Genomic DNA, 65,638 nt, shown 5'->3' with positions numbered 1-65,638 from the left:
GTGCACACTTATGCAACCAGGTTATTGTAATTGTAAAAAAATGTTTCTATTTGTTTTTCACTTTAATTTGGTTGGATATGATATCACATTAAAAGTCGAAAAAGATCTCACATGATTTACCTTGGTTTCATTTTTCACATCACACAAACCAACCATTTCAACAGGGGTGTTTAAACTTTTTATACCCACTGTAGTTTTCCTCATCTGTCTCCAGAACCTAAAATACTTTATAGAAATTGTGGGAAATTTATAGAACTGTGGGAAATACTACAGGGGTATTTCTAGTTTATTGGAGTCTCTGTTCAACTTAACATGATGGGTATTGAGGAGGTTTGCCTTGCTAATTGTAGGACCACTCTGGAGAAGTGTGGCAGGGATCTTCCCAAGATAATATTAGGTCAAAATGGCACAAAACCTTCAATGTATATTCAACAAAATGGTTTGTGGCAAGCTGAAGCCATAAAAAGAGGTTGGGGTAAAACAATGTATGATGTCGGGGTGACAGAAAGATCAGTGGACATTATTAATAATGTCTCAGGTGCGTCTTTCCAGTGAAAAAGCCACTGTAGATGAATCAACTTGAGGAACAAAAAAAGTTCAAGCCCCAGCACTGCCAATCTGCCACTATTGGGCCCTTGAGCACGGCCCTTGACCCTATCTGCTCCAGGGGTACCATATTGTGACTGACCCCGCGTCCTGACCCCAACTTCCAGTCGTGGCACAATGGTTAAGGCTCTGGGTTACTGATCAGAAAGTTGGCTATGGCATCCTCTAGTGGTGGAGATGAGTATAGCTTGGGCTACAGCCATAACAGGACAGTAAACTTGTGGAGTTTACTGTAGCACCCAGATTATATCCTATGAAAGTGTCAATTACTACAGACAGAGGAGGTAAGGAACTGTGTAATCAGTTATGATCAAGCTGACAAATGGTCTGAAACTGTGGGTCATTCAAAGAAAAACAGGAGGAAATCATGGTAGATATACAGTCCCTTCCGAAAGTATTGAAACAGCAAGGCAAATTCTATTTATTTCACTACATATTGAAGACATTTAGGTTTGAGATCAAAACATGAATATGAGACGATAGATCAGAGTTTCAGCTTTCATTTCCTCACATTTACATTATGTGTTAAACAACTTAGAACATGGCACCTTTTGTTTGAACACACCCATTTTTTCAAGTGATCAAAAATATTGCAACATTTAATTGTTACATGTGATTGCTACCAAGGTGTGGCCTGTTAAATCAATTGTTTAAAGAATTAATTGCTTTGAATGTCTACTCTTGGCTTTTGTTGGATGTGGTCTCACATTAAAGGTGGAAAAAAATCTGACATGATTTATCTTGATTGATCTGACTATCTAAGCCTAGCTTGAGCCCAAGATTTTGCCTGTGAAGGCTGCATTTGTTGTTAAAAAGGATACACCAACATGACGGCCAGAGATCTGTCTATGGGAGAAAAGCAAGCCATTTTGAAGCTGAAAAAAGAAGGAAAATCAATCAGAGGCATTGAAGAAGCATTGGGCATAGCCAATACAACAATTTGGAATGTCCTGAAAAAGAAAGAAACTGGTATTAATGAGCAACAGACACCGAATGGGTCGACGAAAGGAAAACAACCTCCACAGGGCAGGGCTGAAGGTATTACCAATATGGCATTCAAAATGGGCAACATAGAATAGAATAGACATTTGTGTACACACTAAATAAAAATATTATACACATATATTTTGACTCTATGTGAATATATATGTTATAATAGCTTCAAACTAGCAGTAGTAGTGAAAGCTTCTGCTGAGTACTGCTCCACGAGCATTTGTTTACAGTGAGGGTGAGGCAAGACGGCAAGCACAGGAGAGCGCAGGGAGGTCAGACATGGCAGCTGTTCTTCCAGGCTCCCACAGGTGCCTGGTGTTGGTGTAGTTTGAAAGCTAATGAAGAGCTCTTTAACAGTAATAACTTGGCACATGTCAAATGCAGATGATTTTGTTAATGGTGCAAGCGCTCCATGAAAGAACTCTGGTGTACTTACAGTATCAATTCTAGATATTTATCACCAATCACAGCCTTCAGATTAGTCTGTCACAAACAGCTTGCAAAACTATTTCTCTACCAGAGAGGATGAAATTCCAATATTTTACATCCTGTAGATTTAATCTGACATGATTTTTACACCAAGTGTTAGATCCCGACCTTCTAAAGTCGGGAAAACTCTCTCAAGTCTTCAGTCTAACACATCTTGGTGTATTTTGCTTTTTGTTTGCATGGACATTCATTTATTCACTTTTTAAAAAATTAAATGAATAAATTAATATCACCAGTTTAATGTCACAGATGTTTATAGTGCTGGGAGAAGTACACACTAATAGGTGCATCTTCTGTAAGGTTCTCAGGACCACCAGAGAGTTGTTACTTTTACACATACAGTATTTCTAAAACATTTTTCAGTATATAATATGAATATATAACAGAGTAAAAATAAAACATGTTCTCTGCTCTGCTGCTTAATGTTCAAACACTGTGAAACAAAGAAATATGGTGGTCAAATAAAAATACATCAATCAGCCATAACATTAAAACCACCTGGATAATATTGTGTAGGACTCCTTTGTGCCATAAAATAGATTTTACAAAAGCTGTTGCTTGGAAGCCAAGTCAGTGCATTGAACTTTTTGTCATGTTCCTCAAACCATTCCTGATCAATTTTTGCACTGTGGCAGGGAGCATTATCCAGCTGAAAGAGGCCACTGCCATTAGAGAACACTGCTGCCATGAAGGTGTTGTACTTGGTCTGCAATAATGTTTAGGTAGGTGGTACGTGTCAAAGTAACAGCCACATGAATGCCAGGACCCAAGGTTTCCCAGCAGAACATTGGCCAAAGCATCACACTTCCTCCGCTGGCTTGCCTTCTTCCCATAGTGCATCCTGTTGCCATCTTCTTCAGGTAAGGACGCACACGCACCCAACCATTCACATGATGTAAAAGAAAACGTGATTCATCAGACCAGGCCACTTTCTTCCATTGCTCCATGGTCCAGTTCTGATGCTCACGTGCCCATTGTAGGTGCTTTCGGTGGTGGACAGGGATCAGCATGGGCAGCTATGCAGCCCCATACGCAGAAAGCTGTACTGCACTGTGTGTTCTGACACCTTTCTATTATAGCCAACATAAACTTTTTCAGCAGTTTGTGCTACAGTAGCTCTTCTGTGGGATCGGACCAGACGGGCTAGCCTTCACGCCCAATGTGCATCAATAAGCCTTGAGCGCCCATGACCCTGTCACCGGGTCACTGGTTGTCCTTCCTTGGGCCACTTTTGGTAGGTACTAACCACTGCACACACGGAACACCCCACAAGACCTGCTGTTTTGGAGATGCTCTGACCCATTCATCTAGCCACCACAATTTGGCCCTCGTCAAAATCACTCAGATCCTTCTGCTTGCCCGTTTTTCCAGCTTCAAACACATCAACTTCGGAAACTGACTATTCACCTGCTGCCTAATATATCCCACTCATTGATAGGTAACAAAATAAACAATATTACTGTATTCACATCACAGGTCAGTGGTTTTAATGTTATGGCTGATCGGTGTATAGGTTTTGTAACTTTTTTTCACTGCCATCTTCTGGTTCACCTTTGAATTTGAGTTCAGGTGATTAGATGATGAGACAATTTACTGTCTTGGTTATACCCACAGGGGGCACTCACTTTCTGTGAAATATCATCAACAGTTTTCAGTTGACTAATAAAAGACCATAGATGGCTTGTTTCAAATTCAAAGAGACTTGTTTACTTCCGCCACGTGTTCTTTTGGATTACCTTATGAAACATTACCTGCAGGAACACCAGCTGATATATGTTAATCAAATGTTATGCATTTCTATGCAAAATAGTAGACTGTTGATTTATCTGCTGTATTGCATCATTTATTTGCACTCTGCTTAATGTGAATCCTCTTTTAGAATATTTGAACAAGTGACTGCTTCAGTGGCACACACCTATACCAAACATCATCACATTTACAAGAAAAGTCAACAGTATACAGTATAGCCTATATTGCATCTATACAGCTAAATGTTTACTCATTTAAGAATATTATCATTTTAAAAAAGGCTTTTTCAAAATATTATACTTTGTGCATAGACCACAATATTCTCTTTCTCGTTTAAACCACCTTGACCTGACCAATTTTCATATAAGGTCAGAAATTTGTTTAGTCAGGGAGATGGAAACCATGAGCGAGTCCTCATAGGCCTGATTTGTAAAACGTCAATTTGTGATATAATCTATATGAGTATACACTCTTACAGAACAAGAGGGGTCTACTAATGATATAAGTCATGTTGTGTATAACAAACAACACACACAGAATCAGTAAATCAACCAAATATACCAGTGTTATAGTATGGTTATCTTTTTGTTCGCAAAGTAAGTAAAAAGATTTGAACATTTGTCTGGTTAAGTGAAGTTTTTAGAAACACCGTTGAGACATTTAGTCCTGTTAAATAAAATAAAAAGGGGGTGGTGGTGGTTTGAACTTTGGCTTGCTCCCTGGGTCTGGACATGGAACATTAATTTTCATACAATACCAGCCAGTCAGTCTCATTCAAAGCAGACTGACCACTATAGCATAACATTTTCCATTCATTTAATTGGTGTAGGTGACTAGTCTCAAATGTCATTCATGCCCTCGGTCATCTTTTGTACTTGTCCTGTCTCAATTCTATGTCAATCTACAAAATGGAAAAAATGCAAATGTTTAAGAACCAAATCACATTAGACCAAATGCTCATCAATACCTACATATTTATCTTATTATCATATTATACATTATTATACAACAGTACTTGGTTGGATAGAAAATAAAATTTATAATTTGTGCTGTGTGGAATGTATATATGAAGTACATACATAAATGTACATGCAGTTTCTCCAAATGTGTGTGTGTTTGTGCGTGTGTGTGTGTGTGTGTGTGTGTGTGTGTGTATATATATATATATATATATATATATATATATATATATATATATATATATATATATATATATATATATACAGTAGTCCCTGTTGAAAAACAAAATATAAACAAAAAAAGCAAAACAAAACAATAGAAACCATTGCAGAAATTTTAAAGGTTTCCACTACAAATACCATTACAAACCACCAGCTAACCATTAAAACCATCACCATTACTGTTTTTTAATGGTATCCACTAGACATAACATCCCACCAATAAATAGAAGGCAACAAATTACCAGTAGAGACCCACAGGGACCGTTACAGCTTACATTAACACAATCCAATTCCCATAATAACCATTAAATCCATTACAAAAAATTCTCTGAGGGTTTCTATTAGTTTTTTTGTTTGTTTGTTTGTTTTTCTTGATTGATCACAACGTGCCATGACACAAAATCATGAATGATTTTTCATTAAGTTGATATGTTCTCATATTCAAACTGATTCAAATCAGTCATACCACAGCCATGGCAAAATGTGCATAATGCACAAGGCAATAGAACAAAGAGACAATGTATATGTATAAAAGGGTCATTAACAGCATATCTAACACTGACACACGGTTGTTGTTGTTGTTTTTTTCTTCATTAAAGATGCATTCACAATAAAGTGATTAAAGTGTGTGTGTGTGTGTGTGTGTGTGTGTGTGTGTGTGTGTGTCTGTGTGTGTGAAACCCTCACAGCTCTTGTGTGTCACTTTGGGATGTTAGGCTCTTCCCATAATGCCCAGTGAAGTTCCGTTCAGTTCAGCGCGACTGTCAGTTTGAACTTCCTTCCTGCCTTTTGCACATTAAACATACCGAGGCGAGTACTCGACTACTCGAGTGCCCAAAAAACCCTCACACGAACTCGCTTTACAAGTCACACTGCACACACTCTGCATTACACCTCGAGTGTGTTTTGGTTTGTTTGTTTGTTTTTTAACCCCAATGTACAGCTCCTGCATCGGTCTAGCTGTTTTCTCCTATTTATTTTGAACTTTGGCGACGGTTTTTGATTGGACAGGGACCGGCAAGAAAGACAGCGATTAACAACAAAACGAGTTACACTTACCCAAAACGAGGTAAGCACACGACTTGTGTTCGACTTTTAACAAACGACACTTTCCTCAAACCAGAAAGGAACAGAAAAAGTGCGTTTTCATTTATATATATATATATATATATATATATATATATATATATATATATATATATATATATATATATATATATATATATATAAACAATTTACTTGAATGCTGTTTATGGTCTGCTTATATAATAATAGAGGCTTTATGAGAGTGTTAGAGTCTGAATGCGAAGTACTGGTAGTAAACATTGTTTTACTACAGCAACGTCTGTAAAAATCACACCAGCTTTACTAGAGCTTTCATATCAACATTCTTTAACATGAATCAGTCTTACTGGCGGTTTAACTGCACTGTAATCATGTGAATCATTTTAAAATTCTAAAAAACAAAACAAAACAGATAAAGATGTAAAGGTTTTTAAAGGATAATCGCTTTGCTTGGCTTTTACATCCATCACCAGTTCATTCATGGGGATGATATTTTCAGCCATCTGATAGTCACCACGTGTTTATCAACTCTCTTTGGATTCTTCTATAATCTACTCGATACCATCAGGATACCAAACCAAACCTAATCTGTACTTATTGAGAACTGTTAGAACATCATTCTGGTAGACACATACATCATTTTTCCAGCAGCTTTTTCCTTTTAAATGAGTGTACAAGATAATTTTTTTTGTGTGTGTGTGAAGACAGAGTAGCAACAGTAAACTAAACTGAGTGCAAACAAACTGTAAACAAACTAACCAAACTTTACAAACTAAACAAACGCTGTTTCTGTAGACAGAACAGGCATTGAGGGGATGTGAAAATAAAGCGGTAAGGTGATGAATTAATGCAGGTACAGTCAAGCAGGAGATACTTCAGACAGCTGATTTATTTTGTTTTTCTTTTATTTAGTTGTTTGTTTATTTATTGCTTTACCTTACGAATAAACCATTTTTGCAGTAAAACATAAGAAGAATATTTTCATGACTGATGGATAATGCCATTTTTTTATTGGGAAGTGTGTTGTCATGTGGAATAGTTTAGAGAAAAACATCTGTAGAGAGGACATCATATGATTTAAGTGTGTTGGACCACCACATGTTTTTTTTTTGTTGTTTTTTTTTTTTAAATATTTTTTTTATTTATGTAAATGGAACAATGATAATGTGTAAATGGTCATCACTAATGGGTTCCTCTCGGTCCATTTCTCTTTAAAGCTAAACCTCCAACGTTTAGCATCAGTGAAGCAGAAGCCTCACATTTTCTTTTAGTGGTTTAGGACATTTCCTCTGACGTGGTGTTAAGGACAGTGAATGCAATTTATTATTCTCAAACGAAACAATAGTCAAATTAGTACCTTTAGTTTTATAATGTTTGCTTGGTACCCAGTGACTTTCAAATGTGACGACCTCCCTTAATGAAAAAAAATAAAGTAATGTATTTGGGACATTAAATGAAATACTTCATCATCCTTCATTACATCAACAACAGAGTTCTACTATTTAGCTGTTTTTATATTTAGCGCCAGAATAATTGCTATAAAGGACAATGTTTAAGAGATTCATTTGTCTTCCACTGTGTTTTGAGGTGGATCTACCAAATTATTATGCTCTTTTGGAGTTGATACACAGGTATGTTGTCGTTTTATGCAAGCTTCTAACAGTTATTAACTGTAATAACTATGTAGTTTGCCAGAATAGAATTTATATTAAGCATAATAATACTATCATGTGTACCCAACGTGTTTACTAATTAAGGGAAAGGAAACACGTAACCTCTGGTCCATAGACACTCTTCTTAGTGCAGTATGGTTTCTGCTGCCAATTTCTGGTATTACTTTGTACCGCAAATCGTTAACAACCTTGTTTTTCTTTTCAGCAGCTTGCACATATACATGTATCAGCAGTGCATACAAAAAGTGAATGAAGCACGAGGGCTGGGATTATTTTGTGTTGCTCTACAAGTCCACCTTCTTTAACCCTGACTGCATGATGGTTGGCTCCAGAGGCCAGTGGGGTATAGATGACTAGGCCTAAATGGGAGGGCTTATGGACAAAGCCAGCCTTCTATTATGGCTGCTTATGCCCTGAACTGCCTACTAATGATGAACCCTAATAACCTGACTGATAAGAGCAGCCCTCGGACTGCAAGGCCTGTGCTTCCAGTGCCGGACCGATCCACCTACAGCCCACTGCTGGGAAGGAATAATGGTTCCTACAGCCCTGGTAGCTTGAGTCCTGTCTCTTCTAGCACATCTTTTGTCTTTGCCTCTGGTGTGACCAGCACCAACAACTCCAAGACACGCTCACCATGTCGCTCACCAGACCTGCTGGGAGTGAACGTGGGCACCCGAGTGCGCAGGCTGAGTGGGACAGACCCAGAGGAGGAGCAGGAGGAGGAAGAGCGGCGTGTTGCTCAGCAGCTCCAGCGCAGCAGGGAGCTCCAGAATGTAGAGGTGAACAAGAAAGTGGACCTGTTCGAGGCACATATTTCTGCTCAGGCCCAGAACAGGGAGCTTCAGCGCAGCCCTCGGCTTTCCAGGAGACAGGGCCCGAATCCTGCCCCTGTACCTCAGCCAGACAAGCTCAGCTATGTCTCTGACTTAAGCTTTACAGATATCTGGGGCATTCCCCAGGAGCTGCAGAATGGGAAGAACTCTCGAGGGCTGGAGAGATGTGGAGAAAAAAACAATACAGTTAATACAAATAAGGAAGAGGATAGCCTGCAGGGAAACAAATCAATTGACAGGTTGATCTACAGTGTTTCCACATCACAAGGGGCTGGCAATGATTTGACTGCCACTAAGCAGTCGGAGACGACTAAGGACAGAGCTCAGCCAACAGAAGCTCAGTTTCAGGCAGACGCTGAGGAAAGGGGTGCCATCCCTGCCGTCATAGTGACAGACCATGGAATAGATGCTGGGGGAGAGGGTCAAGAAGCCCAGGTCAGCTCACAGCCCTCCCAAGTGCTGCGAAAGCTCTCCTCTTCATCTGCTTCTTCCACTGGCTTCTCTTCCTATGAAGAGTCAGAGGAAGATCTCTCCAGTGACCCAGAACGCACACCAGCCTTCCTCCAGACGCAGCAGAAAGCAGTGAGTCCAAATTTTATACCTTGTCCTTTCTCAGCACATTTCTTTGTTTTTCTTCAGGGTCTTTGTTTAATATCTATTGGTCTACATTGTATACATGAGCCATGCTCCATTTCACATGTACTGTTGCTGACCTGGGTCTATTGCAGTCATTAGGGCCCTGTCTATAAAATGCCGTTTGCCAAATACTGCAGAGATTCGCAGTCTCATTATTGTTGTGTCAGTGAAATGTGATGCAGAAAAGAGGTGTCAGTGCATGTCTTGGTTGGTTACTGAGAGAATCAATGGCTCACACATAGGAAATCTTTCAGCAGGACCATCAGTGGATGTTTGATCCTTGTGAACATTGAAATCGGACAGATATCCTTTAAAACGCATGAAAGGGTCATAATATGCCATAATTGAATGCTCTTGACATTTCCCATATTCAAGATATATACAGTAATTTTTCCACTTTGGTTAGGTATATGAAGTCCTGCTTGAAATGTACAGAACAATGTGTAACTTCAACATTTATAATTTTACATAAGATGACCTGTGTGCTCGGTGTGCCCTGATCCTCTGAATAATCATATCCCCTGGTAGTAATTTTTATCAGTGGTTGTGAAATGTGATAATGGAATGTTTTTTGGAGAAAAAAAAACAGATTACAGTTGTTTTAATTAATTGTGGCGTTTCCACGGACACACAATTTTCCATAACCTCACAATTAAAATGACATTCCACAATAAGAGGTTCTGAGCTAGCGATTTTGCTTACATGGCCATTCTGCCTAAAATGATTTCTGCCATGCAAAACAGCCTGTGTGTTTATTTGTCTCTAATTATATGACCATTATCAGTGAGATTTCGTGTTCATGTGTGGCTTTGGAAACTTAACAGCAGTTATCAGCAGTTTTGGTCAAATTAGTTACCCACACACACCAAAAAAAAACTGTTTCCATTGGGCCTGGCTTGACATTAGTAGTAGGGTTATGTTGTGGATTGCTGTGACATACATATATCTTGGTATTGACACTTGTTAATTAAGAGTTATTTTTTCCTAGTATAGTTTTTTATGTATGAACAGTTTATTCTTATCTTATCTACAATGTACATAGTGAAGCATTTAACCTCTTGAACTCCCAGGAGTCAGCGGTGGCTGCAGACTTACATCACTCCCCTATTTACTGAATAAAATTAAGATTAATAATTAAAAATTAATAAATAACAATTTAAGATGGATAATTAAAATTTTGAAAATTAAACTGGAGCTATAAGGGCTTAAATGGTCATTAAATATTCTAAATGAATTTCACTTAACTTCCATAGAAAGCGTAATGAGTCAGCCTTTGCCTTCGGGGAGGAGTTGCGTGATTTAAATGCACCCTTTACTTCCTCTTTCGAAGCTGGTCGCAGGTATGCTTTAATGTAATCTATATACTCTTCCTCATCACTGTGATAATTAGAGAGAGAGGGTGAGAGAGAGAGAGAGAATGAAAGAGATACTGCTGTTGACGTTGCATATTCCCCTAAATATATTTAGTTTGCTTTTCTTTTCTGTGGAATGCACCTGGACAGGTTTCTCCATACAGTATGTCTACCAAATTTCTGCGTTACAAGAATCTCATACACCTAGCAGAATAGGATTCATGTGCATTCGCTTTATGAGAACAGGTATTGAACATGTGACTCTGCTCGCTGTGAGCATTTTTCTCTGAACGATGGAGTTTCTGCAGCTTGTGCGTTGAACCAGGGCAGAGCACATTTCCAGTGTTTACCCTAGATGCTTAGAGTAATTGTGTCTTCTTTTCCTGTGGCAAACAGATGAGGAAAGTGGTGTGCGTTAGGGTGTTGTCTGGCACAAGTGTAAGTGTAGACATGTAGAAGCATTTGCAGAGAGGTGCAACAAGCTTGTGAATACTTGTTATAACTAGTGTCAACTGTAAACCAAGAAAATACACTGAGGGCCACTCAGTCAGCACATCTGGGGTTTTTTTTCTTTGTTTTTTAAAAAAACCTTGTTTGTAAGTTGTATTCTTTGTATTCATAGTAGCTTATAAAGGCTAAAAATACTTATCCCATTCTTAGTGTTTCAGACATGATATAGTAGTGCATATTGCACAGTGATTCAAATATTACATGAGTGTTCTAAAAACAATGAAATTTGAGCCTATATATTGGTCTTCTTATACATTATTCATGATTTGCAGCAATTTCTGGTTGAAGGTCTCACTTGGAATTAATAGATCATTGTTTGTATCTAAACATGAATAGACTTCGTGACTAAGCTTTAAAACTGTAGTGGTTGTTTTCAGTGTTTTTTTTTGTTTTGTTTTGTTTTTGTTTCATAGTGCAAGACATGTACTCTTTCCTGTCTTAGTCTCTGTGCAAGTTTGCACACTGTATGAAGCGCATGCCTAGGCCTGTCTGCTTTACTGAGATGGGGCCCACGGTGAGTGGGAGGTTACAGGCGTCGTGTGTACTCTGAATATTTCCTCACTATGAGTGCATAGAATGAATGTTCATGCTGCCAATGAGAAAAGCTCGTAAATATGGCTACTATGTGCAATCAAGACCAGCCCCTAATGAGGGTGGGCGATTCTTTTCTCCTCCCAGCTAGGCAAGATCTTCTTAAAGCATTTGTTTGTATATGGTTTAGCTCAAGAAGAGCTTTGATGTACTTGCAACATTTTTTTTTTTTTTGCAAACAAAAAAAAATCAAGCTAGCATGTGTGTTGTAGAAAGCACTGGAGAGGCTGCAGATTTGTGCAGGCCTGCACTGTTATGTTGTAAACAAGTTGAACTCATCAGATCCTTTTTTGAAAATGAAAACTGGAGACATTTAATGATTTGAACGTTTGCTCAAGAGTTTTCAGTAAAAGTAAAAGTTTAGAAAAAGTTCTTATCTAGTCAATACCGTCACCCGCCTCATAAAAATGGCTACAGCTTGTTTTTGTTGGAGGATCTGAAAACTATGAGCAATGGAAAATGTAACACCCCTGTGGTTGACGGTTGCCTGGCGACCAGCTGACGTCAAGGCATGCCTGCTTCAAACAGCTGGCCTTCTTTGCTACAGCAGCTCTGCTGGAGTGAGCTGTTTCATATGCAACAGACAGGAAGTTCATCTGCCTTATTTTCTCAAGCAATTGTTTTTTTTTTTTTTTTTTTTTTTTTTTTTTTTGCGAGCGGTGCACCCCATTGCACTACAGAGGATATCCACAGAGGGAAAGTACCCTTGCACTGCTAATGAGTCTTGGTTACTCGCGAGAAGACGGTGCCATGTGCATTTCTCAGACACGCTCAGACCATTGGGGAGTTTCTACTCACTAGGAAGCCACGTGTGGTGCATATTTATACCCTTTTCTGTGTTTGTGTCTGAGGACATTTGGGTTTCCCTCAGTCCTTAAAGAGGCCTTTCACTTAAAAAAGTGTTTAATGTGGCTATGCAGTGCACGAATAGTTACTACCATGACCTGAACACTACTCATTTTTTTATGTGTTGGTAGTATTTTAAATGATGATCATATTATCATTATGGCTAGAGTAAGAGAAAACACAATTATCTTAGGAAGATGATCTGTTTGGCAGTTTCTGAAAACAAAAGTGTTAAAGAAGTTGGTTTAGTCTTAGAAATGAGTGGTGAGATGCTGCTTTTGATGACCCTGAGCTTTACATCACTGCTCTTATTGAAGTGGTGTGTTTTATACCTAGACTGTAGCGCTCAGGCTGCTATTCTCACCATCCATAAAGCTTTCCTAGACCACCCGACATCTCATAACAGCTTATATACAGTATGAATAGACTTTCCTCAAGGACGTAATACTTAACCACCTTGTGCAACATTTCTTGTGCTCAAATCAGAAAAAGCATATCATGACAAATGTGGAAAAAGCCAGAACATGAAACAAAAACAATGAGTTGTTTTTAATCTGTCCTCTCTAACTTGTTGATTCTGATTTTTCTGAACTGTAACCAACTCAAAACCTAAAGTAAATCTTATAAAATATTATTAAACAGTTATTATTGTCAACTGTCTCTTGATTTCGGAAAGACTTCCCTGCCTTGAAACAGTTATCCTGCTTACTCAGAGACATTAGAAAGAAAATAGAAAGCTTGCCAGAAACTTCCGCTGGACGTCTGGTTTAGGAGGTAAATAAAGTTATGTTCTGCAAGTTGGTGTTTGTTGTTATAATTTGTGGATTAAAAAATGACTTGTTTTCCCAACAGCCCTATTTTTTCAGTGTATTCTAGGGCATAGTTGTAGGGTTCATGTAAAAAAATAAAAAACAATTCTGGTCTAGGCTACTTCTGGTTAAAATATGAATATGGATACAGATATGAATATTTTGTGCAGATACAAGCAGAGGCACTGTGGAACACTCAGTACATGTTAATAATCTCCGTCCCAGATATTTCTGTTGTAACAAGATCTTTTAGATGATGATGCTGATTATGATGATGATTCTTAGTATTACATTTTAGTAGTATTACTAGTGTTATGCATGTTTTATACATTTATAGTAATTTGGAGGCCTTATATTTTATTTTAGCCTTATGTTTCAGAATGTTTTTTCATCTCCTGGTCATTGTGTATGACCTTTCGATGTGATAGCTGACCTTTTGAGTTAATGCTGATGTATTATCTGTCACAATGAAAGGCTAACCATTTGCTGAGGACATTGCTTTAGGTCAGATTCAGAAACAGCTCACTAATTGCTCGTGGTGAGTTTCCTATCTGAACAAGGATGTCTGCGTTTTTTGTACACATTTGGGTGCAGATGTGGAAAGTATTGTCACCAAGTGCTGGTGCTTTCCTGTCTTCACTTGAGAGGTTCCTCTCGACGGGTTAAAAGCCACTTCCTTCTTCAGCAGCTCTCAGTGGAAACTTAACAACGCCAAAGAGGTTGAGGGGATGCTGCAAAAAAGCGTCATCCATTTCCTTATGCTCAATATAGCTTGCCTGGCTTTTATCAGAACAATGGCATGACCAAGGGTTACCAAGTGGTCTCCTTACGATACGGCATTACCACTTCCTCTATCCAATTTTACGGACCTGAAGGCTATTGATAGCAAGCTCATACAATGAGTGTGGGAGGAGAGCTGAAGTCAAAGCAAGTAGCTTAGACCATGACATAAAGATGGAATACTTTGCTTTCCTGGTATTCCTGAAAATCAAACAGCTTGAAGGCAAGAAGGGCAAACTTTTATTGCTGTTTCTGTTGTGTTCACTGCTCAGTACTGAGAAATGACTAGGAATCAGCAATAAAGGACCTGATACTCATTGCATATGAATGCACTTAACCTCTTTTATGACATTTTATTAGTGGTCAACATTAACAGCAGGAACTCTATTTATTGAATGCAAAGTTATGTTATTTTATGTTTGTTTGTTTTTTTGAGCTCTAATAAAAAAAACCATACAGTCTTAACCATGCAATTTAATAATCACTCTTGATTACTTTTGATAGCGAAATTGAAATAACAATAGATGTACACTGTTCTTGGTTCTAGGCACTACAGACATGCAAATATAGTCCTGTATGCAAATAGGGGATTTTTCGCAATTATAAACTAGTTTGAATGTAAGCTCGTCTTTTTAGTGCGACAAACAATAACAACAATAAATTTATATCTTTGCATGAGGCTGCAGAAAATCAGTATCTTCTATTTTATCTCCATTTATTATTTCCATTCATTCTGATTTGTTGATAAAAATCCAAAGGTAAATAATGAATAATAAAGAATAATAATTAATATTTTACTCCTACCTTTACCTTTCACTACGAAATTCTGTTTTTGTGATGTGTTCCTTAAAGCTCCTAAATGTGTTTAAATTGTGTTTGAAAACCCTTTAAACATTCTCTTGGTTATTCAAAGTGGATGGCTTCCCGTCATCTGTCTCCAGCAATTTTAGGCAAACCCCCCCCCCTCCCCCCCTCAATATCACTTTGACACAAATTATCAAGATGACTCATATAAGTCTGAAAATAATAGTTCATCTCCTGCTCACACTGTCTGACAGAGAATGGAAGCCTAGTTCCTCTGGTCCAGTTGGACTATAAAAATTTTTTTGCTCATTTTCATCAAGATAAAATGAAGTGAACTTTGGGATTTCCTTTTGCTGATGGTGGGTGGTACCTATGCAGAGGTACTGTTTGGTTGGATACTGTTTTCTCTCTTGCTAAGTCTTATAGCCTCAAGTGACCTCGTTTTGATTTTGAAGGACCCTGAGATTTGCCTAGCTTAGCCCTTCGGCTTGAGTCTAAAGGCTTTCCATATGGCCCTGGTGCTAGTGCATACCACATTGGCACATTTGCATTGCCTGAATGTTTTTTTTTAATGCTGTTGTGCAAAGAAACAAATGACAGGCCTCTTTGCCCTGCCTTCCTTTCCCTCAAGTTCTGCCAGATAGTGCTCTTCTATGCAGCACACTGGACTTGCACAATCCTGTTGGCACCATGTCGTTTGCCTCACACATCTGGGGTCTCCTTCTTCCTGCAATAAATTTTCTTGCCACATCTGTCATTCTCATCACCAGAGAGATTCAGGTAATAACTACCCTTTTGTTTTACTGCCTGTGGAGTTGGGCTACCTTTTGTTTGCCGTGTAGCCATCTAATCTATTATTATTATTATTATTATTATTATTATTATTATTATTATTATTATTATTATTAATCATCATCATCATCGATATGTGACTACTGAGTTTGTTTTAAGTCCTGCTTATTTGCAAGCAAATGGCCCACAGATGAATCAGAATCATAATTGTTTATTAGCCAAGTATCACAAGGAAATTCCTCTAGCAAATGCTCTCAAGAATGTAAGCTCTAAGGGAGAATAATTACTGAGCATAGTAGTGGTGTCTCTTATAAATTAATCTGAATAAAATTCCCAATTAAAATGAACCTATGGCATCACCACCATAAACTGTTAAATTAACCTAATATGCAAGTCTGCTGTGTCTGCTGTTATTTCTCACCGTTGATGTGTGCCACTTGTTGATTTTGTCCCTCACAAGCTCCACATATTTCCCTTAAACCATGAGCATAAGACGGTTTAAAGGTGAGCGAAAGTATCCTGTGCAATGCGGATTCTCTAGCAAACACTGTCCGTTCTGATTTATTTTTAGAACTCAAATAGAGTGAAACCATAAAAGAATGATGGACAGACTCAAATAGAATGATACCATCCTTTTAAGGAGAGCTCCATCAGAGCGGACTGGAATAACAGGGTATAATCTCGCAGCTTGAGAGAACTGTTTTAGAGAACCTTTACTGTCGGTGTGTTTTTCCAATGAATCATTCCAGTGCAATACAGTTGCTGGTTTTCTGTGGTTTTCTTGACATGTAAAAGAGGTTGTACACTCTATATGACTTGCTGTAATTAGGGCTATTAACAAGGGTATGAGTGACTTGTCAACATACAGTATGTACCTGTGTGTTCCCTGTTGCTCTGTTCTGTAGCAGGCTTCACAAAATGTGTGGGGGGGGGATTCTGTGTACATAATCATTCATGGTGTATTGTAACTGATTCTGATAACAATATATAATCATATGATTGCTTGTTTGTTTTCTTGTTCTCACTTGTGTCATATGTAGGTGTGCATGACTTGCAGGTGCTCAGAGTTAAAGAGTTAAACATCCTCATTAAAAATGTATCTTTCAGCATAATTATTTTTAGAAGAGTAGTTCTGTATATAGTTTGTGCTATTAAATAGAATGTATTAAGAATATAGTTACACCAACATTACACTGACTTTGTGCATTTTGTCGTAAGGCATCTGTCAGGCTGATGAAGAATAGTCAAAGTGATGAACAAATACATGCAAAACATGTCTCTGGTATTTTTACCTAAAGGTGGTCTGGGGTAACCTCTGCTTTTTGTGTATTTTAATATAGGAAAATGATCCCCTGCCACCTGAAAATCTCAAGAAACCACCCTCAAAGATACTTAAATTACTATAATAATTGACATTAAAGCAATGTTTAGTCAGATGTGCTGTCAACTATTTTTTTTTTTACCACAATGTTTAAATCTCTCACTCTGTCATTGAACAGCATAAATCATGGAAGAAGATCAAGAACATGGTGCAGTGGTCACCTTTTTTAATGTCCTTCAAAAAGAAGTACCCTTGGATTCAGTTGGCTGGCCATGCAGGTAGGTTTTAGTAAATGCATAACATTTTACAGCCTGTTTGCTTTATATTTATAGCCAGATCTGGAATTTATTGGCACCTTTGTTAAAGAGCAGTATAAAAAACGGTTGTGAAAAATGTCATAGTCATTAATTAGCTTACTTAAAAGAAATCAACCCTTTAACTGAAGTGAATTTATTCTAAGCAAAAAAAAAAAACTTCTCATGTCACAATTTCTGGCACCTTTGCATTTAGTACTTTGTTAAACCTCCCTTTGCCAACGTAACAGCGCTGGGGTTTCTCCTGTAATGCTTGGAGAGTTTGTAAAATCCGAGGCGGCATTTCCTCGAGACAGAATCTCTCCAGATCCTCCAGGGTCCTAGGTCATCTGTTGTGGACTCTCTTCTTCAGCTCACCTCAGAGGTTTTCATTGGGCTGGCTACATCATAAGCTTGTTTCTGTGCTCATTGAACCATTTTTGTGTGAATTTTGGACGTATGTTTTGGATCATTGGCCTGCTGGAAGATTTCAGCACAGTTGTAGCTTCTTGCCAGATTTTCACTTAAAATCTTTTGGTCCTTCAAGGCTCCCAGGGCGTTTGGAGGAAGCGTAACAGATCTTCCACTATATTTAACAGTCCATTAAGAGATCTTTTTTTTCTGTCTCACCATCCTACTTTTTTAATGCCAAACACACCTTGAGCATTTTTACTGCCCAAAAGCTCTTTTTGTGTCATCTGGCCACATAACCCAGTTTCAGCCAATGTTCCAGTCATGTCACTAGCATCACTAGGCATTTACATTTGTGGTTATATGAAAGAACATGCTTTCTTGCAGTCCTTCCAAATAGTTTGTTGGCACGGAGGTGGTGTTTAATTGTAGATTTGCAAATTTCCAACCATGGTCCTTGAGCAAATTTTTTGCCTCTCTCCTCACTGTGTAGTTCCTAATTATTGGCCTTACAGTGGATAGGGGCATTTTCAGACATGTACATAGCTGTTGCCTGATTTACAAAGGTCAGCACACTTTTTTTTTTCATTTGTGTACTTTCTGATTTTCCCCATGTTGATGAGTGACTAAAGTAATTTGACCTCCGTCAGCTCATATTTATACCCCACTGAAATAGGAAGTCAGGGATGGCCACTTATTAATTCCTAAATATGCAGGTGAACTTAAAAATCTAAAAAGGAACCTGGTCCAATTACATTTTTTCATAAAGAAATTTCTCAAGGTACCAATAATTATGATATAGTTTTGTTACAAATATATTTTTTTAATGTATTTTCTTAGAGTAAGAACTAAAATTTTGTGATATTTATCTAGTTAATCACAAAGACATTTTTGATCATTTTTGCACCAGTGATTCTAAAGTTTATTGTATTTGGATGTTTATGAATTTGTTATATAAGTGTAATATGTATAATAAAGTGTCATTGTGATAAAATACTCTTCGAAAGGTGGATTACTCTTTAAAAGGCTTGGGATCTGTGACAATTGCTGTCGTGCGTCTCTGTGCATCTCTCAGGTAATTTCAAGGCAGGTGCATATGGCTGCATCCTGAAGAAGCATTGTGAGTGTGAGCAGCGCTGCCTTATCCGGTTGATGAACGACGTGCTAAAGCCATATGTCCCAGCCTACCACGGTGATGTGGAGAAGGATGGCGAGAAGTACAATCAGATGGAAGATCTGCTGGCTGAGTTTGAGACGCCCTGCGTCATGGATTGCAAGATGGGTGTCAGGTTGGTTTTAAAGATATGCACTAAAGACTGTTTTGGTTGTAGTCTGTTTTGCACTGCCCACTGCTTTTCCACTGTCCTTTGGCATAAGTAAACCCAAGTGTCAAAAACACTTTGAAGGTGTACAAAAGTGGACTGTGATAGGTAATTCCTCGGTGTCCAGTTTTGTAGTTGCACAGTTTTTTTAAATTATTTCTCCATATCACCAGTGTTAAATCTGTGTTTGCTGAGCTGTTATCTGTAAAACAAATAGCAATACACAGTCACAATTCATTGATATGGGAAAGTTTCCATTACACAGGACATATCTGGAAGATGAGTTGACAAAAGCCAGGAAGAAGCCCACTATGAGGGGTGATATGTACCAGAAGATGATTGAAGTGGACGTAGATGCCCCCACACCAGAGGAAAATGAGCAGAAAGCAGTTACCAAACCACGCTACATGCAGTGGAGAGAGACCATCAGCTCTACAGCCACACTGGGCTTCCGCATTGAAGGCATCAAGGTGAGATAAATGAGAATACTTCATCCAAAAATGATTAATAGTAGGATTAAACCATTGCCAGTGAGCATCAGTGCCTGGGAGCGACTCTGACTAACTCCAGTTTTTTTACGATTTTGCAAATGCAGAATGTAACACAAAATCAAGCAAACTCCGCAATATTTGGAGGAGCTTGCCATTTTTAAAAAAATTACCGGAGATTTGTGCCTAGATGCATCATGTGACGTCATCACAATGCACATTCAGCCGTCTTCCATTCATGTGCGTTGAACATGAGTACAGCCAAAAGGTCTCATTTACCAACAAACATCACCGCAAAAGACCGTGCAAAACAATTTCGTGCGATTTGCGATTTCGCCAATTCAAGTCGTTTTCTGAAAAAACAAGCATATATTGAAAAAAACTCTGCGAAATCCTGTACGGAGTGACAGATATTCCCATCCCTATGAATTAATATTGCCACTGATTTTAGGTACATCCCTCATATTCATTAATCACTTGTTAAATCTATTTCACAGAAATCAGTTTGTCTACTTGTATGTCGTGCCAAAAAGCAGCTAAGCTAGATTCATTTCACTGAAGAAGGTAGTAACAACTAGCTAGCAAGACGTATAAATAAACAACACATTTCTGAAACGTACGCAAATAATCAAACAAATTTACAATACTTACAATTTATTGACCATGTTTACAAATTGCGAAGGTAAGCTATATATAAGTTGTATAAAACTGGATTAGGCTGCTGACCACTGTTGCAACTCTTCTGAGCAATCCACGAGACTGCAGTTGACTAATTGGCACCGATATATTTAGGTTTGAAATGCTGTCAGTCAACTTCATTACCGTTTCAATGATTGGCAGTTGGTTATGGGGTTCAGCCCCTTTGCGAGCTCTCCCAGTCACCATATAGAGAAGCCGTGCATCCGAGCGAGCCAATCACCATCTGTGATACACTCACTGACTCCCAGTGAAGCATGGCGTCTGGGTGGCCCCACCCAGATGACGCATTAAAAAGCTTGTTGTCCATTGAACGTTAATCTTTTCTTCATTATAACAAAGTATACTTAAATAGGATTCCACTACAGTTGTACATCAGTGGAGTATCTATCAGTGGTGTATCACACTGGCTTCTGTTAGCATTTTCACTCAGGCTGCGTTATTCATCAAAAACAGTTTGCATTAAATGAATGTACAGTGTGATACTACAGTAGAGAGGTATTTGAAATTTTGATGCATTTAAATATTTATAGAATTATAAATTATACACTTAAAGAATTCCACTGAGAGTGCTGAATAATATATATAGACACATTGGTAAACATTTCATTGCTACATTTTACTGAAATCTTTGGGGAGATTGTGCTTCCTATGTAGTCTTAAAGTAATTGCCTAAGGTAATGGGTAATGGAAAACTAAATGCAATGTAAAGTCCTGCCTTCATAAATTCAAACACAGTGCTGGCCTTGTAACTACAATATGTAGCCAAAAATATGTGCACCCCTAACTAAAACACCCATATGCGAATCTTCCCCAATCTGTTACCATAATGCTGGAAGCACACAATTGTATAGAATGTCTTTGTATGCTGTAGTGTTCAGTTTCCCTTCACTGGAACTAAGAGGCCCAAACCTGTTCCAGCATGACACAAAGTGCACAAAGTGAGCTCCATGAGGACATGGTGTGTTAAGGTTGGAAGAAGGTAGAATAACTCGAGTGTCCTGCACAGAGCTCTGACCTCAACCACACTGAACACCTTTGGGATGAACTGGAACACAGACTGCACCCCAGACCTAATCACCCAACATCAGTGCCCGATCTTACTAATGCTCTTGTAGCTGACTGAACACAAATTCCAACAACCATGCAAACTCTAGTGGAAAGCCTTCCCAGAAGACTGGAAAGGATGGACTAAATCTGGGATGGGTCAGGTGTTTTGGCCATATAGTGTATGTATAACTACATAATGAACAGGGTTCACCCAAGTACTGTAGCAGAAGAGGATTGCCATTTCTGAAGAAGGTTGACTTGGATGAATGTTTCTGTCATCCATAAAGGCTGGTGGTGGCACCTCCAATTGAACACAACATCAGTTAGTGACAGGCAGCACAAGATTCTGTTTCTCGAAATCTAGCCTTTCACACACAGTGGCGGTTGCTATGCAAACCCAAATAAATCCTCATAGCAAAATGTCAAAAGAACAAAATACTGGTCAGAATGCCTTGGTTAATTGAATTTAACTAGGCTGCCATGGTTGCATTAAGTCAGACGAAGAGAGGATTAGGGGAACCTTATTTGGTCTGCAGCTTTCCAAATGTCTTCATTAAGGAGTTCTCTCAGTGTGGCGTGTGATGAGAAAATGACTGGAGGTTTCTTTCCAGACTTTCCTCGTGTGTAAGGCCATAGAAGGCTGGGGCTTACTTCTCCCTATTTCTCTTTCTCTGTCTCACTCTCTCACCCTTTCTGTTGTCATGGTCGAGGATTCCCTGTGATTGCGCATGTTTGAAGAACAAGTTGCTGTTGTAATGTCTCAGGAACTGAACTCACTGTTTATATTATGTCTGTCATTCAGCTTTTAGTGAAATGATGGTTTGATCAAAGTCTAGGAATACAAAGGATTAAACTCTGTATCGATTTAACATACATATAACAGGTGTTAAGATTTGAATAAGATTTTGAATCCTGTTTGATTTATAGTAAACTTATTAATTAAAGGTAGTTTTGTTGTTTTATAGTTCATCCGTTTTACTGTAATGTGAAGATTAGATTCTGTGATTAATTTAATGCTTACTGACATTGTTTTAATAAATCAACCTCTAATGCTTGACATTTACTTTCCTACTCGCAGAAGGAAGATGGGACTGTAAACAGAGACTTTAAAAAGACCAAGACTCGGGAACAGCTGACTGAGGCTTTCCAAGATTTTTTAAAAGGAAACAGGAATATCCTGGTGAGAGTGTGTCTGTGTATTTGTGTTAGGGCCTTTTGCCAATGTGAAACTCCTGTGGGCTGGGGACCAAGTAGCTATGAGAAAACCTCAAAACACCCCTTAAACTCCCAAGGGAGGTTTGATCAGGAGGTTGTTAAGGGTTTCCTTTGTACCTTACTCGAAGCTTAAATACACTGCAGAGAATCTGTTTGGGGAAGATCTTCTCCTTTAACATCACAACACTTTCAGTTCCCCAAATTAGACAGAGTGTTTTTGTTATCAATCGTTATATTCCCCATTCGATTGTTTCAATTCTTTTTATTTTTCTTTAGTGTACATTTCACCATTTGCCACCAAGAGGCATGATTGATTATACATTTATTCAGTCCTGTGAGAATTTATATGATTGTACTACATAGTATCTGTCCTGTATGTATATTGTTTTAGAGCTGTCTATATGTATACCTGTATGTTTATGTCAAATTGACTCAATTTTATTCTTGGGCAGACTAAATATATCAGCCGGCTACAGGAAATCAAGGAAACTCTGGAAGTGTCACCTTTTTTCAAGACACATGAGGTAAACAGCACTGCAATTGCTCCTCTCAATGGCTGGTTACTTTATGTCAGTTTGCTGCTAAACATCAGTATAGAGATGTAGCTCATGTTTTCCAGTTTCACAGCTTTGTGCAGTTTTGTAGCAATAATGGCATCATTCTGGACTCAAATTTGATTGGATTTATGCAAAGCTTAAATTTGGTCCATGACTACATTTCTAGATTGTGCTAGTTATTAGCAGTTTTCTTAGGGTTAAAAAAAATATTTTTTTAACATTGGGATTAGAGGTGAAGTCAAAATTGGTAGTGGAAATCATACTTTAAACAGGTTTGAAATGTTTCTTCTACTGTCCAGTCAAAGCATTCATCATCTTTTTATGCACATTTGGAAAAGTAAGCAATGGTCTGACCCATGAGAGTGTTTTGGCAAAGGATGACTTTTGAAATGATTTAAAACCACATATCTTCTGTTCCATGTAGACTTCACACTATCTTAATCTTAATGCAAGTTATGTTATGCTTGATTTACTACTGTAGAACACTTTTTTATTGCTTTTTATCAGTTAGAAAAGACATAGGCATGTACTTGGAGGGCACAACTGTTTACGATTCTTATCCTTTTCCTACTTCGCCCATGTTTAGGTGATTGGCAGCTCTCTACTTTTTGTCCATGACAAGCATGAAAGGGCGAAAGTATGGATGATAGACTTTGGCAAAACCACACCACTGCCTGAAGGCCAGGTCCTGAACCACCGTACCCCATGGTTGGAGGGCAACCGTGAGGACGGCTACCTCTATGGCCTTGACCACCTCCTAGACATTCTTACCAACATGTCAAAGTCGATGTAAAGAAAAGGAGTTTGCTGTGTTTTATAATGTTTTTAATGTGCCTTTATTGACGTCCCTTCACTATTTTGTATTGTGGGAATTCCCACTGATATCCCAATATTTCTATACTTAATCAATACTTGTCAATCAATACAAAACTTGTACTAGCAAGCTATTATGATTATGCATAATCCAAAGGAATCTGATTTTGCAGATTTCACATTACAACAAGTACAACTACATTGTTCTTGCAGCCACAAGAAAATCTTTTACACTGCTGTACCTCATTTCTCTTGTGCTGCAAATGGCCACTTGTATGACTGTAATACTTCCGAGACTTGAGAAGAAGTCAGTGAGCACGTTAAAAACAGATTTGGAACACAGGGCACGTCCTCCTTTTCCTGGAGTTGTCTTTATTCTGCCCTGGATAGATCACTCGCACTACAATACAGGACCTGCCTGGGTTACCACAGAAAGCTACCCCCCATCAACCCCCCCAACACACACACACGCACACACACGCACACACACACACACACACACTGTTTGCGAAATAGAAGGGCCATATGTGCTGTGTGTATTTGTATGTATGTAAAGATACTGAGGCTGTACATATAGTATATAAATATATATATATATATATATATAGTATATATAGTGTAGAGATTGTACAGTATAATGTTTCAGTAGTGGAGGGCACTTGGAAGATTTTCTGCAGCTTAATACTTAATGCATCCGAATGTACAATTCCACTATTTTCTACCTTTCATTTGAGCTGTTTGTATAATGCTAGTGTTGCAGTATCGATTATTCATGCCTTCATCTCACTGATGGTACTTTTAGTAGCATTTGCATCAACTTACCTTTGTTTCAGAAATGAGGACGAAGAAGAAACTGATCATATTTTCACCTAACACGCTTTAAATGATCTCCAAATTTGGTATGCAGTTGTTTTAGCTTCTCCCAGAATAGCGTTTACAAAGCTAAACTTGTAGGTTTACAGTCATATTTCTATTTAAATGGTATAATTTTCTTTTTTTTTTTTAGTGATGTGTAGTTATATGATATTTATTATGTAGTGCCTAACTGTAATAACTGACAATTGTTGTAGTGTTACATTGTGCCTATAGTAATTTATTCTACACGCCTTTTTAAAAAAAAGATTGTAACAGGCCCAAAAGCTCACCAGTAACATTTCTGGATGATGGTGCTGTGTGTAAGTTGATATCGTGCACAGTTATTTCTAAAAAAGAAAAAAAAAATGCTCACAGAATGCTAAGCTGGCAAAGCATCATACTGGTAGCTCGTAAGCAAGTAAATAAATATACTGTAAGGAGGAATTCTACTAGTGTTTCTAAAAAATAAAAAAATACATAAATAAGTAAAAATTGGGATAATTTATTTCACTGAGAAGTCAACGAAGTCAACAAAGTCATGCAGAATGTTTTGAAGCAGGATGGCCCATTCTAGGGATAGGTACTGACTTAATTTATTTACAGTGCTTGTGCAAATGGGGTCAGTACATCTACAAAGCAAAGACAGCTGTTTTGCCTGTTATGAAAACTTCAAGTGAAATTACATGTGATTCTACCCCATTGCAATGCTTCGTCTGTATATTCTGATGTTAACTGATATAGCTCAAGATACATAGAGTTAATTGACATTTTAGTACTCTTAGTACTACAGCCTAGTATTTTTCTAATAAGAAACAGAAACTATAAGTCAGTGCTTCTCAAACTTTTTGGGTAAACAAACGCAGACATTATCAGTTTTCAAACTTTCTGCTGTTGTCTTGAGCGTTGTCATGACCAGAGTCTTAAATCAAAATTTCTGACCCTACATGCAGAAGTATTTAGATCTTTCAGTAGGTTTGAACCCACATGAGAGGTTTTTAAGGCAACATGTAATAGGAAATCCAATTAGTGTTAGTACTTGATAAAATGCCCAGTGACCCCATTTGTAAATCAAGCAACCTCATATAGGGTCGTGACCCCAAGTTTGGTAACCCCTGCTCTTAATGAAAGTAGATGTTGACTGCTTTTAACTATAAGCTGTTTTAATACAAAAACTTACATATTTTGGGGGTCAGGATTTTGTAGTGAAAAATGGCATATTGCTGAATAGCATTTTGGACACAGGGTTTTTGAACAATTCTGAACGCTGTTTACTTCTCAACGTGCAAATTATGCAGAAGTATTGGAAAATTGGTAGGATTCCAGTTTAATCCAAAGTGCTTTTTATGTTAACAGTTCACCTGTAAATTCATCCACACAGTATGCCTTTACAGTTTTGTCTATTCACCTAGCTATTTGTCTTAAAATCAGCGCAACTTGTATCGATACATTTCTTTAGAGCCCCTTTTTGAAATAGACCCTGGTCATTTGTCATTAAAACATGAATGTCACTCAGACATTAATTTCTAAAAGCAGTTCAGCTCAACAAATTGTCACCCACAGACTCATGACGTGAAGTGCATCCGGTTCAGATTGAGGTGAATTCTGCTGTTTGCATGGCTATTTGCTATGCAAATCCGTCAGTCTCTGCTCCGGCCAAACATTTGGCTGTGGTCCAGCGAAAACAAAGCCTGCGATAAAAGCTCATTTGTGTGTGAGTGCCTGCTGAAAGACATTTGTGAGTTCCTCAGCTGGTTTATTGTGGTTAATTGAATGTGAGTAAAGAACAGCTGGAACTTTACAGTCAGCACCATAGGGCATGTTTATTCTCCTCAAAGTTAAACTGTGCCAAACTAAATTAATCATCATTCCCCAGTTTATCATCTGTTGAGCTATGCACTTTTATTTGTAAACTCCTAAAAGAACAAAGGGGAAAAAAACAGTAATGAAGAGTGTCCTGCCATTAAATTGCAGACCACTGGCAGAATTAAACTTAAGCTATAGATTGTCATCCTTTGAGATGTCTTTTCATGTCATTTGTATATTTTGTATTGTGATATGTGATCCCTTAAAATGTGCACTTAAAAATTTTCAAAAAACAACAAAAAATTAATGTTCTATTCACTAGCTTACTTATCAGCAAAGGCCTCCTTGACCCTGTCCGATTGTTGCTCAGGTATTAATAACATAAAAATAGTTTATTGAAATAAGCTTAAATAATTGCAGGTTTGCACTGGTAATGAGTGCAAATTGGAGATCTCTGATTTAAAAAAAACGTCTGTAGAGCTATATATAAATATGACTTAAAATACTGTTTGTAGAGAAAGTTGAGAAGCCAAACCCATTAAGGTCCATATTGGAAGGAAAGAAGAAATAAATAAAGAAATAACAATCCAAGTGATGAGTAGAAAATTAGCAGAGCTCATAGTGAGGTGCGAGTTGATCTTCTATAGCTGAGCTCTGGGAGTAGGGCGCCCCCTAGAGTAATGGTGCTATAGTATAGGTGCTATGTAAGTGTAGTATATAGAACAAAGCCTAAAGCAGGCTACTTTTGGACAGCTCTTAATAACTTTTGAGTTTTAGTGCATTATTTTGTGTGTGTGTGTGTGTGTGTGTGTGTGTGTGTGTGTGTGTGTGTGAGTGTTTGTGTGTTTTCAAGGGTGTCATTAAATGCCTGTGACATTTTGCACAAGAACACTAAATATAGCTGCATGTATCTTCTCTTTGTCGTCTATTGACTTGGTTATATTAATTTTGCTTTAATACTTTGCTTGGTGAGAAGTTGCATTCTGTCTTGCTTTAGTCACGCCTTGGTTTTATTCTGCAGATGATCTCCAAGGCCCAATCAGCATTTTAATATTTAATATTAAAGGGTGTATTGTGAAACTGCCTGTCCCAAGAGCCTGTTTGCTCTCTCAGAACGTGCTCTTGTGCTGTAACCTACTGTACATTTTACTACATGCATACTGCAACAAAATATGCTTGGCTGTACAATTTAACTGAAGTAAATGAACAATTAGTCGAACATTGCAGTGTGTTTCCTGTTCTCCGTCTGTTCTTCTGCTCTAGCACAGAAAATAGCCACAGAATTATGGAGCTGAACTCTGCTGCATTTTGCCACAGACAGTTCTACACAATAAATTGTAGTTTGATGTTGATTAATACAGAGTTAGCATCATGCAAATGAGAACTTCATGGTCCTTTGCTAGTATTTCTGGGCGAATATTTATTTAATGTTAAAATAAGTCTAAACCTTAAACACTCATTAAATAGGAGCAATTGGTGTGCCCAGTTACGCCAGAAGTCCACTAGTTATCTCCAAAACCTCTGATGGGGGTGCATCATGTAAATTATTGGGAAATATATAATGTATTAATTAGCCCACATATCAAAAAGACTTTAGAAAGACTTTAAACATACACATGCCATAAAATTAGTATGACAACAGCAGCAGCAACCAGGGGTTAAACTGGGATTTAGAAGATGGATAAGCCCTACTTACATATTAATCAGAGAAAAGAGAAAATACAAACACTCACCTTTATTTGGAAAGCCTGAGTGCAGAGTGTATATGGTCTGTGTCTTGTCTGAGTGACCAGAGGGCTATCTATACCAAACCCGATATATCTGCTTATGCAGAGGATTAAAGGTCTAATACGTAAAGTCATGACTAGTATCAGTACAACTGAGCATACAATGTTGATAGGGAAATGAGAGCACTTTTTTTTTTTAAATGATAAAACAGTGCAAATCAGTATCTACCTACAAACATTATTAGTAACAGATTAGAAAAAAATAATATTATTAAATTAGCATTTTACAATTATTGGATTTTGGTGACTTACAGAAGTGCTTTGAACTCTATCAGTCCTCATACTTGTTCACTAGGTCACAGATTAAGAGTACCATCAGTCTAAAAACCCTTTTGGAGAGGTAATATAGTAAGAAAAGCACACAGACAACACTTTTTTAAAAGTGCTAATTTAAGTACTTCTAAGTCTTTTAAGACTTTAGACGTCGTTTGAAGAATGCCAGTTGTTTGGGCATCTAGGGAAAGTTCATTCCACCACCAGAGAACAACATTGATGCATGCCTTCCTTGTACCCTGAGAGATGGTGGGTCCAGTCGAGCAGTGCTACAGGATCGGAGGGAGTGTGGTGCAGTGCGGCGTGTGATCAGTGTTTGAAATCTGATGCAGCAGCTACAGGAAGCCAGTGGAGGTACATAGCAATGGGGTGGTGTGGGAGAACTTATGAAGGTCGGAAACCAGTCGCACAGTTGCATTCTGGATCAACTGCAGAAGTTGAATGGTGCTCAAAGGCAGGCCTGTCAGGAGTGTGTTGCGGTAGTCCAGTCTCAAAATGACGAGAGACTGAACCAGCACGTGAGTGGCCTGTGTGGACAGAAATTGACAAATCCTTCTGATGCTGTAAAGGCGAAATTGACATAAGCGTGTCATATTAGCGATGTGAGAGGAAAACGACAGTTAATTGTCCATGGTTACCCCAAGGTTGAATCACCTGGCATGAACAGCAGTTCAGTTTTGCTCAAAAAATAAATAAATAAATAATACTTTCATATTATTCAGGTGCTGGAGCAACAGTAGAGTTCAAATTATGAGTAATATGGCATCCTTAATGTGGGGGTACCTACATGATGTCATGATTTTTTTTTTTTTTGATTTTTTTTACTAACTCCAAATTGATGGATAGATATTTTTCATGTTCTATAAATTAAAGATTTGCCTGCTTGCATGTAAGTCCCATCCAAAGATGGAGATCCTAATGAGTTGCCTTGACTTTATTTTTTGCTACCAATTGCTCTACAATTCGATTATTATTAAAGTAGATGTACTATTTTGTAGTGAAGAATTGTCCAAAAAAAAAATTATGAAAACTAAAAAATGATATATATTTAAAAATATAAAACTGAAATCACTTATTTCCCTACATCATTTACACACTTGAACCCAAACAAGCATATGCTATGCAGCTAATTTCATGTAACTCTAAAGCAGTGGTCACCAACCCTCTTTCTGGAGATCTACCTTCCTGCAGGTTTCCTCTCCAACCAAAATCTAACATACTGTTTTAGTTGATCAAGAACTTTTTAATTCAATGATTAGATGGTTAGGTGGGTACGATTATAGTTTTCAGGAAGGTAGATCTCCAGGAACAGGGTTGATGAACACTACTCTAAAATATGAACTTGAAACAGAGAGCTAATAGGACATTGTAGCATCATGGCGGTTCTACACCGCCCCCTGGTGGCACTACACATCTCAGTAATGATAAATATCAAGCTAAAGTAAAGAACACTCCTCATGTCTTGAAGCTTACAGTTCACATGTAGTATCTATCATTTTTATAGACATTTAACCATACTTGAAAAATCATGCCGTTAAAAAGGATAAACTTTTTTAAAGGGACAAATTTAACATGTAAGAAATGTTTTAGGACTATACAGATTATTGCAATCATGTCATTAAACTTTGAGCACCTTAACATTTTTGAAAAGAGGACCTAGTTCTAGCACTATGAACTATCCACAAATATATGAATGGAAAAAAGGAAAAAAGAGGCCATATGGGGGGAAAAAACAGTATGTTACAATTCTTAGTAAGACGTGTATGAAATACTTTTTTCAAGTGGTTTCATCTTGGTCTGTTCCTGGTTTTCAGTCTTGTCTGGATCTGTAGAAACTGTTTGCACTGAAAAGAAAAAAAAACTTAAGAGAAAAAATATTAATATTCTTATCTACTTGTATTTCCCATAGACTTATCAAAACTAAACTGTCATTCTTTCGAGCATGTTGACTTTCTTCTTAGTCTTGCTTGCACATTAGTTCTATTACACTGTGTGTCCTAGTTCCTCTGAAAACACTGGGCTTCCTTATTTAGTCATGCTTAATCAGTCCCACTGACTGTGGGATAGGAACCCTTGGAGTGAGGCCAGTACAAAAGAGAGGAACACGAACACACACATACATGCACACACACACACACACACGTGCACACACACTTGCACACACGCGCACACACACACACACACACACACACACACACACTGCAGTCTTCCTGAATTAAATGTGTAAAACTGTAGCTAAATATAGCTATGCCTGGACTAAACCTACCCTCGACCTTAACGCTAATTAAAGGTAAATCTTATACACATGGGTACCATGACGTTCTAACATCAGAAATGTTTATGCCAATATGACAATTCAGTCTAATTGCCCTGGCTAAATTATTAATAAACTAATGCTACTGTACATATAATTACACAAAGCTAGACATAAAAAGTGGAAATTAGATATTCAAGTTTCCACTGAAATTTCCTGCATTCAACTTTGGTTTGGTACCTGTACCATCACTGACATATGATTAGGTATGGGAGGTTTTCTCCATTAATCTTTGCACATTTTTAGAGAGGCTGAGATTTGTTTTGCCTTGCTCAGATATATCGCAGCCATTTGTACCTTTTTGATATCTTCTATAGTAAAAATTTGGCTAACCCCCACAATCTATACCCGTCAAAGAGGGAGCATTTCCTTCAACAAAAACCTTCTAGATCAGTGGGTCTGTTTGGCATAAACACTTCTTTGTCCTCAGTTTGTCATTTTGTTCATTAGCAATCATTGCTCCCATAGCAATATATCTATCCTTAAGCTTCCTCATTTTATTACTCAGAAAGTAATGCAAAAAGAGATGTCATTATTGTTATGTTCATTGCTGTTGAGTTATCTCACCACTGGGAAACAGAAGTTTTCTAACGGCACAAATGAGCTCAACAGAATGATGTTTGTTGATGTACAGCTGATTACATTTCTTGCAGGAGAGACAGTAAACAACTCCTGCAGTGAAGCATGGGGAGTGGTGAGTGATAAAACTGGATCCTTTTAGGGCCTGTTTTTCTAATGTCTTTATTAATAAATTTGCATGTTGACAAATTTTAACAGTTACATGCAGAAATACAATAGTTATTATTAGGCTGATGATAAGCAGGCTTTTATGGTTGAAAAGTGGAAAGATTCCAAATGTGTTGTTAATGTGCCTAAAATACAGTACAGGTTAATGTCCTGTGAATTGTTTGAAGACTTTTTGCTTGACAAATCCCATAGAAGTTGACATAGGAATATCCAATTTGTGTTTATACTAACTTATCTGACAAAGTACTAAAGTATATAAAGTAGGTTCAGAAAGTATTTAGTTTAATTTAATTTTATTTTATTTAAAATAAAATAAAAAAAATCAATTAATTGAACATCATTTAGAAATGCACACACCTGTGTGTATAATGTTCTACAATTCACACTACATGTCAAACCAAAAAGCAAGCCATAAATTCCAAGGAAATCTCTGTAGAACTCAGCTATTAAATATAAGACATACACCTGGGCAAGACTATAAGACCATTTTTAAAGCTTTGAATGATCACAATGGGGTCCATCATTAACTGGACTAGAAGAGCTTTGGTCAGGAAGGTGACCAAGAATCCAACAGTCCAAAAGAGCTTCAGAAGTCCTCCAAAAAAAGGTGAAAACCTGCCAAAGAACAACCATCTCAGAAATTTTCCATTATTCTACTCTATGGTAGAGTGGCTAGATGGAATTCACTCCTGAGTTGACTCCGGTAGCATGAGGAAAATGATTTTTGGGTCTGACGAGACAATGTTGAACTCTTTGGGACCAGTTTTGGGAACTCCAAGTACTACGTCTGGCAAAACCAGACTAATACCATCTCTACCATGAAGCATGGTGGTGGCAGCATCATGCTAGGTTGTGCTTCTCAGTAGCACGGACAGGAAAACTGGTCAGAATTGAGGTAAGGATGAATGCAGACAAATACAGAGAGGTCCTTGAAGAAAATCTTCACCAGAGTGCACACAACCTTGGACCTGGGTGAAGGTTTATCTTTCAGCATGACAAGGAGCTGAAGCCTATAGCCAATACAACACTGAAGTGGTTTTGGGCAAGTCTCTGAATGTCCTTGAGGGGCCCAGCCAAAGCAAAGACTTGAGGCCAATAGAACATCTGTGGAGAGAGCCGAAGATGGCAGCTCACAGATGCTCCACATCCAATCAGATTGAGCTTGAGAGAATCTGCCAGGAAGAATGGGAGAATCTGCCCAAATCCTGGTATGCACTGCTTGTAGAGACTTATCCACAAAGAAGCTGTAATTTGCTGTCAGATTTTTAAAAAATAGTTTTTTCTTTGTCATTATTGATTATTGTGTATACATTAATGGCAGAAAAAGTATACTTAGTCCATATACTCATAGCCAGACTGGCTGATTTTAGTATATTTGAAATTGCTGATCTCCTGGGATCAATCTATTGTTGTTGTCATTATTGTTTTTTTCTGTTGTTTTTAAATCTTGTATTATGCTTCTACTACAAAAAAAAACTATAAAATTATAAAATATTACTTATATTTTAGTGATGTTTCTTACTGTGATTTATACTTAGTATGTTCATTTGAAATTTAGAAAAATTGGTTATGAATTTGAAAAATATTGAAGATTTTCTAAACCCTGCTATTGTTGTTATTGTTGAGTGTTGCTCAGGCCAACTGCTTACAGTGTAGTCAATTTTGAGTCTACTGTTCTCATACAATTTTAAAATTTATTGATGATGGATTTGGATAATATTTTTTTAAAATTATGTTATTGAAATTTGGTTTATTGAGATGTTACAGGTGTCACATTCATCATGGGAATCCCCTGCCCAAACCTAGTCCTTTGTTATAGTTTTTTCTAGTATTTGTTTCTTTTCGTGCCTTCTGGCTGTTTGTTAGTGTTTAATAAAGATTGTTTTCACTTGTATCTCTATCCCACCTGGGATCCATTACACCAGGATTATAAATATACTACAAATAAACACCTTTTTAAGGCTGTCACTAGGGAAAGTAAAGGCTTAAAGCAATGGAAATACAATAGTTTGTCACTCAAATATCCAAACGTCACGAAAAATGACATCACTTTACAGACATTTATTTCTGTAAAGCTTCTTTGTGACAATGTCCATTGTGCAAAGAGCTATAGAAATAAAACTGAATTGAATTGAATTGAAAAATGTTTTTTGGTCACTTTTGACAAATGGTGTATCATGTTTCAATAGAATATGATATAAATATTTTAAGTGTAGAGCAAAGGTGATGAATTCAGAGATGTACATTTTGTTTAGGGTATTTTGTTTCGAAAGCAAGTTAGAAATGATCAAATTCAGCCCATTTAACCACCCCAGGAGGGGTGTAAATGAATGCAAATACATTATTCATTCAAATACCTTATTGAACTGATAATATGTCCTACACAAATATGAATACAAACATAAAAATAGGTGGAGTATAGGATTTTGTTTTATTTTGTATTTTAAGAAAGCTTGCCTGCTTCAGGCACTAAAGTTTTTACCTTAGGCTCCCAAATGGTGCAACAGAAAAGTGTTCACCACATGACACAGCCATCCATGGCCAAGAGAGCAAGACTGAAAAATCTGAGTGGGAGGAGCATACTGTCTGCTGTATGATAGGGGAGAGCTTACTGGTCGGTGGGAATTGCCAAAGACTAAATTAGGGAGAAAATTGAGAGAAAATAAATAAATAATAAACATTTTACTTTAACCTTAATAATGAAAAACAGCTTGCTGAAGCTCATGAGTGTCATGAAATCAGTAAGGGAACTCTGAACTACAGTACCCAACAGCCACTGCTTCAATGACTACGTTTACATGGACAGCAGTAATCTAAATATTGACCTTACTCTGAGTAAGATAATAATGTGATTAAGGTATTTACATGAGTCGCTTTTAGAATACTCCTGTCATGTTCCCGTTTTACATGTTTTATAACATAATTAGATTAACAACCCACGTCATTACATCACCGCGCCACGCCGTCCGACGTCCCTCCAGAATTTCACGTATCAACATACAGTTCGCCTTAGTTATGGTACCGTATACAGTTTTGGGTGTTTTTATTTAATTTTTTTACGAACGCTTTAAGTGCAGTTAATTATTTGTTATGCTATACATGCTAATAGACAACTGCTTGAAGCCATGGGCTACGTCCCAAACCGCGTACTTACCGTCTATATAGTAGCCGAGATACATGTATGTTTCCCCACTACAGGCCTGTAGTAGGCAAGTATGCGATTTGGGATGCAGCCAAACTCTCTTGTTCGCCGTAAAACATAAAACTGCCATGTGTGATCGTGTCCTGTCACAAATGCGGTGAAAACTCTCACACGACATAATGTGATTAAGGTGTTTACATGTCTGTAATACACGTCCATAGTGCGACTAAAACAGGAGTACTCCACCTGTCTTAATTCAATTATTGCTTACTTCGAGTATGACCTTAATTAGATTAAGGTAATTAAAAATTGTTGTTTACATGGTAGTTTCTTAATCAAAGTATGGTCTTAATCGGGTTAAGAGTGGATTATTGTTGTCCATGTAAACGCCCTGATTGCCACATGACCACCTGCACCTGATTCATGTACCTGATAATTAGCACTCTTGTATATAGTCACAGGTTGCAATGCACTCTTTGTCTCACGATACCTTTATCTATACTGCCCTATTTTGTCTTTGCCACAGTGTTTTGTTTCCTTGTTGTAGTGTTTCTTATGTTTGTTTGTTTGTTATTAAATGTTGAAGAATCTGCGCTTGTTTCCGTTTGTACTTTGAATCGTGACAATGAAGATAGTTGCCAGGCAAAACCGCACTACAAGATTTGAAACTAGAATATGTTCTTGAATACGCAAACATAGATATACATTTTTTTTTTTTTTTGCATTTTTGATTTGTAGTGTATATCTGTAATATCTCTGACATTATATGCAGAACCTGGCAACCCTACTAATGGAACTTCAAGTTCATTACTAATGGGTTATTAGGCTTTTTTAGGCTTGATCTGACATTATGAGATATCAGGCCCACGACAACAATTTCGTCAGAAAGTGCTGAAGGTTAGGGAGGGTGAGATGTCTGCCCACCCGTACTGCTTTTGGTCTGCCTGTCAGGAATTTGGAGATCCACTGACACAGGGACAGGCTCCAGGTCCTCCAACTTGGTGGTGGGTTTGAAGGGAATTTTAGTGTTTAATGCTGAACTGTAGTGAACAAACAGCATTTTATTATAATTTCCCTTCCTGGTGTCCAGATGGCTCAGGGCTATGAGTAGGAGGTGTGTGATGGAGTCACACCACTACAATGCTGCACAAAATATTCTTATTTTTATGCCACTGTCCGGTGTAAAGGCCACTTTGATTAACATGACAGCATGTTGGATTCAGCACCGCTGTGGAGGAGCTCCAAAGTGAATGAAGGTTAATGAAATTTTAAAAATAAAAATATGGCACTTTTATTCATTCCATAAAGGAAATTTATATTCATAGAATACACTTGTGATTATTTTGAAATCCATTTTTTGCTCAATTTTATGTGTGTACAATAAATATCTCTTTGATAGGTCTCACAGCTAAAATGGCAGATGAAATCATTCCACATGGATGGAGCCAAATACAAGCAAATTGTTGAGAAGAACCAGTTCCAGGCAGAAAGACATCTGCATTTAGGGTGAAAATATATGTTCCAACAGGACAATAAGCCAAAGCACAGGGCAAAAACTACATAGAAATATCTTTTTTAAAAAAAGGTTTGTGTTTTGGAATAGCCAAGTAAAGACCAGACTTAAATCCAATTGAGACCTGAAAATTGTTATACACCAACATTTTCCAAGTCAGCTCAAATCTGTAATTGCTGCAAATAGACAGTTCACCACAACAGGGTGAATACTTATCAATTAAGCAGTTTTTATATTTTTAATTTTTTTATTTTTATTTTTTAATAACTGAGAACATCTAAATACTTTATTTATTACTGTATATATATATTTTTTTATTTCCATAGCGAATTGGTTCAAAAGCAGCATACTAATACTAATATACTTAAATTTGACATTGCAACAAAAAGGGGAAATAATCCCTGGGTGTGAATGGATTTCTGAAGGCACTGTTTTTAAAACTACTCCTGACCATGTTTATGCAGAAACCTCTAGTGGTAAACTGATTATGAGGATCTCCCATGCCACATATTGTCAATCATATCAGCATAAGTGACAGAGTAATTACTGATTTCAGTGCTCAGAACATGGTGCAGACAGTTAGCACATGTGAAATATTGTCACGTTTTCCTCGTAATCAAGGTAGGACAGATGCAAATGCAGGTAAGACTTTAATGAGAGATAGACAGGCAGACAAATCCAAAGCACGAGACAATAGCGAGGTCAAGAAAGAGGCAAAGGGTCAGGTGATTGGCAAACAGGCATAAACAGGGCAAGGCTAGCATCGAGAACGAGAATAAGATCAAGAACCATGAAACAAAACGAAGAACAGAGTGATATCGCTTGGTACAGTGGTAACACTAATACTTCGCAAAGACATTGTAGAAAATAGTCTCTTTATACTGTGGAGTGAGTGTGTGAAATTGGATGCAGGTGGGAGTGATTAGAATGAATGAGTGTTCTGGGAATTGCAGTCCATGGCCGCTATGTTTGTAGGCCGCATTGCAGGATGGGAAATGTAGTCACTGGTTTGCTGTGATATGACAAATATAAAGTAAAATCTTATAAAAGGCACATGTAAAGCTTGATTTGGATGATGCTGTGCTTCAGGATTTTGTGCCAGAAAAAAAAAGCATTGCATTTTAATTTTCCATGTAAGCATGCAACACGTGTCAAAAACTAAAGTAAATCAAAACATCAATTTTGTCATTTCATTTTCAGCATCATAATCAGTATTTCATTGCTATAATTAACATTTAAATGCTAACAGGAAAAAGATTGTGACAGCGCACAGATATGAGAAAAGAGATGGCAAATGATGGTTTGCATTTTTTATTTTTGTGTTTTAATTTGAATACTATTTTGGCACAAAATACCTTCCATAGCCCAGTGCAATTTTAATAATAAGAAAAACATGGTATAATAATGCCATATTCTTGCAAAAAACATCGTGTACTTCTCCTATACTACCTCCTGAATGAGCTTTGATGTTGGCTTGACAGAATCACTTAATCATCCTAAAAGATATACTGTATGCAGTACCACAATGTTTCATTGTAAAGGTTATAATAGGGTCAAGGTTAAAATTTTAAAAATATCTATTTTTAAATGCGAATCATTAAAAGGGTCAAAAGAGTTAGTTATGGGGGATGTTATGCCAGGGGGTTACAAGGCTCTGTTGCTATTTGTTTGTTGCTGGGATTGCCATGGGGAGCTGTTGAGCTGGACCAAATAATTAAGGGTGTGTTGGGCCAGAGAAAATTGTGCAGGGCATTGGGACCACTGGTACATATTCATTGAATGCGTTATTAAGCAGAGAATTTGCCATTTTCAAGACTATGATGAAGAGCAGTCCTATAGTATAGTCCTATACTATTCCTGTGGAACTCCTATATTTACACTTCCATGCAGAACACACAGGTGTATTGAACACACAGGAGTTGTCACTCAGCTGATCCAAGAGACCTGGCTGATGTGCGGGTGGATCTCACCAATGCCTACTGGTCAATCCCAAACAAGATAATGGGAACTGCACTGGTCTGCTATCATGTTCCAGGTTAGATCAGGGACCACATTCTGGACTACTGCAACTGCTTCAGTCTGAGAGCCACATCTGGAACATCAACATCAGCATAGTATTGGCTGGAGAAAGGCATCATCAGTGGGTGCACCATTTCACTAATGTTGTTCACCCTGGCTATGAACATGCTTTTCAAGGAAGTGGAATGTAGAGGCCCCCTGACCAAGTCTGGTGTCAAGTCATCCATGTATGTGATGACAATATCAGTGCCTGGATGAAGATGGAGCCTCCAAAGCTTTAAGCACCCCATCAGTTAGCCCCAGAAGAGCCAAGCCAAGGGGCAAGTAACAGACAACATCCATTTCCCCATAGGAGTCATCCAGATCCTGTCAGGCAATAAGAAGTCAGTCAAGAGCCTGGGCAAGGGCTTTGATTGCAAACTAAAGGATACTACAGCACGTCAGGCAACTAACAGTGAGCTACAGGTGTGTCTGACGCTGTAGACAAATCAGAGCTGGGAAAGCCTGGAATTATCAACATGGCATCCTACCATGACTCTTCTGGCTCCTGCTGCTCTGTGAGGTCCTGCGTACTACTGTTGAGGGCTTCAAAGATAAAAATCAGGTTCTTGTGCATGTGACTGGGCCTACCACGAAGCTTAAGCAGCATTTGTACTGGAACAGGAACCAGTTGTGTCTCCCTTTCAGCATTTAGTTTGAGTAGTTCATGTTTACCTGGGCAAGAGCAGTGCTGCTGTACAGAGACTTCACTGCCACCTTGGCAGCCATTGAAGTGAGAACAGAAAGGACATGGAGAGTATAGGAGGCTGTCGGCCAGGACTAATCATGACTATGGTACAGTGTGCTAGTGGGATTTTTGGCATCTGGATGGGCAGGGCAGTGTTCCAAGACTGCTACAAAAAAGCCCAAGGGAAAGAAAGACATCAGCTGGGGGGAGGAAGTGGGAGTAAGAGGGGAAGGATACGCTAGTAGTATGGTGGGGATGCAGAAGCAGGGTACATAAACCAAATGGACTATACTGTCGCATGGTCAGAGCTGGCCAGAGTTTCTGATCCATTTGATCTGACGTCCTAAGCATGCAAGAAAATATAATATGATGTTGCACAAAGGCCATGGGAGAGGGGCGCTATGACTGACACCACAACCAGATGCTAAGGGCAGTAACAGATACCATTTGCACAGGAATGACTCAATGCAAAAACATCCTGTGTGAGAGGTGTGGCCACTCTAGGCTGTGACAGGCTGAACACAGACAAACTGGAGGTGGATCAAGTGAAGGGGTGAAGGTGTGGAGGTGAGAGGTGCAGCACTGGTGATTGCTGTCTTCCCAGTAGGGGCAGCGATAAGCAGGCTGGAGCAGCAGCGAGATGGGACCCAGGGGGCATGGAGCAGGCCGAGGGTGCTGGCGAGGGGTGTAGTACAGCCGGGAAGCTTCTTCTCCACTGTCGTCGTTGGTGGCATTTGGAGGGCAGAGAAAGACATGCATCAGTACTCATACATTTGGAGATCAAACTCACCCCACTGTCCCTGCTGCTCCCTTTTATAGCCGACTGTCTTCTGTTAGATGGAGAGGAGAAGTTGCTCCACTGGCCGCCAGCCATGTGTTTTTCTGCCACCCTGCCTCGCAGCCACTCGCTCTCTTGCTGTCCAAAACCAGTGGGGTGCTGAAATGGTCCTGTCCATTCAGCACCTGGCCGACAATTTTGCGAGGAGTGTAGTGTTTATGTGAGTGGGCTGCAGGCCTGGCGTCACAGTACCCCCCCACCCCCACCCACCCCCAGCATCGAGCCCACTGCCAGCAAGAGTTGGGCCCAAAGGTCATGTCTCCTGGAGAGTCCATCAGGATTTCCATGTTGGGCTCCTGCTCAGTGCTGGAACTGGAACGAGAAGTCCTGCAGAGAGAGAAACTTTCGAGTTACCCTGGTATTCATGTCTTTCATCTGAGCCATCCATTGTAGTGGGGCATGGTCAGTGACCAGGGTGAAATGGCGTCTGGCCAGGTAATACCAGAGCTCCTCGATGGCCCACTTGACGACAAGGGCCTCTCGTTCCATGAAGTATACTTCTGCTCAGCATGGGTGAGCGTTCTGCTGAAGTAGAGGACTGGGTACTCTTCCCCGTTGAAGGTCTGGGACAAGACGGCACCCAGCCCCATCTCAGATGCATCTGTATGGACGATGAAAGGAAGGTAGAAGTCGGGGTTCCTGAGAATGGGCGAGCTGGTGAGGGCCTGCTTGAAAGCCTGAAATACTCGCTCTGCAACCTCGGTCCATCGCACCCGGTCCGGTTGGCCCTTGTTGGTGATGTCTCAGAGGGGGGCAGCTAGAGAGAAGTTAGGTCTCCCTAGCCATGGTCCTGTCCGAGGCTGACCAGGCGGCCTCCCAAGCCATGGTCCAGTCCGAGGCCGACCAGGTGGCCTCCCAAGCCATGGTCCTGTCCGAGGCCAACGAGGTGATCTCCCAAGCCATGGTCCTGTCCAAGGCTGACAAGGCGGCCTCCCAAGCCATGGTACTGTCCGAGGCCGACAAGGCAGGCTCCCAAGCCATGGACCTGTCCGAGGCCAACGAGGCGGCCTCCCAAGCCATGGTCCTGTCCGAGGTTGACGAGGCGGCTTCCCAAGTCAAGTTCCTGCTAGAGGACTACGAGGTGACCTCCTACACCCAGTTCCAGTCTGAGGTCGAAAAGATGGCCTGCCAAACCCTCTTCCTGTCTGAGGTCAACGTCATAACCAACAAAATTATGCTTGCACCTGAGTCTGCTGACACGGCCAACCAAGTTCTGCTCACACCTGAGTCTGCTGACATGGCCAACCAAGTTCGGCTCATGCCTGAGTTCTTCTCCAAGTTCCGCTCACAGGCGGCTGTGACTCAGGTGGTAGAGTGGGTTGTCTACTAATCGTAGGGTTGGCGGTTTAATTCACGGCCCACATGACTCCACATACCGAAGTGTCCTTGGGCAAGACACTGAACCCCAAGTTGCTCCTGATGGCAAGTTAGCGCCTTGCATGGCAGCTCTGCTACCATTGATGTGTGAGTGTGTGTGTGTGTGAATGGGTGAATGAGACGCAGTGTAATGCTCTTTGGATAAGTGCAGACCATTTATCATTTACCACGCCTGAGTCTGCTGACATGGCCAACCAAGTTCTGCATACGCCTGAGTCTGCTGACACGGCCAACCAACTTCTGCCATCCTGTTCCACTCAGGAGATCACTCTGCCATCCTGTTCTGCTGAGGACGAATCTGCCCAAGCCTCATGCCTCCTCCTTGGCTACTTGAGGAGCCTGCTATCTGTAGGACAATGCCTGCCCCGGGACCTGAGGGGCTATGCAGAAATTTTGCCCAGAGGGCCAGGACTGCCGTGGAGGGAGTGTTTTTGTGGCACTCCATGAGTAGCGCTCTGGGGGGGGGGGGGGGTGTTGGGGGGGGGGGGTAATGTCACGGCAAACCAGCGACTCCATTTCCCAGAATGCACCACAAACTACAAGCATGGCCGATGACTACAACTCCCAATGGAACACACAGACACGGCACCTTCTCCTGAGGACTAATGGCATACACCTGTTCTCAATCACACCACACTACTTAAGAAACTCTCACACACAACCATTGCAAAGTATTACACTCAGTTGACTTGTCCCTATTGTTTACCAAATCTTTACCTCATGTTGTTGCTCTGGTTTTTAAATTTTTTTATTTTGTTATTCTCTCAGTTTTGATTCTCTGCTATGCCTAGTTTGGATTGTTTGCATGATTATTTGACCCTTGCCTGTCTATGGTTATTGATTTCTGCCTAACCCTGTCGATTTGTCTTCTCGTTAAACCGCCTTACCTGCACTTGCTTCCGTCTCAGCCTCCATTACGTGACACCATCCACCTCAAGGTACAACATGTTTTGCATTCTGAGATGCTTTTCTGCTCACCATGGCCATAAAGAGTGGCTATTTGAGTTACTGTAAACTTACTGTAAGAGCGAGCCAGTCTGGACCTCTTATCAACAAAGGTTTTTCCATCTGAAGAGCTGCCTCACACTGGATGTGTGGTTGTTGTTTTTCACCATTCTGTGTAAACTCTATAGTCTATTGAAAATCTCAGGAGACCAACAGTTTCTGAGACATTCAAATCAGTCTGGCACCAAATCACTGAGATAACATTTTCCCCCATTCCGATGTTTGATGGTAATATCACCTGAAGCTCTTGACCTGTATCTGCATGATATTATGCATTGTGCTGCTGCCACAATTGGATCATTGCAGTAAAAAAGTGGCCAGTGTTTGCATACTGAATAACAGTATAGTAGATATTTACATAAATACATAAAGCATACTTGCTTAATTTTGTCTGGATGTAATGCTGCTTAAATCACACACAAACACAACTCTGCAATCAGGGATTTTCATATACATAGGTCATATGCCAAATCAAATAAGTTGCATCTGATTTGATCATGCTGTAGCTCTAAAAGTAATATGACTACACACACAGGGGACTGGTAGAGTGTAATAAAATACAATAATAAATCAAACAAAGACTTCATGCTGCTCTGTATAAGGTCTTCTGTCAATGCTGTAAATGTAAACAGGGGAGTGCAAAAGTGAGAAAATATTCAGTAGTTGTAGCTTTTGTCTAACCGAAGAGGCATTATTTGTTTTGTATTTTTTAAATATCTAACGAATAACAGTCAAACAACTTTTCCTCGTTATGAAATGTGTATCTCAGTAAACTCAGTTCGTTCATTTTCAGTAACCACTTTATCCTAGTGGGTCAGGGTTGTGGCGGACTTGGAGCTGATCCCAGGAATAGTGGCATGGTTTTGGCAGAAAACTGGAGAACCCAGTGGAAACAGGGAGAACACGCAAAACTCTGCACATAGAGTAAGCCCGAGCTGAGGATCGAACTTTAGACCCTGTGTCACGGAACGAGACTGGAGGCGGATGCAGGTGCAGGTCACTGTCTTTATTATTTAAACGAGAAACAAATAAACAGATAAACAAACACAGGGAGCGCGGTCTCTACTGACTATACACACTCTGGTCCCCTAGCTACGACCACTAGCATGCTACACCTTAGCATATACCGTTACACTTCCTTGATGAACCAAACCAACTATAATACTGCGCGATGTGCGCAGTCACACGGGGGGTTTAACTAACAAACCTAATTAACTCAAACCATGGGCACCTGTGGCAAATCAGAGACATGCTCAAACCTAACTCAGTGTCCAAGCGGGAAGTGAACGAAAACAAAAGAGTCACGTGACCAGTCAGCAGCCATACCGCAGTGCCTTCTGCTGGCCGTGGCATAACAGAACCCCCCTCCAAAGGGTGCTCCTCCCGGAGCACCAAGAACCCCCCTCCTACGGGGGTCCCGGACCCCTGTACGAACTGTCTTTCGCTGCGACAGAAAGCAAAGCAGCCTCCGTCGGGCAGCAGAGGAGCAGAGCAGCATCTCCACCGGGGTTGAAAGTCAGAGCACTGCCCCTGGCGGCACTGGGACGCAGGACACCACCCCTAGGATGCTGGGCACCACCCCCGGCAGCTCTGGAACTCTGGGTGCCACCCTCGGCGGCACTGGAGGGCTGGGCGGCCTCCTCGGCCGTGCGGGGCAGCGGGACGGCCTCCTCGGCCGGGCTGGACAGCGGGACGGCTTCCTTGGCCATGCAGGGCAGCGGGACGGCCTCCTCAGCTGGACTGGGCAGCAGGACGGCCTCCTCGGCCATGCAGGGCAGCGGGGCAGCCTCCTCCGCTGGGCCGGTCCCTCTGAGGTCGCCATGTTGACCTCAGGTGAGAGCTCCACAGCTGAGACCTCCCCGTAGGCCTCAGGCTGGAGCTCTGCTGTCCTCATTGCCCCCCCAAAAAAAATTTCTGGGCCAGCCTTCACCTCTGGACTGCACAGCAAGGTGTACCTCCCCTGCAGTGGAAAGCCCCAGATGCTCAGGTTACTTTGCTGGCTGTGTTGCAAGGCGTCGCTCCTTGGCAGCGGGGACGGGGTATATGGCGCGAGGGACGACGTGCCGCGCAACTCGGCTTTGCACTGAGCCATTTCCTCTTCGAGCTGTTTGCTCATCTCCAGGGACGAACGGAGGAGCGCCCAAATCCTGGCCTCTTCGGCGGCGCTCATGGCGACCTGCTGCTTCCGCATTTTGGCGCAGTATTCTGTCACGGAACGAGACTGGAGGCGGATGCAGGTGCAGGTCACTGTCTTTATTATTTAAACGAGAAACAAATAAACAGATAAACAAACACAGGGAGCGCGGTCTCTACTGACTATACACACTCTGGTCCCCTAGCTACGACCGCTTGCATGCTACACCTTAGCATATACCGTTACACTTCCTTGACGAACCAAACCAACTATAATACTGCGCGATGTGCGCAGTCACACGGGGGGTTTAACTAACAAACCTAATTAACTCAAACCATGGGCACCTGTGGCAAATCAGAGACATGCTCAAACCTAACTCAGTGTCCAAGCGGGAAGTGAACGAAAACAAAAGAGTCATGTGACCAGTCAGCAGCCCTCTGCTGGCCGTGGCGTAACACCCTGGAGCTGTGGATACAGCAGAAATACCTGCCAAACCATCGTGCCTCCATTTAGAAATATAGGTTACATTCCAATTAAATCTTTAAAACACAGAATATGAAGTTTTCGGTTTCAGGTTATCATAACAGAGCACAGACGAAACTTCTAAAATTCCGTAAATGGGCCTGTGAGCCTGTAAATCAGGAAACTTCCTTATTTGGAGGGAACATTTCCTTGACCAAATGCTCTGTGTTAAACCAGTGAAAGTGAAAGTAATTCCCAGAGTAAAGTGACAAGAACATTTACTAGACAATAAAAAAAACTTTATATACCCGAACAAAGTATTGGAAAACCACTTCTTTCTTATACAAATTCCTAATATACCTCTGAATTAATGACAAAGCAAAACGCGTTGACATTTAATATGTGACTTAAATTAAAAGTTTTTAAAAGTTGCCTGATTTGAAACAATGAAAATGTCCTTAGGTCAGTAGCCTTAGAACTAAGGGTGTAACATGATTGTAACACAAATACATTATCTGTATTTGTATCTGTATCCATTTAGTGCTCAACAGATTAGTTTTTTTCAGATTTAAATCAGAAGTGTCCGTTAACCCTACCATTGTGCCCTGGAAACACACATGCACACACAAAAATACATGCTGGAAGTAGAAGACATTTTCATTAACAAATGATAAATATAGCCATGACCATAAATTTCTGGAAAGATAAGGAACTCATAACTGAGAGGACTACAACAAGTTGACGAGTAGGAATTTCAAGTTGACGGTCGTGTCTTGGGCTTTTTCTTGGAATTTGGGGATTACAAGTTGCAACCTCAATGAAGCAAAGTATCAGAAATGTGCACCACTGTTAACTTGTTCCCCTGAAACAACTGAAAAAAGAAGAAAAATACATCTACTTTTCCTACACCTGAATATTTTGAGCTATTTTCAAATATGTTTGTGTGGTTTTTGAGTTGCAATTGGGGTGGGAATTTTGCTAAAACCTGTGTACATTTCAGAAAAACGAATACTTCACCTATTGTTTGGATCTGTATTCATATTACTTTAGGACGCATTATCTGCACAACCAGAATAATGTATTTGTATTTGGTTACACCCCTACATACAGCATTTGAAAAGCTTTTTAACAAAAGTCTAAATGGACCATTTCCTGTTAAATGAAGCCAAAAGCACTTGACAGATCCACAAATCTATTTACACCCAGATTTGTTTAAATACTGCTTTAATTCCCGCACAACTACAATTATCACTGTAATCTTAAAACAGAAACAAATCCATGCAGCAACTGGATTTAGGAAAGATTTATTAAATACAACACAATACAACATTGCCATATTTAAAAAAAAAAAAACAAAAAACAAAAAACCAAATGTCACAATTTATATTTTATTTTTATTCTATATATTTCATTTAAATTCTGTTGAAGGATTGGTTGTCTTGTCTCGATATGACAAAGTTTTGTTCCTTGTTGCATTTGTTGAAATGATTCTGTACACAAAATGCAGTCAAATATGTTTTAAAAACTACATCACACAAAGTATCTACTGACACACCTATTTAATAACAAGTGATATTGGAAAAGTTGGGGGTACTTCAACAACAGCCCTTACAATCACATACTTTCTCTGTAAATCTCAGGAAATTAAAATTTTAACAAAAAAGTATGGGAATTCTAATGTGCTATTATGCACAACAAATACATAATTGATTTAGGGGGAAAAAACTGCTCTGCACAGTATTATTGTAGGTGTCTCTAAGATTGTAGCCATTTACTAATATTAAATATAAAAAGGCCCTGTTAAGTAGTTCAGAGCAATTCTGTTCAAACTGATCCTTTTTCAATGTCACCCTTAAATATCATAATAGTTTGCCCTTTTCTCTCTTGCCCTGTCATTGAAATAAATCACAACCTAAATGCACCATTTTATCAAATGTATTGAGTGCTCTTTATGTTGTACAGGGGGCAGTTCACTATCAAACATTATCTAAGATCAGAGCTTGCATTAATGAAAAAAGTAACCAATGTGTGACCAACCACAATAATGGTCCAAATTCAACCAACCAAATATATGAAGCATTTCAATTATAGGCCAGAGGTGGCCCAACATCCCTGAGATATGGGCTCCTTAAGCATTCAGCTGTTTGAATTGGATAGGTTCACTGCCATCATTCTGGGCCAACACTGGGCCATCTGGAATTGCTGTCTCAATAATTTCACTTCACATGATATTTAGGTAAATCTCTTCATTTCATTAATAAAATACACTGTAAGGTTAAAGAAGACAGATTAAAGAGAAGATAGCTCTGACTAGGATGCACACAAAAAGGTTGGCACATTAGCATGATTCTGCTAATAATCACAGAGCACTAGGGGATAATGTAAATTTTCAGCCTTGAATTCTGACAAGCTTAGCTGTTAGCCCTTCTTTGTGTAGAGGTTACCTCAATTCTCCTGGCTAATGTGGCCAGAAGTAGTGTGGGGGAGGGGAAGTGTATTCTTTTGGAGGAGAGCTCATAGCTGCTGGGCGGCTGTCTGCTCCTTGTAGCCTGACAGGAGAAGGAGAAATGGCATTTCCATATGAGAAAAAAACGACCAACAGACAGTCTCATTCTCAGCAGATGTTCTCACATGAATACACATACAAGCCATACTGTATATACTGTACACCAGGGGAGATGCTGGAGTAGATTACACAAGACCCTCAGGCATATGGAATCAAATACAACATTCTGTAAAGCTCCAGAGACATCAGCTCATACTGAGAGATTCTTCTTGATTATTTTTGATGATCTCATTCCATATTTCAGCTAGAATGAAAGCTGAACCATCCACCAATATACAGAAGCTCTCTGGAGCAGTATAGGTTTAAGGTCCAATAGTGACAGTCTTGATTTCAGAATTAATTAATAAATTTAATTAACAAAAAACAGTTTGGATCTGTGCTATGCAAATTGTAGTAGATGATCTTGTGCATACCATCAGTATACCATAGTATGTTACAAACACAACCTTGATCTCTGTCCTACCAGTACTGCAATAAATTTCAAGCGAGCAGAACTTGGCAAGCCACTAATAATTGTTGGCCCTGATACAAACATTGGCTTCCCAAGTTTCTAAATATTGCTAATTTTGGATGCTCATGTTGTCTAACAAAGTCAAATGAAAAGTTATGCTTCACATTAACACTCATGTGTCTAGTCAGAAGAATACTATAAAAAGGTTTTGCACATTTTTTGCGCACAAACAATGAATTAGCTAAACTGTGCACTGCATACTTTTACTGTGCACTTTGTTACAGTCAGCCCTATTGATTAAGTTGCCAAGTTTCACAGCCATTTTTCTGTATCTTTTCATCTTCAGCATTCACAGATATAAGAAAAGACTAGCAGACTAATATGTACGTTAGCAGACTGTGCAGCAATACTATAAGCATTGTAACATATGTGTAGTTGCTCTACCAATAGAAGAGAATGCAATGGCCTGCTATTTGCAGCAATTCCTGACTAGGATGTAAGAGTCACCTGGTTAAGTGCTGTACGTGGCACGTCAGAAGTCCACCTAGATCGATCACACTGCTATGTCTCATTATTTTAAGTTAATGCCATTTTTGTGTCTATGACTGCAAAACCATCTCTTTAAAATGAGATTTAAAATGAGTAATGATATGAAACACTGAACGTTATGCTAATAATAATAATAATAATAATAATAATAATAATAATAATATGCCTCTATGAAACTTTGCCATTATCTTATTTATAATATGTAAAGCATAGACATAACTCAGCTGGCATTCAGCAGACAAAAGTCAGCTCAAATTGCCTGGTAAAAAGCTGACAGATGGATGGAGGTGGGAGGCACATTACCTAGCAGACTGAAATAAACAGAACAAGAGCGACACGGCTAACAATCTGTATGGCAAAGTAGGTTGAGTGGCTGGCCAAGCTAAGATGTAATCAGACCTTCATCAAAGCACCAACTCAACCATTTAACAACATAAAGTAAGTGCAGCATAAATGAACAAGTGCGATATTACATGGAACTTTTTAAGCAATATTGTCCAACTATTCTGTTTAAGGAAGTAGAACAAAGGCCATGCATTGAACCTACCTTCAGAGACTTTTGTTTGAGGCAGGGTAGCATGGAAAATAAATAGGAAAATAACTGTTAATTTTTTTGACAGCATACAAATATAGCAATGACTTTCAAAATTATGCAGTCCAACACTATGTTTACAAAACAGAAGGGAAACAGAAGATATATTTACAGTGGGTTTGAAAGAATTACTGTTTTTAAAACAACAAAAATAGAAAAATGTTCTCTCGACTGTTCATATAAAGCAGTTATGACAGTGATCTCTATCTGATCTCTAAAGTCAAAAAGTAGCTATCGTCACTGTTCATAGGACTACAAATATGCACATTAAGATGAAAGAGATGCTGTATGGTGTAGAAGTGGCTTAAAACATCATTTTACTCTAGCATATAAGCAACTAAAAAAGTATTCCACAGCAGGTAAAAAAAAAACTAGATTGCTACAGGATATGCAGTGACATCTCATAACAACTAAAGGCTAAGGGTGTAATGAAATCTTATAATCTGTCTTACCAGTATTCATGGGTGAGAGAAAGACTGCCTATATTATTGTCCAGCCACTAAGAATACCAGGGCATTCCTTATGGACGTCTCAATACCCTCTCAGTGTTCCAAGGCCTTCATAAGTTAAGAACTGTTATTGTGTATATAGAAAACATTCTTGTATATTCTTCCTCAGTAGAGTATGAACATGTGAGCAGAAACTAGTAGAGAACTGGCTAAATGACTACGTTTACATGGACAGCAGTAATCTAATTGTTGACCTTACTCTGAGTAAGATAATAATGTGATTAAGGTGTTTACATGAGTCGCTTTTAGAATACTCTTTCATGTACCCGTTTTACATGTTATAGAACATAATTAGATTAATGGCACACGTCATTACGTCACCGCGCCACGCCGTCTGACCTCCCTCCAGAATTTCACGTATCAACATACAGTTCGTCTTCGTTATGGTACCGTATACAGTTTTGCGTGTTTTAATTTTTTTACGCTTTGAGTGCAGTTAATTATTTATCATGCTGTACGCTGCTTGAAGCTGTGGGCTGCGTCCCTAACCGCGTACTTACCATCTATATAGTAGCCGAGATACATGTATTTTTCCCCACTATAGGCCTATAGTAGGCAAGTATGCGGTTTGGGATGCAGCCGTACTCTCTTGTTCGCCGTAAAATGTTGAGTACTACCGTGTGTGATCGTGTCCTGTCGCAAAATGCGGTGAAAACTCTCACGATGTTAATAATGTGATTAAGGTGTTTACATGTCTGTAATACATGTTAATAATGCGACTAAAACAGGAGTACTCCACATGTCTTAATTCGATTAGTGCTTACTTCGAGTATGACCTTAATCAGATTAAGGTAATTAAAAATTGCTGTTTACATGGTAGTTTCTTAATCACAGTATTGTCTTAATCAGGTTAATAATGGATTATTGTTGTCCATGTAAACGCACTGTGTCAAGCTTGAGAAATGTTCCACAAACCTACCATAGCCTTCTTGGATAGATTATCAATGGATTATCCTAGGGTATCCTAGATTATCCTAGGGTGTGAAAATGGACAAGACAAAGAGTGTAGTAGTAACCTCTTGGCCACAAGAGGTACGGTAACTAGAATGATTCCTAGGGTTCACCTCACTGCAAGAGGAAGCAAAAGGGACTTAAGTTACATGAGTGGTCTTCCAAACATGCAAGGATTGACTCACCAATGCTTCCATGCAGTTTGTAGTTGAGGGGGATGCCTCAAAGAGCAGCACAGGACTGATCCTCTCACAACACAATGGGAACCCCATCAAAGTTACACCCATGTGCCTTCTACACAGGAAAGCTTAACCCAACAAAATATAACAATAATGTGGAGAACCGTAAACTACTGGCCATTGAGGTAGCTCTGGAAGACTGGAAACACTGCCTCGAAGGTGCAGAACACCCCTTCTTGATCCTTACCAACCATCATAACCTTGAGCACAATAATTAAGAAAAGTTTAAATCTATGTCAGGTATGTTGGGCACTTTTCTTCATCCATTTTCACACCTTTTTCTTCACCATGCTCTGTTGGTTCTGCTTCTGAGCCTACCAATTTACAAAAGACTAAAGAGTTTATATCTGGTCTAGCATAAGACAGTCTCCCTGTTTGAGATGTAGTGTGTGGCTATACCCAGATGAGGATGGGTTCCCTTCTGAGTCGGGTTCCTCTCAAGGTTTCTTCCTCTTAAAACATCTTAGGGAGTTTTTCCTTGCCACTGTCGCCACTCAGCGGCTTGCTCAGTTGGGATAAATTCACACCTTTAATATCTGTATACCGTGTTGATATTTCTGTAAAGCTGCTTTGAGACAATGTCTATTGTAAAAAGCGCTATACAAATAAAATTGAATTGAATTGAATATTTATGATGCTCACTTGCAAGGATAACCATGTCCATGCCCCAGAATATGCTCATGATCCAGCCCACCATGACCACAGCAGTGATGATCTGGATGAAGGCTGCAGCAATGTTGAGCCAAAACACGCAGCACACGTGTTTATCCGGCAGATCCGTCCTGGCACCGCATAGCACAGTAAAGGCTGAGATTAATGTGCCTAGCCATTTGGATGCAAAGAGAACACAGAAAAGCCATTAGATAGTTCAAATAATTACCACTGATTGGCTAAGATAAACTGACAGAATGTGTGAATGAGTCTGTGAATGCGTGTGTGCATGGTGACCTATGTTGGACCAGCCCAGGTGTGGTCCTGGAATAGGTCCCGGATACACTGCAACCCTGACCAGAATAAAGTGCTTAATGAAAGTGAGTGAGTGAATATTTCTGAGCAGCATTAACTTCATCTGGAGGTGTAAAACCTATAACAGCCAGAGTCTGCAGAATAGAGTCTGTCTCAAAATAAAGGTACTTCTGTATATACAGTATCTCACAAAAGTGAGTAAACCCCTCACATTTTTGTAAATATTTGATTATATCTTTACATGTGACAACACTGAAAAAATGACACTTTGCTACAATGTAAAGTAGTGAGTGTACAGCTTGTGTAACAGTGTAAATTTGCTGTCCCTTCAAAATAACTCACCACACAGCCATTAATGTCTAAATCGCTGGCAACAAAACTGAGTACACCCCTAAGTGAAAATGTCCAAATTGATCCCAAAGTGTCAATATTTTGTGTGGCCACCATTATTTTCCAACACTGCCTTAACCCTCTTGGGCATGGAGTTCACCAGAGCTTCACAGGTTGCCACTGGAGTCCTCTTCCACTCCTCCATGACGACATCACGGAGGTGGTGGATGTTAAAGACCTTGTGCTCCTCCACCTTCCATTTGAGGAAGCCCCACAAATGCTCAATAGGGTTTAGGTCTGGAGACATGCTTGGCCAGTCCATCACCTTCACCCTCAGATTCTTTAGCAAGACAGTAGTCGTTATCATGCTGGAATATTGCCCTGCGGCCCAGTCTCCGAGGGGAGGGGATCATGCTCTGCTTCAGTATGTCACAGTACATGTTGACATTTATGGTTCCCTCAATGAACTGTACCTCCCCAGTGCCAGCAGCACTCATGCAGCCCAAGACCATGACACTCCCACCACCATGCTTGACTGTAGGCAAGACACACTTGTCTTTGTACTCCTCACCTGGTTGCCGCCACACACGCTTGACACCATCTGAACCAAATAAGTTTATCTTGGTCTCATCAGACAACAAGAAATGGTTCCAGTAATCCATGTCCTTAGTCTGCTTGTCTTCAGTAAACTGTTTGTGGGCTTTCTTGTGCATCACCTTTAGAAGAGGCTTCCTTCTGGGACGATAGCCATGCAGACCAATTTAATGCAGTGTGCGGCATATGGTCTGAACACTGACAGGCTGACCCCCCACCCCTTTAACTTCTGCAGCAATGCTGGCAGCACTCATACATCTATTTCCCAAACACAACTTCTGGATATGACGCTGAGCACATGCACTCAATTTCTTTGGTCGACCATGGCGAGGCCTGTTCTGAGTGGAACCTGTCCTGTTAAACAGCTGTATGGACTTGGCCACCATGCTGCAGCTCAGTGTCAGGGTCTTGGCAATCTTCTTATAGCCTAGGCCATCTTTATGTAGAGCAACAATTCTTTTTTTCAGATCCTCAGAGAGTTCTTTGCCATGAGGTGCCATGTTGAACTTCCAGTGACCAGTATGAGGGAGTGTGAGAGCGATGACACCAAATTTAACCCACCGGCTCCCCATTCACACCTGAGACCCTGTAACACTAACAAGTCACATGACACCGGGGAGGGAAAATGGCTAATTGGGCCCAATTTGGACATTTTCACTTAGGGGTGTACTCACTTTTATTGCCAGTGGTTTAGACATTAATGGCTGTGTGTTGAGTTATTTTGAGGGGACAGCAAATTTACACTGTTACACAAGCTGTACACTCACTACTTTACATTGTAGAAAAGTGTCATTTCTTCAGTGTTGTCACACGAAATGATATAATCAAATATTTACAAAAATGTGAGGGGTGTACTCACTTTTGTGAGATACTGTATCCTGCTATAAACAATGAAGCACTTTGAACCTTAATCAATATTGTACAAGCACCATTGACTGAAGCAAAGTAGTGAGGTTTTTTTTGTTTTTTGTTTTAAATTGTTAAAAAAAAATATATATATTCTATTTAATTAGACACCCTTCTTCTAGAGAGTTCTCAACAGCAGAAATACAACAGTGAAGGAAATCTTACATCAGTCATAAATCTCTTTCAACTCAAATATTCACCTTTTATAGATATACACAGAAATGCTGTTTTGGCTAACAGTGGGGCTTAGTGGGAAATGTTTAGCATGGAATAAGATTAATATTCTCAAATTTAAAAGGAAAAACAAACGCCTCAATACCAAAGCTATGAATCACAAACATTTACCAAGGCACTGACAAAAAAAATCCCTTCTCTTGAGACAGACGAGCTGAATGACCTGTGAACCAGAGAAAAATGCTGGGATGTTCTGAGGGCCAGAGGAAATAAGAAATTCTTATCTCTTTTTAGCAACTGTGATCTCATCCTAACCAATGTTTTTGCCTCAGCTCCACTTTGGCCAAACTTTTCTGAACAAAGATTCTATTGCTCTTGAACCATGTATCTGTATCTCTGTCTTTTTTCTCACTCTCCTTAAAAGAACACAAAGTGTTGAGGAAATATTCTTGATGAAAGTGGCCGGATTATTGTGGCAGTTTATTTCCGTATGTGAGCAAATACTTTTGTATTTTCTTTTTCTTATCTTTTTTTTCTCCCTCTCAACTCATCCCATCATCTGTTTTCAGTTTTGTGTTTCTCATCTGTTTACTTGAGTGGGCATTACTTGTGTGTGACTAACTGAGCTTATGGGGAAGGCTGTTAATGGCACTCTAATTACTGACAGTGACGTGAATACCCCCATTCTGCCATTTCAGTTCTCCTACATCCCCCTTCCTCTCTGACACTCTATCCCACTCATCCTTCGTTTTGTTTTCTACGTGCACTTTTTCTTAGTCGATTGTGATTCATTTAATGTTACTTCCCTATTCAGCTAGCATTCTGAGTCAGATACTGCACTCCCTTATGAAGAAATGATGCACAGGATTGAGGAGAAATATAGTGCTGGTGAGGGGTCATTGTCCCCACACGTTAGGCTGAAGATGACTGTAATTTTCCTGCAGCCTTGTTCATAGTGTGCCATCTGTGTGGGAAGTTAATTATCCAGCTTAGTTTTCAGTTCAAGATAGAATGAGTGCTTGGTCTGTATGTTTAACATTCTTTACATTTGTAATACGTCTGTCCTCTTTGGAGGAGTAGGGTATGGTATTCTATTGTGTTTGCAACACTTTGGTTATGTAAGCAATTAGACTAAAAATAGCACCAATGACCATTGAGGTTGCTGGGAGGAATTAATAAAAACAAAACAAAAGAACAAACCACTGCATTGTACCTCTCATCAGAGTGGTACTTACGGTATACCATTCCAAAGATGAATGTTTAAGAAAATTGTTGACTGTGTATAATAATGTTAAACAGCATGGTGGAATGGTTTGCAACTACACATAGACATCACATATACATTCAAAACCTCACTCCTAACTCTCTTCAAGTAGACTAGGACAGGACTGACAAATGTCCAAATGCACAGCTACCAGAAATTCCCTCATCTTTTAACTGCTATACAATCATCTTGAGCATGATGTTTGCTGACATCACAAACATTAGGTGCAGAATCATTTAACACAGCCACACCATTGATCACTCACACTAAGACTGGGATACAAACCACTCCTCTCTGTAGGTAGAAACCCTTAAGTCTCAGGTTTAAAATCCCTAAACAAAACAAACAAACAAAAAACCCCACAAACAAACATACAAAAAACAATGGTTTCATGGCTTCAATGAATAATTGGGACATCTGATAAAATTGGTTTAATGCAAAGCAAACCTGAATAGGAAAGGCAGTTACCAATGACAAATCTGCAGAAAAGGATTTGGGGGGGTGGGGGGGGTGCTCGATGGAGGGGTTAGAAAACCTGTATGGGGTGGTGATATTGACCTAAAATTATGCTGAAAAAACACAGGAGGCAAGACTGATCATTAGCAGTCTTTCCTGTGTATTGCAAGATTACATGTAGGTTTAATAAGACAATTCTTCCTCATGTAAAATTCAGCATACTGACAGTGACATTGGAAGAAGGTAACTTTGAGAAATAATGGGCCTCATTTATCAAGCTGGGTACCAACAAATTTATTTGTAAACTGTTCATAGGAGAATTTACACAAGAAATTTGGTATTCATGAAAATCCTGTAAGTTCAGAAAAACGGATACAGATGTACAGATTACGCTGTCAAAATAGCTTGCATATTTCAGTCACACATACAAATTGAATTAATTGTGTAACTCAGTCATCTCATATCAGTGGAATTAACTAAATAAACATTCAACATTAAAAAATTAAAGAAAGCAAGCCAACATCCATCTATCCACCCATCCATATTCCATACTGCTTATGTGCCCTGTGATGGACCTACACCCTGTCCAGGGTGTACCCCACCTTGTGCCCTATGCTCCCTGAGATAGGCTCCAGGTTCCCCACAACCCTGTAGGATAAGCGGTATAGAAAATGGATGGATGGGTAATCCTACACAGGGTCACAGGAAGCCTGGAGCCTATCCCAGGAGCTCAGGGCACAAGGCAGGGGACACGCAAGGACCGATCGTACACATTCACACACTACGGACAATTTGGAAATGACGATCAGCCTACAATGCATGTCTTTGCACTGGGGTAGGAAACTGGAGTACCTGGAGGAAGCCCCAGAAGCACGGGGAGCACATAGGGCGTTGGGGGGTTCTAACCCCCAAACCTGGAGGTGGAAGGGAGTTTCTTCTTCAAATATAAAGAGATGGCTCTGTATAAAAAGAGGACGGGCTGCAACAGCTTAGGTAGTGTGTATGTCTCAAGCGGCAATGTGCAATATACTCCCTATTGTACTGCATGCTGAAGAAAAATCGACTTCTTTTGACACATACTGTAGGGCACATTGGTGTGCGAGGGACTTGAGACTGTCTGACAGTCACCAAGACACTTTGCTTTGATTAAAAACAATAGCAGTTCCCCTATGCTTGGTATCCTGCACCTGCGTATAGTAGATATATACATATTTTTAAGATTGTACTGGATAAAGGAACTGTATAAATCTCTCTCACTCATTTTATTCATATGAAACATTTATCAGAGTGCCCTGGGAAAATATGATGCTATATACAGCGCTGTATTAGCAACTTTCTCATTTTGCAAGTTTGACAGCTTAAACATTGCTTCAACTGTGCATTTACAGCTGACAACTGTGCGTGTGGATAATGCTTATATGATTGGTGGAGGATTGTTGGGAGGATGCAGGGACAGGGGTGACAGTTACTCCAATTATTTTGATTACTAATTAAGATAAGATGAGACTGTATTTCAGTCACAAAATATATAAAGCCCCTGTCAATTATGTGCATGATTAGTTCTTATTTGTATATTCTGTGATGAATTTACTATGGACTGCACAATGAAAAATGATCTTGGTCTTTAATTGGTGATGAATGTTGAGAGATCTGGATTTCCTTTTTTTTTTTTTTTTTTTTTTACATTTTCTTTTGTCTGGTTTGAGTTAGGAAGAAAGGTTAGGTTTTCATAGCTTTTAAAGCCCTAAGGAATATATGTTATAATGTTAAGAAAATATTTTTTGTATACTAAAGAGCTGTCATTTAACACACATTTACATATATATCCTTTACAACTGGACCTTCTGAATGAGAAGAAGGAGCCTTCAGAACTGATGACAGGAATGAGGTTGCATGTGCAAAATCCAGATGTGTATTCTCCAGGTTCTCTTGTTTCCTCCTACCTCGCAAAAACATGCAAGTAGGTGTGACTGGCTGCACTAAATTGCTTTAGTACACTAAAGTGTGAATGGACCTGCTCTTGTGCTTCAGATCATGAACACTGGTGACTGGACGTTCTCCTTCAGGGTTTTCTAGTAGAGTGCAGAATTCATGGTTTTGTTAATTATGGCAAGTTGCCTAGGCCATAAACAAGAAAGCATCCCCACCCCATCATACTACCTCCACCATGTTTGACTGATGGTATGATGTTCTTATTGTGGAAAGCTGTTTAAGCTTTACATCAGCTGTAATGGGACACATGTCTTCCAAAAAGTTCTACTTTCAACATATCCTTGCCAAGGTTTTGGGGTCATCAAGGTGTTTTTTTGGTAAATTTGAGACAAACCTTCATGGTTTTTGCTTTGCAACTCTCACATGGATACATTTTTCCCCAGTGCTGACATTATCTGAAGCAAGAAAGGCATGTAGTTCCTATATGTTCATCTAGTTTCTTTTATGACTTCCTGGATTAGTTGTCACTTCTTGGAAGATTCACCACTATTCCAAGTTTTCTCCATTTGGAGATAATGGCTCTCACTCTGGTTCACTGGAGTCTCAGGGCCTTATAAAAGCTTTGTAACCCTTTCAATATTTCACAAACTTTCTTTCTCATCTTTTCCTGAATTTATTTTTGATCACGTCATGGTGTGCTGCTTGTTGAGACATGTTAGCCTACTTCACATTGCAGGAAACATTCTATTTAAGTGATGTTTAGATTCAACAGGCCTGGCAGTAATCAAGCCTGGGTATGTCTAGTCTAACTTAACCCAATTATCAATTAAATTTGGTTAATTGTTTGGTAAACTAAGGGGGCAATTAGTTTTTTACACAGGGCTAATTCTGGAGTATGTTGGAGTACAGATTTGGAGTACACTTCCCCTGTTTAAGCAGGGATACCCAAGTACCTTGTGACAGAAATTGAATTTATTCAAAGAAGATGTTCATTGGACAAACTTACACACAATCATTCAGAGCTTGTGCAGTGCATATGTGGACATAGTACTCAGTATGGTGAAACCACAAGTGACACAACACAAACATCAACAATAAGCATATGTCATAGACTTCTGGCACATTCTTCACCAGAACTCACACAAAGGAGCCCAGGCTCAGGAGAACTTTGTGCCAGTAAGTCTTTGCACTTTGGCATGGAGAACCTCACAGTCACAGGTGCTGTGTACAAAAGAGCTTTTGATGTTGTGGGTTGAGATGCATCCAACCCTACTCAAGCAACAGCCATGAATGTAGTGGCTGCTTTTTCAGCTTCTTGAGGTGCTTATCAGTTGTCATTGGGCTCAAGCATTACAAGCAACAGGCTGTTTAGACCAAGGAGATTTTGCCAGATTCAGCTCTGAACCAGGCTTCAAATTTGCCAGTTGAGCATGTGTATTGGCACTGGCATCATTACACAGTCAACACAGGAGATCAGACATGAGTCAGACGTGGCCTACTTAAAATGGTCAATGCCAAAAACCGATGCCGATTATACATTTTTCAAGAGATTCAGACATTGTGTGCATGTGTAACATAGTTAGTTGTGGCTGCCTAGTTGGTATGGTGTTGACTATGGGGCAATCCAGGTGTAGAAAAGCAAATGTTTGTGTGGTGGGAATACCCCCTCCAACTGCAAATTAGTGGAAATTCCAGCTAACGATAGCGACTCAGCAGTAAACAATATGTGGTACGTAGAATGAGTACTGACTCCGTAGCGCAACACAAGCTCTGTTATCCAGATAACTAGCAGAAACTGCAAGAATATGGAACACTTTGAGGGAGAAAATTAGAAAGTATTGTCCTTGATAGGGAATCCAAGTTATAGCAAGTTATAACAATATTAGTAATAATATCTACATAGTGAACATATGATTGCTAACACCGTGTACATGACATTGTGACATTGTGTACATGACATTAGACATTGTGTACATGAGCACAAGCCCTGTAGAATGGTTAGCTGTGACTGCCTACTTGGTACACAGAAGTTTAGTTTATGGGCATACACACAAAAAATATCATGAATGTTGTATTTTGTAGAGTTTGTAGCCAGAAACCATGCCTGTGCCATGAAAAATGATGCTTATTTTTCATTTTAAATAGCTGCTCTTCGAGTGTCCAGTGTAAAGGCCAGTCTGATTAACATGACAGCATACTGGATGTGCTGATGCTGCAGTCTGGTGTAAAATGGGCTTAAGAAGTCCAAATTGAATCAAGGATAATGGAATTTGACTAATAATGATTAATACGTTTATATTATTATTAAATAAATATCCCATACATTACATTTATATGCATAGAACCATGTTATAAATAGTAGTTTTTATTTATTATATTTTTTTGAGCGGCAAACGATACATTTTTTTTAAATAGTCAAATGATGTTTCTGTATGCATTTAAAGCTGCATAGCTACACTGTGGTGTGTTTTCTTAAGGAGATAAGCTGGTAGGTTGTTCCAGACATCTTGAAGAAGTAAAATAGGCATGTAAGAAAAATTATGAAAATAAAGGTTGTGCCTACATTTCTGTAAATCCAAAGAATAAATTTCTATTTCTATGTTTTTTGTTTTTTTTGTCAGCCACCTATTCCTTGTAATTTATAGTATCATTCATATAGCCCGTGTATATAGTCACATATAGCATGTGATATACTTTTTGAAAATGGAATGGACAATAAAAAGAGAATGTCAGTTCATCATGTAAACCTTTCTTACAAGATTGTCTCCTATTCATCAAATTACATCAATGTTGTGTTTAATATTAGTGAAGACTGGCAGAGACTATTGCACAAAAGCCTTTTGGTAACATCTGCTGTCATGGAAACAGGAAAAGCACTTGGTCTTGTACAAGAGGTCCCCTGTATACCATCCACAGAGCCTTGAATTAACAGCAAGAACAGATCTCAGATCTTTTCCTCATTTATCCTCAATTTATTCAAAATGTTCTACATTTAAAATGGTGTATGTTTTACTTAGCCTAGAGTCCAGTTCTGAAAATGAAAAAAGGAGAGATTGGGATGCTTTCAGGTCCTTTTGACTGTTATGCAAAAGGATTTATGAAATTTTGCATTTGTATAATCCCAAAGACAAAAGAAGAGCTCATTTTACAGACAGCTCTGTTAACACCTCTATTAGCACCTCTATTAACACTTCTATTAACACGTCTATTAACACTGAAAAATGATATTATGTAAAAAGCCATTAGGTCTGTGGGGCTTAGTACAATCTCATCTGTCTTCAAAAACAAAGCCATGATGTAAAGTAGGTGTTGATAATGCAGGCAGATTTCCTCTACAGGAACCAACTGTAGTGATCATATCGATCATATACTGCATACAGAAGGTGGACTTATTAATTTTGAGCCACATTTGTCAACTAACAAATGCAAAGTAGCAGTAATTGGAGTAGAGTGACTGAGGTGAGTGTTTGGCATGACCTTTGAGGAACTGAATAAGAGCTGTTTGGCATTTCGCCTCGGAGTATTTTCCTTTGCGTTGTCCAAACATGTGGCCTCACTGTCAAAACTATCATTTATCATTCAGATGGCCGCATGCGCTAGACTGGACAATGACAAAAAATGCAAGAGTTTGTAAGGTGTCTAGATTTAGCTCTCACAAATAAAAAAGTCATCAGTGATGATGCACAGGCACCGAGTGAAAAGGTTGTAAGATTGCTTGTCCATGTTGGCTATGTAATCTATTTACCTTGCCATGAAAAATTATTTGTACCTCTTATGATTTACTATTTGGTGTTTGTTTTTTTAGCCTATTAAAGGTAGAGTTGATCTTGTACCTCAGATTGTTGTCTTGCTGAATAACCGAACTGCGCTTGAGCTTCAGATCACAGATTGATGACCAGACATTCTTCTTCTGGATTTTCTGGTACAGAGCAGAACTCATGGTTTTGTCAATTACAGAAAGTTGCCCAGGCCCTGAAGCAGCAACGTATCCCCACACCATCAAGCTACCACCACCATTTTTGACTGTAGGTATTCTTATTGTGAAATGGCAGATGTAATGTGCACAGTAAAATCCCTAGTGTTGAATTAACACCCAGAGTGTTTATTTGAGTCCAATGGACTTATATAAACACTGCAGGGTGTGAATTCAACACTGTGGGTGTTAAATCAACACTGGTGATTTTGTTGTGTGTTTTCCAAAAAGTTCCACGTTTGATGCATCATTCCACAGAAAATTATCAGAACATCCTCAGAACAATGATGGAAAAACATGTAACTTTTTGGAAGACACGTTACATCTATGGATAAATTGTTGCATTGAGTCATTAAGGGTCAACTGAGTCAATTCACTTTTCACACATGGCCATCTGGTGTTGGATAAGCTTATTACTTCAATAAATGTCTAATATTAAAATTTGTTTAAATATCTGAAACAAACAAATGCAACAAATATAGAAAAATAGAAGACATTGGAACAGGGCGAATTCTTGTTCAATGCACTGTCTTTTCTTTTTTCTTTTTACAGCAAAACACAGCAGCAAGGTTGCAGTTATTTCCCATGCTCTGATAACTCTTTACACAGTAGTGCAGGCATACAGTACATACTGCCACACATGAACAAATCCAGGGGGATGGATTTATGTCAACAGGGGTTGGAAGAAAGTAGTGAGGCATTAAAGTAATCTGTTTTATAGCAGTTTAGATTGAGAATAACTACTAAAATAACCAAATACATTAGTATAGGGCTTTCAACCAAGCATTGCTATAATGATGGAATTTAAACCACTAGGCTGCTACTATGCTGTTACTACCACTATGCTGGTCTGCTTCCTTAGTTTTATTCATCCTGCTGTTGAGTTCCAGTGAAATGACCTATTTGCTATTAACCTTCTATTGCACGCTGTTGCCTCAGGGTTACAAACCCATTTTCTTCACTTTGTAAGGACATATTAATGCATATTAATTGGCGATAAAAAATAGAACCATTTTAGTGGAGAGAAGAAAAAAAATATCAGGTGTTTCTGTAGGATTTCTTGGTTTCATCTGTTTGCTAAAGTCATGGTCTGCAAAGAGCTTAGCGGTACCATGGAACATCGTGAAGGCCATCAACAACAAGTGGAGCAAATTGGGCACCACAGTGACATTAACAAGAACAGGACATCCCTCCAAAACTGATGAAAGGACCAGAGGAAAACTTATCAGGGAGGCTGCCAAGAGACCTATGGAAACATTAAAGAAGATGCAGGAAAATCTTGCATGTACTGATCAGTCCCTGCACGTGACAACATTCTCTCATATTCCTCATGTCTGGGCTATGGGGTTGGGTGGCTAGATGGAAGCCGTTTCTCTTGAAAAGAAACATCCAAGCCCACCTCAATCACCCCAAACCATGTGGCAAAATGTGTTATGGTCTGATGAGACCAATGTAGAAGTTCTTGGGCAATACTAAAAGACATGTTTTGCTCAGAAACAAGATAGCTTATCACCTAAAGAAAACCATAACAATGGTGAAGCATGGTGGTGGCGGCATCATGCTATTCTATGGGGCTGCTACTCTTGCGCTGAGACGGAGGAGAAATCCAAAGCACAAATCCAAGTCAACAAATGAACGACTTCAGAAGAAGAAGATCAGTGTTTTGGAATGGCCCAGTCAGAGCCCAGATCTAAATCCTAAGGAATGACTTGAAGAGGGCTGTGCACAGGAGATCCCATTGCAATCTGATAGATCTGGAGCAGATTTGCAAGGAAAAGTGGAATAAAATTGCCAAATGAAGATGTGCCTAGCTGGTAGACTCTTATCCAAAAATACTGACTGCTGTATTGCAAGCAAAAGGTGCTGCTTTAACAAAGTTGTAGTTAAGGGGTGTGCATACTTATTCAATCAGATAATTTGATTTTCACTTGAATGTTGCTGGTTGCAATATCACATTAAAGGTGGAACAATATCTGAGATGATTTTCTTGGTTTCATTTGTACATTGCAAAAACCTGCAATAGGGGTTTTTTTTTATTATTATTATTTTTTTAAATATCCACTGTGTATTTACTATTTATGATTTAATAAATCTGAAAATTACACTGGTGTGTAATCCTCCTTACAAGTCCAAATAAATTACACAATTAACCTGATTATTTTACTTGTCAGGGGAAAAGAACTGTGAAACTACATCACTGAAGGGTGAGCACTCATGGACACTTCTTGTGGGTTCTCATACATGTCATTTTACCTTTTCAGGTAAGTTATGCTTACTGCAATTAGAACTGAAAAAACAAAACAATTAGTACCAAAAACTATAGTCTTTATAGCTACACATAAAGAACAATCTATTTTATAAAAATCGACCCCCCCCCCCACATGTTATGAATCTATTCATTAATAATAATAATAATAATAATAATAATAATAATAATAATAATAATAATAATAAAAGTTAAGAGTGTGTTAAATGTCACAGAGAACACAATTATGTGCATCATTCTGTGTGGTATTAGGCTACTTTTGGGAATATGTAAGCATGGACTGCCTATGAATATCTGAAAATAAAACTTACTACATATTAAACTTAATATGAGTTACTTACCTAACCCGGGAACGAAAGTGTTGAGGAACAGACATATGACAGCTACAGGAAATGGCATGTAGGGGATGGCCGCGCGCAGAGGTCCCTTCTTCTCCCTAACTTGCACAACAACTCCGCTTGTAGAGGATGAAACTCCTTTCTCGTCCACCTCTGTCTCTTTCCGATCCATTTCCCGTTTATATATGTATATATTCAAAAAAATATATACGAAAGCGTTAGTAGCTGTATTTCGCGTACCTAAGTGTCGCCTAGAAAAGAGCAGAAAGCGGATAGTGAGTGATGTGTAGTTCGAGGACGAGCCGAATCTTTTTTCAACGAATCTTTGCAGTGAACCGACTGAACCGGATCACTATGGTCACTGAAAGACTCATTCGTCTAACTTACAGTGGGGGGAAATAAGTATTTGACACAAGGGCGTAGGTTTGGTCTCAATATTGGTAGGGACACCCCCCCCCCCCCCCCCCCCCCCAGAAAGAAAAGGACTGTTTAATGTTGACAACCAAATGGTTTATTAAAATATAACATCTATATTTACATTAAGATTACATTTAAATACAAATTATACAAAGCAACAGAACAAAGACTAAAAGATTCTAAATTGTAAAATTCTGCCCTCCCAAAATATTGGTAGGGACATGTCCCTACCGTCCATATAAAAATCTATGCCCTTTATTTGACACGACAACATTTTTTCAGTAAATATATTTCCATTGAGGCTATTCACATGAAAATATACAGTATATAATTGAACAAAAGTTGCATTTTTAGTTTAAGCTGCTAGGTTTCTTTTTTATTGAATGCAAGTGACCTATTGTACAATAAATGTGAAAATTAAGTTCTCATGTTTGAACCTCTTCTACTTCATGGCTGTGTTTTAGGAGAGGGAGCAACCGCAAGAAGCTTACAGTATCCTAAGCCACTGATAGGTTATGGAGGAGGTACCTTCTGACCTGTAAGTACTGTTAGCTCTGATTCTGTGAGGGAAAACAGAGGTGAGAACCAGTTCAATCCATTAGCACTGGTGCAGCTGAATAGGTGGATCAATGGATGTTATTCGTCAGGAGAGGAAGTAGCAATCCTAGCTAGCAGTTCTCCAGAAAAGCTCAGGCAGAAAATGGCATGAATCCTCTCATCATGGTGGGAGAAAAAAGAAAGTGAAGAGAGAAATCTGGAGTCCATCACAGTGTTGGAGGCCAGAAAACTGTGGCTCCGGCTGAACTCAGAAGCTGCATAGGATACAGTGGGAGAAATAACTATTGAATGCGTCAACATTTTTTTCAGTAAATATATTTCCTATGAGGCTATTCACATGAAATTTTCACCAGACATTGGTATTAACTCAAGAACTCACAACATTAAAGTCCATAAATAAAGTTATGTGTAATAAAGTGGAATGACACAGGAAATAAGTACTGAACACACCAACTGAAATTCATTTAATACTTAGTGGAGAAGCCTTTTTTTGTAATGGCAGCTTCAAGACGATGCCTGTATGAAGAAATTAATCAGCCGCAGTATTCGGGTGTCAGGTGAATGACTGGGCAATTCTAACGCCTTGAATTTTTTTCTGAAACCAACTGAGTTTCCTTTGCTGTATGCTTTGGTTCCTTGTCCTGCTGGAAGGTCCACCCACGTCTCATCTTCATCATCCTGGTGGATGGCAGCAGATTCTTCTCAAGGATCTCTTGGTAAAGTGCTCCATTCA

At 39.2% G+C, this 65,638-nt stretch overlaps 2 protein-coding genes across 7 annotated transcripts; one reads left to right on the top strand and one right to left on the bottom strand.

Moving 5' to 3' along the window:
• Positions 1-5,786: 5,786 nt before the first annotated feature.
• itpkb (inositol-trisphosphate 3-kinase B) lies at positions 5,787-27,757 on the top strand. Of its 4 annotated transcripts, none has more exons than XM_017456732.3 (9): positions 5,787-6,087; positions 7,671-7,714; positions 7,965-9,174; positions 17,212-17,311; positions 18,813-19,026; positions 19,325-19,529; positions 22,372-22,473; positions 22,961-23,032; positions 23,652-27,757. In XM_017456732.3, exons 3-9 carry the CDS (start codon positions 8,155-8,157, stop codon positions 23,856-23,858), a joined length of 1,920 nt encoding a protein of 639 aa, XP_017312221.1. In that variant the 5' UTR covers positions 5,787-6,087; positions 7,671-7,714; positions 7,965-8,154; the 3' UTR covers positions 23,859-27,757. The 4 variants fall into 4 exon arrangements, with proteins under 4 accessions (XP_017312221.1, XP_017312231.1, XP_017312210.1 ...); XM_017456742.3 differs by having other exon boundaries at positions 7,962-9,174; XM_017456721.3 differs by lacking the exon at positions 7,671-7,714.
• A 14,055-nt stretch (positions 27,758-41,812) lies between these two features.
• Positions 41,813-64,260, bottom strand: stum (stum, mechanosensory transduction mediator homolog). 3 transcript variants are annotated; one of them, XM_017462224.3, is made up of 4 exons: positions 63,934-64,257; positions 51,374-51,553; positions 48,988-48,996; positions 46,163-47,423 (listed from the first exon to the last, which is right to left on the bottom strand). In XM_017462224.3, the coding sequence occupies exons 1-4, from the start codon at positions 64,100-64,102 to the stop codon at positions 47,389-47,391; spliced, it is 393 nt and encodes a 130-aa protein (XP_017317713.1). In that variant the 5' UTR covers positions 64,103-64,257; the 3' UTR covers positions 46,163-47,388. The 3 variants fall into 3 exon arrangements, 2 of the variants coding, with proteins under 2 accessions (XP_053543754.1, XP_017317713.1); XR_008398290.1 differs by having other exon boundaries at positions 48,988-51,553; positions 63,934-64,260; XM_053687779.1 differs by lacking the exons at positions 51,374-51,553; positions 63,934-64,257 and having other exon boundaries at positions 41,813-47,423; positions 48,988-51,257.
• Between the last annotated feature and the right edge of the window lie 1,378 nt (positions 64,261-65,638).

The sequence above is a fragment of the Ictalurus punctatus genome, chromosome 2 (assembly GCF_001660625.3).
Source record: "Ictalurus punctatus breed USDA103 chromosome 2, Coco_2.0, whole genome shotgun sequence".
Classification (NCBI taxonomy): Eukaryota; Metazoa; Chordata; class Actinopteri; order Siluriformes; family Ictaluridae; genus Ictalurus; species Ictalurus punctatus.
The sequence above is the reverse complement of the archived record's forward strand: the minus strand, read 5'-3'. Positions and strand labels throughout refer to the sequence as shown.

Coding starts and splice junctions, on each gene's coding strand:
- itpkb (XM_017456721.3), top strand. CDS start 8,155: ATGGCTGCTTATGCCCTGAACTGCCTACTAATGATGAACCCTAATAAC. Junction 19,027..19,324: donor GATTGCAAGATGGGTGTCAG/GTTGGTTTTAAA, acceptor TCCATTACACAG/GACATATCTGGAAGATGAGT. Junction 22,474..22,960: donor AAGGAAACAGGAATATCCTG/GTGAGAGTGTGT, acceptor ATTCTTGGGCAG/ACTAAATATATCAGCCGGCT.
- stum (XM_053687779.1), bottom strand. CDS start 44,469: ATGCGGAAGCAGCAGGTCGCCATGAGCGCCGCCGAAGAGGCCAGGATT.